This window comes from Alosa pseudoharengus, unplaced genomic scaffold, assembly GCF_046254945.1.
Source record: "Alosa pseudoharengus isolate Yale_2024_CS ecotype anadromous, Long Island Sound unplaced genomic scaffold, YU_APseudo_1.1 YU_APseudo_1.1_scf_1, whole genome shotgun sequence".
NCBI classification, from domain to species: domain Eukaryota; kingdom Metazoa; phylum Chordata; class Actinopteri; order Clupeiformes; family Clupeidae; genus Alosa; species Alosa pseudoharengus.
In genome coordinates, this window is record NW_027468564.1 from 25,612,802 (window position 1) to 25,684,890 (window position 72,089).

Genomic DNA, 72,089 nt, shown 5'->3' on the forward strand with positions numbered 1-72,089 from the left:
TTATCCAGTACTCCATATTTTTAGTGATGATAAACTTGTGTAAACTAACTGCTACTCATACCATGGCTTCATTTTTACGGGGAACATGTGTTATGATTGAAAATGTATCAGAATGTAGTGGATGGGAATGCCATGTAATGACCTGTAGGTGGCACTGCAATCTTATGGCAGTATTGTAGTACACATACATGTATAGCATGTAGCAGAGTAGTAGAGTGTATATTCCGGGGCACAGTAATGTCACTACTCCGCTGTCCGAACATCATCTATTATGACAAGGATATCACAAAGTACATACCACAAAATGCATGCCTTACTTATATGCCCTTTAGAGTCTGAGATCAGTACCTGCGTAGTGAGTAAACATAAATATCCCATGCATTTATTTTTGTTTATTGTGGGTTCAACTAGTGAGAACTCCAGTTTCTACATGTCCTTCCGGTCTATCAAACCTGATTTAGGTTCTCTGCTCGTTCACTCTTTCTGACACTGACATCTTATAAACCAGTTGTCTGCAGAACCAAACCAGATGTAAAGACAGTCCAGGAGTGAGGAGGCTGCTACATCACTACAGGACTGTTTTAAGAGTACAGTATGGGAGGTATTTTTCGCAGGGAGGGCTGATTTGTAGATCATTGGAACTTCAGTTTTGACATGTACTACAGGTCTCTCAAACCTGAATTATGTTCTCTGCTTGCACTTTTTCTCTCTGTGACACAAGAGATTTATCTCATAAAGTTAAACTAGCAGTCTGGGTTTCTATGAGACTGTTAACTGAAAAATTGAGATCAGCTGTGCTTTAGTAATGAAACTTGATAAGAATTAAATGCTTTGTCTACAGATCCTTTCAGTCCAGTCTTAGTGTATGTGTAAATGTGTAATGAAAGTGTATTGGAATGTAACATCAAACTCGCAGTTGTCATCTTTAATATTTTTTTTTTCATGGTTGTTTTGATTGCATTAGAATCGTGGACGGAACCTTCAATATAAAACAGATATTTTAGATGATCAGTTTTACAATTTATTTGTTCAGCGTTTTTTCTCAGACAAGAGCAGTCAGTCTCATAAAAGAGAGAAAGACACACTGCAGGACATGACCACACAGGCCATATATTACTAAATTAAACTAAATGCTGAACTAGGTACAAAACGAACGGCTGTATTATAAAATATATACTACCAAATACTGGATCTAAAACAAAATACTATACAGTGCAGATAAAAAAAAAAACAATACATGCATAAAATATAACATTTTTGGATACAGGTGACACTTAAAGGAGAAATCTAGTGATCTCTGTTCTCGAGGTCACAGAGTAATGTCGGTATGAAAAATAAAACGAAAATTGGTGCTACCTAGCTTGAGTTGCTGCAGCCAACAGCTAGGTCAGCAAGGCAGCTACAGGGTGGGTGAGTGAATGTAAAGTAGATGAACCAGGGAGCCAGTGCAGACATGACCTCAAGAGTCCCATCTAAGATCTAAAACCAAGAACAAACTAAACAAATATTAAAAACACCTAATGAATACAACCTTTGAATTATTGTACTGTTATTTATGCACACACTTACATAACTATACAATAAGGAGTGTCAAAACACAACTCCTTCACATGATTATTCGGTCCATGTTTTAACCACAGTTTTTGTTGTAACAACATCCCCACTGGTAAAGGGTCCAAACATAAAAAAAGGTCTAAAAGGTCCAAAAACAGGGTAATCGTCCCATGATGGATTTTTTTTTTTATGATGTGATGTATTACCGTGCTACTACAGGCATCCGGATTTGGATGAACCCAACTAGTGGCTGTGGGCATCATGTGACCTGGCACAGGGACACGGAGGAATCGACGTGGACCCAGAACCCCGGGTAGAGGGGTTCGGTGAACGTGGAGTAGAAGGTGTGAATGTGGACGAGCCTTCCGGACGAGACGCTAAAGAAGGACAGGGTGCCGGCGGGCCAGTCCAGATACACTCCCACTCTCTTGGAATGGGTGGGGTTGGAGGAGGAGGAGGAGGAGGAGGACGCCAGTGGGGGGGGTATGATCGTTTTGTTCTTGTTATGCCTCACGAAGTACCGCCCACCTTCACACCACAGGCCGCACGACTTGTCGTCCAGTCCAATCTTGCAGTCGGCGCCCCACATCTTCCTGCGGATGCTCCGGTAGGCCACGCCGATGACGGCCTCGCCGCCACTCCACTCGGCCTCCCAGTAGTGGCGTCCAGTCAGGCCCTCGGTGCACAGCACCTGGGGGCAGTGGTCAAACCGCTCCGGGTGGTCAAGGTACGGCTGCTCCTCGTCCACATGTGTCAGCGTCCGGTTCCCGTCGCTGAGCTGGACCTCGGGGTGGGCCGTGTTGACGTCCAGTGTGAGCTCCCAGGCATCTGCAGAAATGTCAGATTATATATATTACACTTACTGTGGCACACCTGGCTACAGCGCCCGCACCACTTCCAGGTCCAAGTGGCCACGGGGTCCCAGGTTGGAGTCCAACCCGGGTCATTTCCCAATCCCTTCCGATCTCTCTCTCCCACACGCTTGCTGTCAGTCTCTTTCATCACAATAAAGGCAAACAAGCTCCAACAATATAATTTAAAAAACTAATAACAACAACAATATACTATCACAAACAATATACTTAAAAAACTACACTTTATGTGTGTGTGTACCCCAGACAAGCCCCAACAATATACAGTGTTTCCCACAGAATTCGATTCTATTTGTGGCGGTAGCTGACTTGGACAACGGGGGGGGGGGGGCATCGTCTTGGTAGTGTATAGGTCTAATTGAGTGCCTGTCACTTTAAGACGTTCGTGAGGGAACCCTTGCAAATTGCAATTGTAACACAGTTTAAAGGCTGCTGATGTGTGGATGCAATTCATAACGTTTTCTACATAGTTAAAATAAATGTTCGTACTTCTCCTTGGGACAAGCACTTTTGAATTTTGGAAAACACTTTTCCATTTACATCGGGATTTTGCAAACATTCAGTGTCAGAGTCAATAAAATGAGCCCTTCAACGAAATTGACAAGCAGCTGTAAGTAGGCGAAGCATGCTAAATTCGACATCCAAACAGTATTCTAATGTTAGCTTTGAGATACTGCTTGATTGCATAACTTAACTTAGTTTAGTCTCTTCAATGTAGCCTACTATGTTGTGATAAGATCTTAGCAGAGTTAACTTCAATGCAGCAGTTTTGAACAAATTTTCGCAGCATGGTCACGATGCTAAGCGGATTTAATAGCAATTTAGCCAGACGTCTTCTATGCAATGCATGTTTCATGCTTCTATGTGGCAACAACAATCCTTCAACAATCGTGAATATTTTGTTAAATGCACATGCAGAGGAGGGGCAGCGGGCTACCAGAGAGAGTGGGGCGGGGCAAGGAAAGGCTGCGTGCATAAAAAGCGCAGCTCAATTAGCCTAGAAATCTAGACGCACCCTAGCGGCGGCAAATTAATTTGCTCAGCCTGTACGTCTAGTACCAAACCATAGGGATTTCTATTGGCTGACACCGTGGACGTCATCCAATCACAGTTCTCTATTTTGTTAGAGAGTCTTAAGGCGGGCTTAACAGGATAACGACAGTCAACAACAAGGAAGGTGGCTATGGCGAACGAAGAGTGGTTGTTTGAATCGGCGTTGGCGTCAACTTTGGAGGAGTTGGATTTGTTTTTTTTCTTTGAAATTTGAGCAACACAATGCACTTAAGTCATTGCTTTCGAAGAAGGATGTATTTGCCGTTTTGCCGACCGGATACGGAAATGGTCGTAGCGCTGGCTTATTGCATGCCTAGGCAGTTTGAAAGACAATTCTCTGCCCGCCCCTTGGATTAAGCGAGGTGAATGGTTCGATTCCAGACTATACATTTCAATGATATAGGATGGCCCGCCAGGCTACAGCTCAATGGCAATGCAAGGATTTGATCTTATATTTAATTTAAATTAAATTAAACATAGAATATGTATGTGTGGCGGCCGATTTTTATTTTGTGGCGCCCCGCCACAGATTAGTCAATGTATGGGAAACACTGATATACTTTATGTGTGTGTGTATCCCAAACAAGCCCCAACAATATACTTAAAAAACTACACTTTATGTGTGTGTGTGTCCCAAACAAGCCCCAACAATATACTTAAAAAACTACACTTTATGTGTGTGTGTGTGTGTATCCCAAACAAGCCCCAACAATATACTTAAAAAAATACACTTTATATGTGTGTGTGTATCCCAGACATCTGCACATATTCTAAATAATAACAATAATGGCACGTTTTCATAACAACCATAAACATAAACAATCTGGACGTGCATCTGTGGATCCAACACACACACACAAACCCCCAAAATAACTGCTATGACTTATCTGATGATACATCAACACAATCCAGAACACAGGAAGGATTTCAGCAAATACATAGAAAACAAAATCCAGAGGTTTCATAATTACATTTCTGTAGACCTGGCTTCAGCCAGCAACCGTCATTATGATCCACACTGTAAGGAAAGGAAACACAGATGCAAACATACATTGATACACATACATACAAACATACAAATAATATACATGTATTGCGTAGTTGACAATTATTTACAAGATATCAAAACCTTTACTGAATAGGATTGATTTAGTAACAATCATCACCGTCAATCATAAATAATCCCTGTGTTTTTGATCTGCAATATCTAACATTTTCCTGAAATTAAAATGAGCTGTGTTGGCAACCCTCTCTTTGTATTTCCAAAGCATTTCCTATTACCCTTAGGCATAGACGGATTAATGCATCTAGGCAAAGTGGGCACTTAGCACTCCAGGGGGTCCTGAAAGACTTTTTGCAAGCAATGCGCTCACATCAAGTACACTATTCATAACAATCATAGGGTGTGTGATGATCTATCTACTTCAACAACTCATGAACATGAAATCTACTTGTGTCTAAACTTTTGAGCGGGATAGACACTACTGCAAATTATATTTTGAGTGTAGCGCAGTAAGCACATGCATAATTTAAAATGGATTTACGCATAGAGCAAGCACATTATTGTTTGTTGTAAGTGCCTGGTATAGCTTACAATCAATGTGTGTTGATATGTGACACATTTTGTCCAAAGTTAAAGCTAAAAGTGAAGAAATATAGACATACTAACCCCAAAGCACAACCAGTAGGCAACAGCAGCTTTGAGAAACAATTTACTATACTACTAGTATTAATACTAGTACTAAACTAGTACTAAGTAAATACTAACTTAGTCAATTTCTGTCAATTAAACCTCGCTATACTCTCTTATCAGTGCAGATTTGTTTATTCCTCATTCATTGTGATGTCCAAGTCCCATGTTAGTGTTTGTTTCACACATGCACATGGTTTGGATGAGTCAGATGACAGGCAGCTATCCTAAAACTTATTTTCAAAATTGTGTGGAAATAGTCCAATTATCTGCCAGTACCCCAGAATTTAATAGAATCTAAACAGAATAGCCTACAATTTCATACCAAATTTCAGCTTGTAGGCTAGTTGATCAATGATTAGCCTTTCGTCTATTTCTCACAGGTTTCACAATTTTTGAAAATGGTAATGCATGAGTAAACAAATAACACCAAACCATATATGCCACCTGTTAGACTGCGAGTATGTGTTCGCATGTTGTGCCTAGGGCCCGTGGTCACGATAATCCGTCCATGCTCTTAGCACTATTGCACTGTAGTTTAAACGTCATTCCTCATTTGTAAATCACTTTGTATAAAACATCAACTCTAAATGAATACAAGTACATTTCTGGTCATACATACACAAACAACACTAAAACTCACTTCAGTTTTTCTAGGTGGCACTCTTTGTCCTTCAGGCATCCAGTGTCTCCTGGGTAATTGTAGCTCAGGTCCAGTTCTCTGAGGCGGGAAGGACATTGTCTGAGAGCTGAGGACAGGAAGCCACAACCCTTCTCTGTGACAAGACAACCAGAGAGCCTATTCGTGAGAAAGAGGGAGAGAGAGAGAGAGAGAGAGAGAAGAGAGAGATTTGATTAAAAAAACTTCACAACAGGTAACACACTGACTTAGGATACCAGTACAACAAATAAAATACCCTACTAACAAACAAAAAAAGAACAATATAAATTGTCCCACAAATGCGACTTCCATTCAACCAGTTCAGTCATTTACACAACTACAGTGGTGAGAATAAGTTTACAAACCCATGCTAAAGTTGACTAAAAATAGGGGAAAGAAATCATCTTTTGGAAATTGATCTTAATGCCTTAATTAAAAAAAAAATCCTACCTTTAAGGACACCAATTTTCTTTGTGAATAAATATTGGTAATGTATCGTAAATAAATGCATGCTCTTCCTTAAAATACAGGAGGCATATGTGTACACACCCCTATGCTAAATTCCCATTGAGGCAGGCAGATATTTATTTTAAGTCAGTTATTCCATGGATCCAGGACACTTGGCCTTTGGAATTAAAATAGGCCCACATCATCACATATCCTTCACCATACCTAGATTGGCATGGTCATATAGGTTTAGTCAGATTTTTTTTTCTTTCTTTTTCGCATGTCCAAATTTCCGTCAAGGATTCCCGGGACACTGAAAGACCGAGGTACACGAAACTTGGTGGGCATGTAACCCCACAGGGATAGCATGGAACCATCGTTTTGATCTGTAGCCCCCCCCCGCTGTACCGGACCCCCCGAAAGGAGGGTAGGGCAGACACAGTTTTCTGTGAATATCTTGAGAACCGTAGGGCCTAGGATGACCAATTTTTTCCGTACGTTTGCCTCCAGGGGTGATGTTAACCCATTCCATGTGCACACATGTGCATAAACAGATACACACGCACACACATACATTCACAGTAATCATACGTATGACACATACTCACACAGTAGACATATGTACGCATGCATGCACATGCACAAACACACATACGCAGGCAAACACACAAGCACGCACACACACACACCCACACACATAAACATAAACGTGTACACGCACACATGCACACAATTCAAGAATTTCTCAGAATTATGAACAGGCAAGATGGAGGTGGGGTTGTATAAAATGAATTTTACATGTGAAATCTATGAACTAATCATGTTTTGGTACTTGTTGTCTAGCAGATACCAGTGAGAATTGAGTGTGGATAATGCAATTTAGTGAGACAGTTAGAATCATATAGGCCTTTCAGCGCGATTTATTTTTGTGGAAAAAATGTGCTGGACTGGGCGGCGGTCATATTTTGTACCGCTCTGCATTACATCTAGTTTCAGTTAGCTAGTTTGATTTGCATTGAGAGATGATCTTATGGAAAGTACCCCATGCCAATCTCTAGGTATGGTGAAGACAACCACAGAGTCTATGGGAGAGAAAGAGAGAGAGAGAGAGAGAGAGAGAGAGAGAGAGAGAGAGAGAGAGAGAGAGAGAGAGAGAGAAAGAAAGAGATAGAGAGAGATGGGCTGAAGAAACCTCTCACTGAGACAAGACAACCAAAGAGCATAAGAGAAAGAGGTTATGTTATGATTATATGTCCGAACTCGTCAGGCATATAAACACAAACGGTATACTCCTCTGAAGTGTGTGAAGTACTTACTTCAGCATTTCCAGTTTGCAGTTCAGGTCACCCAGTGCACCACACAACCCCTCAACTCCCGAGTCACCCAGGTCGTTATTTGACAGGTCCAGCTCCAAAATGGTGGAATGTGCCGATCGCAGAGCTGAAGCCAGCTTCACACAAGAGCCTCCTGTGAGGTTGCACTGTGCAAGTCTGCCATGAACACAAGCAGATGTAAATAATCCATAGGAATAAAATAAATATGACTAGTTTACTGTATTCTCAAGTGAAATGTGTTAAAGAATCTTAACCACAAAGCAACACAGTAAAAAGGGTGCCATTTTTAAAGGACAATTCCGGCGCAAAATGAACCTAGGGGTTAATAACACATGTGTACCGAGTTTGACCGTTCGCTGGGATTTGTTTTCATGCTAGTCGAATGTGACCAGTCTTATTGCAAACCGCTAATTAGCGTTTAACGCTAGCCTTCGGGGCAGACGTACAATAAAAAGTAATCGCTATTTCTATACCACTAACAAGGCTCAAAATAGCACCACACTTACACAGTAGCATAATGAGGGTCTCTACAGGTAAACCGAAGCATTGAGAACTTTGTAAGTGTACAGGCAGTTTATTAAAAAGAAACACATTACCGTTCACGACCGGGGACATGTTACAACAAACATGTTACATCAACAATTTCCAGCAGAAAAAACAAAGTTCTCTGGGGCGAGGCCCATTCCTATACAGGTTCAATTACATTGTTTCCAGGCAAAACCATTTCTTTTTCCAACCATTTCCATTTCCAGCACTATTCTCTATGCACTATTCTTATAGTCCAGTATTAAATTAGTATATGTACCATTATTGATCCTGAGGGATATTCTTTCTCTGTGATTTAGCAATACAAACCTGGAGCAGTTGGGGGTTAGGTGCTAAATATTACTGTGCTTTAATTAAAGTACTTTATGATATACTGTATCAAGATTTCATATTGTGCGTATAAGTGTTAAAAGTAAATATTTGAGCAAGACACTTGACCCCAAATTGATCTAAGGAGACTGGCTTTGCAATCACCAAAATATCTGACTAATGCTACCCATACATCAGAAGACTTTGATGGGATTTGGGAAAGATTGGAGTCTTTCAACTAATGCCTCCCAGTCAAGCTTTACTCAAAAGACTATAATCTTTCAAGAATCTTTCACAAATCAAGTCAAAGTCTTCTGGTATAACAATGGCCTTAGTTGCATTGGATAACATACATGAATGAATGAATGACTTCATTAGGGATGTAACAATACACTCAACTCCTGCTTCAGTGTGATTCACAATTTTAAATTCATAATATGATTTTCTAAAGATTCTTTTAATAGAATAAGTTGGAGACAAATTAAAACTCAAAATATTTCTTCATATACTGAAAGGAACACAATGCCTGTTACCTCCCTAATGTTCATGCATTGTAGATATACATTTCTGGACTCCAGGATGAGAACAGTCAGTGATATCAGTGTACACATCGTACCTCAATGTCTTGAGTTTGCAATCCTGGTGGCACAATGCAGAGTACAACTCGGCTACACCTGAATCGGTCAGGTCGTTGTTGGTCAGGTCCAGCTCTCTCAGGTGTGACTCGGCGAGCTGAAGGGCTGATGCTAGAGACCTGCAAGTACTTCCTGTTAGATCACAGCTCGCCATCCTGCACGGAGAGGGAACAGAGACAGTGTTTCCCACAGTATGGACCCTTTCAACAATAAAAACAAAAACAATGCTTGAACGTTCTATTTGGGCCCCAATCTACTTCCTCTGCATTAAGATAACTTATTATACGGCTCTTCACAATGCTAGTAGAACGCTCCATTGACTTGAATGGGATTTCCCAAAGTTCTAGCGGTAAGATATATCATGTAATTACCGCTGCAAACATATAATTACCGCTGTCAATGGCAACGGGTTTTGTGCTTCTGATACGTCTTTCATATCACTACGCAAGGACTGGAACTTCATTCAAACGTGAAAGCAGACGGTTGATCAGCTGTGTTCTAAAGAATGTTTGATTCAAGTTTAGCAGCGTGTGTTGTTGCAAACTATTTGTTTCTCAGCAAATGCCACAATGAACGGTAACAAATAGGCTAGGTTATGTAGGCTAAAGTGATATCGTGGGGAGTTTATTATTTCGTTTTGGCAAGTAGCCGTATAATAAGCGGGATAATGTATAGAACGCCGGTCATTACTGTGAAAATAAGTCCCTTCAGGGCGGAACAAGACCCCTCCGCTGCGCGTCGGGGTCCGGTTCGCCCTGTCGGGAATTATTTTCCCAGTAAAGACCGGCGTTCTATACATTATCCCTTACATATGGAATGTTAAAACGGAAGTCTTGTGGGGCCAACTATGATGCTGATAATGGAACTCTCTTGAAAGGATCCATAGGATTCCATTTGTGGTGGTTGATTTGCAGAATTAACTTGAATACAACAGTTTTTAACAAATTAGCACAGCGTGGTTATGATGCTAACCAGATCTAAGCACAATTTAGTACAACCTGGAAAATCATTGTGTGGTGGTCAGTGTTGATATTGTGGTGGGCCGCCACAAACAAGTCAATTTATGGGCAACACTGAGAGAATAGCATAGAGTTGGTGAGGAGCATTGGTCTAAAACATACCTGGGCAATATACGGCCAGCATACTACTTTCAGTCAGCCCGCAACATGGTGGAAAACAAAAATGCTGCACTGTTCATAAACTACTGCTATTAACTTTAACTTTAACTTTATTAACAAAGGATGCCATCTATAACTGAAATCATTGGTGAGGCGCTTTTGGTCTAAAACCTAGCGGGGCAAGCTGCCTATCCCCTACCCATCTACCTACAAAGCCTAATTTTAGCAACCTTAAAATAATGGCACGGTGGGCACTGGTATAACCTAGTTACATGGTGTGTTTGGGCAAACACTTAGCAATGTAACATTGTAAAAGCCTACTTTTCCAAGGGGTTGTTGGCTCCCATCCTCAGTATTATTACTCAAGGGGCATGACTGAAGTATTTGCTACAAATGAGTCGTCTAGAATATGATCCATACCATTACTGGAATTTCATGTCATTTATATATTGATTCACCTCCATCTGTTTGTACAGTGTTCTGAAAAGTGTGAGACTAGTGGGATTGCATTTTCCAACATGTCCAACATCCAGCTGCCATATTGTGGTGTCATTGGTTTCCGATGATTTTATACACACAATAACAATATAACATTCATAAAATCATTCATTCAATAACAGGTAAATTAGTTCTATTTGTGTCTATATAACAAAACAAAAAAACTTATCTCGGCAGTTTCTAACTAAGCGCTGTCAAGGGATTGAACCCACCACCCTTCGAAACACAAGTTCAAATCCCATTGAATATTATCTCATCACCTAAATGGGTGCAACAAGAGTTTCCATTGCAAAAATGGTTTAGATTGAAATAAACATGTGTGCTTATACTAACCTCAAAGTGTGCAGTCTGCTGTTTCGGTCAGTCAACCCCTCCAGTAACACGCTCACCCCAGAGTCTCCCACCGCGTTGTAACTCAGATCGACCTCCATCAGCTGAGAGCCCTCTAACTTCAAAGCAGATGATATAGTTTCACATGAGTCTTTGGTAAGACCACAGTGGACAAGCCTACAAAAAAGAACAAAGAAAATGTACAATGTGTTAACACTCCCATTGGCTTCAATGCTCTTGTAGCTTTAGCAATGGCTTCAGTCCTGTTTGATATAAAATAATGGCTAACTGACAAGGGTATGGGTGAAGTATTGCATCTAAAGTTTACATAGTCAAATATTCATATTTCCTTTCAATCAGTCTTTCTGTGGGAGCATTATCAAATGTTTTTGGTCAGGAACATTACCATCATACAATTGTAATGTTGTGTTATACCAATATCTCAGTCATTATCTTTCTGCAACTCCTGACAGCGATGACCAGTCTCATGTTTTTGGTCAGGAACATTACCATCATACAATTGTAATGTGTTATACCAATATCTCAGTCATTATCTTACATACCGAGCCTTTCTGCAACTCCTGACAGCGATGACCAGTCTCATGCGTCCCTTATCTGTCGTATTGTACTTTGTCAAGTCAAACATCTCCTGGGTATCCTCTGACACCAGACGTATGTAGGCCAGGGTGGAGCAAATGGCAGGCGAGAGCAGTTCCCCTGACTCCACATACCGTTGCACCTCCTCGTGAAGAGAGCGGTCCTTCAGTTCCAGCAGACAGAGGAGAAGGTTCATGCATCTCTCTGTGGACTGGTTGTGCCTGTTGATGGTATTTTTGATGTACTGGACGGTCCTCTTGATGCTCCCTGAGTTTTCTTGAGTGTGCACGAGCAGTCCTTTAAGAAGCTTCTGGTTGGATTCCAGAGATAGGCCAAGAAGGAATCGGAGGAAAAGGTCCAGATGTCCATTCTGGCTCTGAAGGGACTTCCTGACTGCGCTCTCCAGCAGGTCGTGCTGCAGCTGCTGTCCTTCCATGGCAAAGGACTTCAGCACCTCCAGGTTGCCAGTGGAGAACGAGTAAAACACAAACAGAGCTGCAAGAAACTCCTGGATGCTCAAGTGTACAAAGCTGAACACTTTCTTCTGGAGGATCACAGTTTCTGAGACAAACACTTCTGTGCACATACCCGATTTCTCCAGGTCTTGGGTATCGATTCTGCAATCTTTCAAGTTCTCCTCGGAAAACAGTGCATTATCCTTTTCCAGCTCTCGGTATGCCAACTCTGCCAATTTTAAGATTACATCTTTGTTGGAATTCAGGACCTGTCTTACATCTTTGTCATCAGAATCCTCATTCTTCTGCTCCGTCCTTGTGAGCTGAATCAGAAGAAAGTGAGCGAAAAGTTCAGTAAGTGTTTGGGGAATCGCTTGCTTGCCCTTGGTCCCCGTTCTTAAGATCACAGTTGCTAATATCCAGCAGAATACGGGTATGGAAGACATGATGTAGAGGCTCCTGGAAGCCTTAATCTGTTTCATGAGCCTGTCGGCTTCCGGTCCATCTTTGATTTTGTTCCTGAAGTACTGCTCCTTCTGTTCATCATTAAAGCCCTGGATCTCCGTCCATCGGTCGATATACTCAGGAGGAATCTGGTGGGCAGCAGCTGGACGGGACGTGATCCATATGGAGGCGGAGGGCAGTAGATTCTCCTTCAGGAGGTTGACTATCAGCATGCCCACCGATGATGTGTCTGTAATGCTTGACAAAGACCCCTTCCCTTTGAAATTTAAACAAAATTTACTCTCATCCAGACCATCAAAGATTAATATTATCTTGGCTTTGTCGAACAACTCCACATTGGGGATATTCCGTAGCTCAGGGTGAAACTCGCAGAGCAGACCATGCAGACTGTACTGGTCATCGATGAACAAATTCAGCTCACGGAAAGGAAGCATTAAGATGAAATCCACATCTCGATTGGCTCTTCTTTCTCTCCAGTCCAGAATGAACTTCTGCACTGTTACACTCTTGCCAATGCCAGCAATCCCTTTGGTCATGACAGTTCTAATGTGTTCTCCAGGTTCAGCAGAGAGTTTGAAAATATCATTGTAGTTGATGGCAGCTTGTGCAAATCTTTCCCTTTGAAACTGTACTTCCATCTGTCGCAACTCATGTTGAGTTTTCACCTCATCACTCACTCCATCTGTGATACAGAGTTCCGTGTAGACCTCACAGAGTTTTTCTTTTCTCCGCACTTCAGTACCTTCAAACAGGTACTCTGTACTCTTAAGTCTCCTCTTGGTTCGTTCACTGATGCTCTTAACAATGGCATCACCTATGTAAAAGGGAACAAAAAAAAACTCAACTACAGGATAAATAAGTCCATTATTAAAGGAACACATCATGTGAATGAGCAAAAGCATTTTGCCTCCATTGTCTTAGGCGGGGATCACATTAGCCAGCGGCAGGTTTCCTATTGTTCTTTATGGTTCGGCAGCGGAATGGTGGCAACGCTAGCGGAACACTGGCAACTCTAGCAGAATGGTGGTAACGCTAGCGTAACAGTAGCGTTTGACAAGCTGAGCGTTGAACTTTGTTCAACTTTCAAAATGCAACGCGAGCGTATTCAATTGTCAGTTTAGGCAAATCGTTTGTGTTACCATAGGAACGAGATACAACTTATTATAGTCTGAGCGTTGCGTTATGCTTCCCGCTGCCACTGGCCAACGTGATACCTGGCAGCAACCCCGCTAGCTTAGCTTAGAATAGAGAATGGAATCTCTCGTCGCCAGATAGAATGTCTTGAGTAAAAGTGAGCCAAAAAATCCCTAATTAATTCTTATGGTCTGCATATTCACAATTAGTACAAATGGCAATGTAGATTAAGACGAGACGATTTCCTAGGCAGGTATTGACTTGGGACTATATTTTGGGGCGAAGCACTGCTACTTGGGCACAGAGATTGCTTGTGATGTGGCGAGGTAGAAAAGGTACTCATGTGTTGTGTAATATCTTTCACAAAATTCACTGGAGCTATAGGCCAACTGGTCTAACTCACTTCTAGTGAATTGTGCTAAGTTAAGCTAACTCCGAGTGATTTTCTAGCTATTTAGCCAGAGTTCATCCGTTTGTTTTATTTTCTAAGAAACAATTTAATATCTTAAAGGTTGTATAGGGCGATAGTGGGGATACGTCACTTCTGTTGATGTTTAAACAAAACAGAGAGCTAGCTCGCTACTCCCTCCCCCTCCCTCCCATGCAATTAAAACTCTCCTAAACGTGCATCTCGTCGGTTATTGGTTGAAACACTTTATTTTGCTTTTGAGGGGTTGCCAACCCTTGTTGGTAGCAATTGTTTTTGTGTACAGATCTCGGAGCCTAGGCTGCATACAGAGACACGGTTTTTTGACAGCCTGCTTATGGGGCAGGCAGCTAGCGGATCGCTACGAAAGATTAGATGAATGTGATCATTTATGTCTGGGCCTTTTTTGGCCCTTAAATTCGTGATACTACCTTTAATGAGTGAGAGACAACCTACTGAACAGAACTAGCGACTGGAGTCTACCTGTTATAATAGAGAGTATTCAACAAACATGAATTAGTGACTACAGTCTATTTTTTACTCTGAGTAAAGTCTCATTTCAACCACTGGTTGGACCAAGTTGTTATTGTTGCCGTTTTTGGAGCATGGGCTGTCAGAGACCGCATTTGTTTACAGTGTATTCGGTGGTGAGGTGATGTTTGCTGTATGCGACACAAAATGTTTAGCTTAGATTGCAGAGATTGTCTGTGCTGTAGTGAGTGAGAAAAGTACAGATGTGTTGCATGATATCTCTGCGCCCAAGTAGCAGTGCTTCTTGGGCGCAGAGATATCGCCTGTGCTTCGCCCCAATATAGTCCCAAGTCAATACCTGCCTAGGAGATCACCTCGTCTTAATCTGAATTACCATTTGTACTCGTTGTGAAGATGGAGGACACTTTTATTTAAAACATACAACCTGGCTACAAAGGATTCCATTCACTATGCTAAGCTAACATAGCGGGGGTGCTACTGCACTACGACAATGCATGCACGGAGACAAAAATGTTTTTGCTCACTTATCTAACTCTAAGGGAGATGAAGAATACCCAATTTTATAAAACGGTGGTGTGTTCCTTTAAAACAATTATACAGTACTTCCTTGAAGAAACATGTGTCTGTCAAGACATGCATTCCTTTAGGGACACTGAACATTCTCTAACCATCACTATTTTTATTGGTGCGGTTTTCAGCCCAAAATATCCCTTCTAATCTTTCTGTGGAGAGCACTGCTCTATGCTGTATTATACTAATGTATGGTGTGGGATGAGGCTAGCACTGCACCTGAGGCTACTCTACTATGATAAATGCACTTGAATCGAACAAATATGTTTGTATACGGAACCTGTCTTTGCATCACATGAGACGGAAGAACACACATCCTCTTTCTGTGCAGAAGTTGCTCCAGCAGATCCTTTGAATACAAAAGAGACACAAAGATGATTCTCCACTGCTGAATAATAATTGTTTGTTTTTGTTTTTTCAAATATATACCATGTCAACTGTGTACATCAGTTTGTAATACAAACATCTTGTGAAATACTAAGTAAAACATCATTATATTACAGGGTGCGATTTGTGTAAAAAACAGAGGGGGGGGGGTGATTTTGAATAAGTTTTGGAACCCCCCCCCCCCCCCACCCCCCCAAAAAAAAAAAAAATGAACGAACGATTCATAGTGTAGTAATGTCATGGCTAATAATACCCTATATTATTTTTGCCACCTTTGTAACATTTTAGTTTTAGTTTACCGTGGTGTATGACTTTAAACAGCGAGTGTGCTTGGTATGATGATCAGCTCCTCTAATGCAGGGTAGGACTACGTTTTGACAAGCATACAAATTCACCTTGTTCTTGCCCCATCTGAATAGCCTGGCGAGCCAGACCCACATTATAATGTAGGGTCTGGGCACTCACCGTTCGCAGTGCTCAGTCCGAGGGTCGGGATAATCAGTTGTCTTTCAAATTCCCTCTGCACGCAATAGGACTTAATAGGATATTTGTTTTCAAGTAGCAGGGAATTCAAGCCAAACCGTTGCAACTCTGCCATCAATCATTATGTTAAGCCCAACAAACGACTCTATACACGATTTCAATGCCAGATTTAGTTTCGATTTCTAGAGCTCACAAGTCAACGGAGAGTTGCTAGACTAGCCCTGGCAGCAAATGTCATTTGCTGCCGCTAGGGGCGCGTCTAGATTTCTAGGCTACCATCTGAAATGACTTCTCTACTTTTGCTGCCTCCATCCTTTCTGTATTTGTTGTGTAAAAAAACGTTGTATATGATGGCACTGAAGTCTTAAGTTAGTGAATTGTCTAACAGTGTTAGTTGGTAACCAAATAGCCTACACATTGCGCTACACGCTGCGTAGGCTACGTGCATTCTCTCTCCTGCTGATTTGCGTTCAGTAGTTAAGTGCGTAATATTGCAAAAGTTGAAAAAATAAATGTGTTTATTGTAGCCTACAGAAAATAAATAGCCTATCATGCTGTCAGTTAATTGGCTACAGTGCAGTGAAGAGTTTGGAGAGTAAAGTTATAGGGCAACTTGAAGTCTTATGAAAATAATTTACGAACCAGAACATAAAGACCATGAAGCTTCTATTTCTTGCAGCTGTTAAAACACCCGCTAGATAGTTTAAATACCCACCAACATTCGTTTTTGCAGTACAGATTATTTCTAAAAGTTATTTGTCTACTACTGGCTGATTTATCAAACGAGTGCTTTCTCGTTCGTCCTCCGCAAACTACAGGTGTTTCGGTAGAGAGACATTGAATAAGCGATGACAAGCAATTTCTGTAACACTTTTTGTGACATTCAGCAAATATCTCCTCATTTAATGTAGGTTCCTTCGGACAATAGGCCTACGTTCTACTTTACGTGCAGTTGTCCTCCATCTCAGTTGCATCAGTTTTCTAATTTTGAAGGTTCTAAAACATTATTATGCTTCACTGAATCCTTCTCTTTTTCTTTCATTTGTCCAGCTAACTTTTCCATTGAACCTAGCCATTTATGATGGATTACACACTCGACATTCTGAAATGTCCTGCACGATCAAGGCCAAATTAAGTTATCACGCAGCCACTGTGTCACCAGCATCAGTGCTGACGGTGACGGTGCGTTTCTGATGGCAGATTATTATGTAGGCTAGCCTACTAGACTGTTCTCACGTTGCAGCGCTTTACTTATATAAAGTGGCATTAATCAATATGAGGGGCAGAGGGGGATAAATGTTGTCCCCCCCGACGATAAAAATAATTTAGCAGAGGTAGGGATAGGAAAACCAGAGGTGAGGAAATCCTCACCATCCCCCCCTACAAATCGCACCCTGATTATATTTAATAATTACTTAATACATCCATATAGAAAAGGATGAGGGGCAGACAAGTCAAAGTAATCATTACAAACAAATACCCTTAACACTCCGGAAATCTAAACCATGAAGTGTGCAAGTCTGGCATTGCACATGTCATACATTATGCATAGCATCATTTTATACCTGAAAAAACCTGAATGGATACTGGACCATGGATGATATTGCCGGCAAGATTTGGGGACACAACAACTCCTCCAGTTTCAGCCGTAATGGAGGACGAGACAGAAGCTGGCTGGACTGGGTTGGAGGAAGCAGTGGAGAAGAATTGTCCAGGTATTCAAAAAGCAAAAAGAGAAAATTCAGTTATTTCCACACAGTCTGTGTGCACTTAGCATACAGCACTAATTATCACTGCAGTGCATTAGCTTTCACTAGCCAACATGTCTACAAGAAACAGCACTGGAAGTGAAAATGCAGAAAACATATTGAAAATACCACCCAGCAGAAGTCATATCCGAGCAACTTCACAGATATAGCATGCAAAACCTGCTGGTGGTCATAATAACATGGAATATTATCATACATTTTCACTCAGTGAATATTGAAATGTTGATAAGTGGTAATTTGCATTAAATTGAATTCTCACCAGACTTTTTGAAAGTATCAGCAGCTGACTCCCTATTGACAAATGACATTATGTAGCCATTAGTACACTTAACTGGACATTCAACATATTGTACATTATGTAGCCATTAGTACACTTAACTGGACATGAAACATATTGTACATTATGTAGCCATTAGTACACTTAACTGGACATGAAACATATTGTACATTATGTAGCCATTAGTACACTTAACTGGACAAGAAACATATTGTACATTATGTAGCCATTAGTACACTTAACTGGACACGAAACATATTGTACATTTTGTCCTATGTATGTTGCCGTTTGATGCATTGTAGCCTTGGGCTAATTTATATGCAGGCCCAAGGCAGAGCAAAGTTTAACATCTATTAGACCTCAGGCAACAATATACGCATCATGTATCGTTCATCACTGTAAAAGGTGTAGGTGTTGGGCATAACTGACCCTATTGTTGGTGAGGGACTGCGTTTCCTCTTCACCTGGTTTGAACACTCCTCCAACTTCTCAGTCTCAGCCATTACTTAACTTACATCTGAGGTAGCTAAAAAAAAATAGTTACAGTGAACTAAGCTGTTGTTGTGGGTTTGAGTGAGATGTGCAAGGTGTTATGGGTAATGTAGTCCATGATGTGGCAAGGCCCCTGTGACAACAAATGCTAGAGAGATCTGTGCATTGGCATCGATGCCGAGGTTGTTAAATCTTCTCAACAGGTTTCAGTGTATTTCTCATTAGTAACAAACATGTCTCTCATGACTTCTTACAATACACTGTTAGACATTTCAGTGCCTTTTTTTACAGTAACTAACTGGCAACCAGTAAGTTACTGCAATTCAGATTTACAGTACTGTACTGGACAATATTACTATAATAATACTATTAAGCAATATAGCACGAGTGAGAGTGGGGTTGGTCATGGATATTCCCACGGGTGTTGTTCGGCCGTAGCCACGAGGCCGGAGGCCGAGTGGCGCAGGCAACAACAGCCGTGGGAATATCCATGACCAATCCCACGATCACGAGTGCTATATTGCTTTTATACAACAATTCTACCACAAACTAAATAATCTGAAAACACCCCATTATTGTTTAAATTTTTTAATTTCGACATCGTTCTTACGCATCAAAACATAGTTCCCTTAGACAGCATCTTGGTTGCTAGGTAACCAACATTACAGATCCCTTGTTACGGGTCTTTTGTGGTTTAAATGTCTTCTTGAAAGAAATGTTGAAAGTCGGGCTGAAATCACATTCATAACTTGATATTATTGCTGCTATATTGCTGCATGCATGTTACAAGGACATTGGGCCATGTCATGTAAGGGACATGGTACTGCAAAAAAACGTAAACATAGTCTACATTGCAGAACCACTCAACTTTATTAATTTATGGTGAATAAATGTTACACTACTGTGCACAGCCTGACGTGACGATGCTAGCACGTTAGCAGCGGTTAGCTAATTATGCTAACGTTAGTTATCTACAAGTCTCCTCCAAGTGACAATCATATTATACACAATGCTGGCAATGCTGAGAGCATCCTCGTTTATCTTACTTACATTGAGTTGACTGTGTGGCTTAATCCACAGATGTGGTGAAGCACTGTTTCGTTATGGTTTGCTAAGGGACTGTACGATATTTAGCGGGGGGGAGGGCCGGTCGCCAGACGATCGGGTTAAAAATGTTCTGCCTGGCCCTCCCCCCTGGTCAAATTTTTTTTCTCCAGGGGCCTCCCCCCTACGTGAATCAAATAAAACTGGCTGAAAAAATGACGTTTACAATTACAAGGTTAAAACGGCCAGCAAATGTCATAACGTCCCCTTAGAACTATAAGGTTCTATCTGACATTTTTGTCAAAATTGAGTTATTTACATATTCTTATTCTGTGACACCTTAAGAAGATGAGGTGAAGTGTTTCTTGTAGTTGTATGCATTTTTTGGACATTATATCTGAAGAGGTTTGTTCCACTTAGCAGTATAACTCTATGGAATTCTAAGACTTTGAAGCTCAATATCTCAGAACTACTCAGAACGCAGATAGAACCCTGTAATTCTAAGGGGACGATAAGCACACACACACACGGGGCTACAAACCAGTGTTGCGCGGGTTTGGTCACAAGCGGCCCGCGGTCGCCCGATATTTTAATCAACCCGACCGCAACTCGGACCGCGAATATTAATTAGGACAAAATTATACCTGACCCGCGATCCGACCAGCTTATTTACAAAATGTGTGCTTTTGGGTATAGCCTGCATGCAGTAGTCCATTTCTGTAAAACAAACTAATTTATACCGAGCTGAAGTTAGTTTGATATTTGATATTCGGATATTCGACAGATATTAAAAAAAAAAAATTATGCGGCCGGTTTCACCCCGTGTTTGCATTTGTTTCATATATGGGACTCATCAGACACACCTCTTCTGCATTGGTTTGGAGTCCCTAGGTCACATGGCTTGGAAGGTATTGAAAAAAAGGAGTCTGTTTCTTATATGAAATAATGTATTTTATTAAAAAAATTCATATAAAATATAGCATGCATACAGTGGCTATAAAAAGAGGTGTGTCTGATGAGTCCCATATAGGATAACTATTCTGCATTGGTTTGGAGTCACTAGGTCACATGACTTGGGAGGTATTGAAAAAAGAGGACCATTCATATAGGAAATAATGTATTTTTTTTACAAAATATTCATATAAAATACAGTGTGCATACAGTGACCATAAAAAGAGGTGTGCCCGATGAGTCCCATATAGGATAACTATTCTGCATTGGTTTGGAGTCACTAGGTTGCATGGCTTGGGAGGTATTGAAAAAAAGGAGACTGTTTCTTATGGTTAATAATGTATTATCTTTAAAATATTCATATAAAATACAGTGTGCATACAGTGACCATAAAAAGAGGTGTGCCCGATGAGTCCCATATAGGATAACTATTCTGCATTGGTTTGGAGTCACTAGGTCACATGACTTGGGAGGTATTAAAAAAAGAGGACCATTCATATAGGAAATAATGTATTTTTTTTACAAAATATTAATATAAAATACAGTGTGCATACAGTGACCATAAAAAGAGGTGTGCCCGATGAGTCCCATATAGGATAACTATTCTGCATTGGTTTGGAGTCACTAGGTCACATGACTTGGGAGGTATTGAAAAAAGAGGACCATTCATATAGGAAATAATGTATTTTTTTACAAAATATTAATGTAAAATACAGTGTGCATACAGTGACCATAAAAAGAGGTGTGCCCGATGAGTCCCATATAGGATAACTATTCTGCATTGGTTTAGAGTCACTAGGTCGCATGGCTTGTACTTTTTAGACGGTCCCTAAGGTCGGCTGGGAGCAAGTAGACAGGTCATCTGTTTGTACATTGTCTGCAAACACGGGGTGAAACCGGCCGCATACATTTGTTTTTGAAAATCTGTCGAATATCCGAATATCAAATATCAAACTAACTTCACCTCGGTCTAATTTATTTGCGAAACTTTATGCAGTAGAACTACACGCAGGCATGCAGGACATAGCCTAATGTTTGCGCAGGAGAGAGAATGAGAATAAGAGCGCAAGCACGCACGCAACCACCAAGGATTAGAACACTAGGATAAGATTTGGCCATGGACATACTTCTTTCGAAAATAGAAATGGGGAGGCAAGGTAGCCTAGGCAAGAGAGATACATTGCTGGTCAAAACGTTAGCGTAAGAACTGGTTTAAAATGCTGAATGAAGCACAAAGCTTTACTAAAGCACATCCACTGTTTAAAGTCACAAACACAACGAACTAAGGTAACTTTTATGCATGCGCGAACCTATACCTACCGGTAGATATGGCTGTGTAGTCTGTGCCATAAGATTTATTCCTGCAGGCTGCCCGTTTCGGCTGTCATACTTTTAAATGGCTTCGCAAGAAGTAGCCTAGGCCTACATAGACCATAACTTGTACTACTGTCATCTTCTTTAAGAACTTTTCCCAATATTTCCCATAGCCTATATCGCTTTTCCTGAAGGGGTGTCTTTATTATTTTAACTCGCGTCTTCAGCTTCTTTACTGTTGACTTACTGTATTGATGCTTTACTGTATTGATGCTAGCCTTCTCGTGATTTTCTAAGTAGGCCTATTTGCAGAAAATATATATTTAATTCATTTTAACTGACCCGCCCGCAAATGACCCGAATATCATTAAAATATTTGGTTTATGACCCATAACCGCGGGTGACCTGCAAGCTTACGAGGGGAGTTGTGGGAGATTCAGGTAGGGTTGCGACTTTTTGGACTCCCCCACTCTGTCAAAGAGACGTGAATCATGTTTTGGCCTACAAACCTTTTAAAATATCGAAAACGGATCATTGATCAGGGGAAAAAAATATCATGGATCAGGAAAAAATAATTTTCCTCGGCCCTCCCCCCAGGCCAAAATATTTCTCCTGGGCCTTCCCCTAAGGCTTAAAAAATTATCTTAGGCCCTTCCCCCCCCTGACGACCGGCCCTCCCCCCCCGGCAAATATCGTACAGTCCCTAAGGAGTAACCCATTGCTTGAAATAGTGGAGAGCTGGGATGAGAACATTGTGTCAAATCTTCGCATTGTATCGCGGAGTGATTTATTATTAGCTGTGCAAAGTCTGAGTTGAAATGTCCAGGGATATTCCAACTCATGGAACGTCTCTCGGCCAATCAGAAACAAATAAATAGTTCCATACAACCCAATTGTTGTATAATTAATAATAATAGCCTAATTAGTATTGTGTATAATTATAATATTGTATTTTATTGTGAATGTATTATATAGAAGTAGCCTACTAACTTACTACAATTAAAAAAAATCTGGTGACTTACCACACTTATGACGCAAAATCCCCATACTTGCAGAAACTTACTGAAACTAGATGTACCGCATAGCGGTACAAAATATGACCGCCGCTCAGTCCTGCACATCCATTCCGCGAAAATAAATCATATTAATGAATTTGTCTCCATCTTCTACTCCATCCCCCACTCTTGAAACTTTTGTGTATGCTTGTTTGGAATGTGTGTTTGCACACATTCCGCACACAAAGTAGCCTACTGGCGCTGCAAAGGTGAATAGATTTGTTTCTGGGCCAAAAAATCTGTAGCATTGTTATAAAACCTTTAAAATCTCTAAACAATCACAAGTAGGGCAGTTCATCACAGTCCATCCATTGCAACTGGACTGATGAAAGGTACACCTAGGCTACATTGTATTTAGGAAAAGCAGAAGGTAGCAGCATAATGTATTTGTTTATTTATTATTAAACAAAACAATCCCTGTCAGTTCCATGCAGTTTTCAACAGCTATCAAGAAGAGAGGTCATGTCATGGATTATTGTGAATGTTTCTTCTTCTACATACTGTATGCATAAGTTTAGTCATCTAGTTCAAATGATATTCAGCTTTATTGTCAATGCACAAATTAAATACCAGTAGTCTAAAACAAAATGCCGTTTTACCCAGTGGTGCAAATAACTGACATGTCCAAAAGGGCCTTCATGAAATGCGTTGCGAGACTGTTCATACACATTTTAACGGGCAAAGTTGAAGAGCTACTGTCCGTTATTGTTTGTGCAAATAATATGCTGATTCATGTTCCCTTGCATTTTGCAACTATGAGGTCCATGGTTAAGCTCAATCTTTTGACGCAATCTTTTGATTTTCACCCAGCCTAGTCCATGGTAGGCGCCCGATAGAAATATTGTTTAATTTTGCGATTGAGATATCCACGCACTGGCGCCCCCCCTGCGACGTGTTCGTCCCCCGGTTTTAGAGCTATTCTAAATGCAAAAATGCATAGAGGGAGTTATGACAAAACCCTGACTGTTAACAAACTATAAGCTATATAAGGTAGGCCCTATGCTAGACCTATTACACAACACAAATTGTCACTAGGCTATGCTGGCGACCCAAATAAAATCTCCTTTGGAACCAATGGCAAGTATCAAGCTGCCACCTCTTGGCGAAAAGTTCATAGTTTTGCATATCAGTAGTAATACATTTCACATAGCTGTGTGAATCACGGAAAGGGCGAATGAAGTGGACACTTCTAAATGGAACCCAACCCACTGTACAGTAGCTCAAGGTCTGTGGCTAAAGCAGCCATAATGAAAGCGTTATCATTGTTTTTTGGATACTTGGACACACGCGTTTTTTAATCGCATAGACTACAACTACCAAGCTGGAATCAAAGCACATCGACTCCCCTCTCACACCCTAAACACGCACTTCGAACAAACAAAAAGCGCCTCAGTCTCACGGAATAGCAATAGGCAAAACTGTATCTGACCGGTGTAACGTTGGTACTAAATCATCCATCGCAAAGAATGATTTTTGTAGCACGTGCTAGGGCTGCACGATATATCTAAAATCTATCGTTATCGCGATATCAACGCTTGCGATGGACATACCGCAAAGATTACTTAATTTTCGATAAATTTCGATACATTTTCTGTGCCGTGCGCATTCCATACAGTCTATGGTGTATTCACATTCTGAATGTCAACATATTTTACCAAACCGATGCTGTCATGCTGCCCAAGAAGCCCGTCCCCTACCAGTTTAGGTGTGTGGTGTTTTAGGTGTTGAAGCGGGAGCTAAGTCGTGATGGCTGAAGATAGTGAGTCGAGCGAGGTAGGTTACACTTTCGTGAAGAGGAATTAGTGACTAAAAGGAAAGCGTCTGTTATATGGAAATATTTTGGTTTTATGAAGGATGCCGTGTTACAAACACAGCGCAAATGCGTCCTTCTCCACCGCGTTAAAATAAACAATTTATTTCGTTATTGTTATATCAGAAGATATCTGTCTTTCACTGTCTGTAAGGCTTGTATTTCATGATTTGCATTTAGCAAAAGCCCCAGACAGCAGCACAGAGGTAATCAGGATTCGTTATTTGTAAAAGTTGTTTAACCTACTTCTTATCCTGGACTGTGCGATTGAAGCCCAATTACTTTCACTTTCCGCTGCCCTCGTAGTCGGCATGCCGGTAGCCTAATAAAGTGGGATGCACAGCGTATGAGGTTACAGACTGAGATGACTACCGCGATATAGCTTAAGTAGCTTCTTTGCTAGGCCCATCGAAGGCTGGCAATGTGGAATATTCTGCTGGTTGGTGCACAAGTGTTCAGATTAGCTGTCCATCCGTCTTTTATGAGGATTAGGAGCAGATCTTCCACACAACTTCGATAGCCTAGTCAGTAGGTCTCTTAGCTGTCCACTTTCATCAGGCCATATATAGCCTAGGCTACATGATATTTTATATTGTTTATGTAGAAAATGATACATTTATTTCTGTAATTATACATTTACCCCCCCCCCCCCCAACCCTACAGTGTATGCTTGCAGCAAGCAGAATGAAAAAAAAAACATTAAATATACTGCTCAAAAAAATTAAGGGAACACTTCAATCATACACTGGATCAGTACTCTGACACTGTTTGGTTCTGAGCACAAGTAAAACTTTTGAGGCGAGTGTTTTATTTTGCAAGAACTGTCAGACATTCTGTGAATGTAGTTTGAGAATGGAGAAAAGGGTGGAAGGTTTCAAAAAATGTGTGGAAAAACTTTTTTGAGCAGTATATTTAAATATCGCAAATTATATCGTTATCGCAGTACTCAATAATGTTATCGCATATCGCATGTTTTCCTAATATCGTGCAGCCCTAGCACGTGCAACAAATATGTGTAGGTACAGCCCTGCCCTGAATACATCTCAACGTGCGCTCTAAAACATCTGGTTTAAATGGAGATGTAGATCATCACGGGTGCGTTAATAAATCTACATTGCGGCGAGTTGACACAAATTATTCACTTTGACGAATTTATGTAGTTTCAGTTACTTTACTTTGAGCCATGCTCTTCCTTACTTGAATCACCTTTGAAAATAGAGGATTGAAGTAGCCTATATGGGTGTTTGGGAATGAACGTTGACTCGGATGCTTTTTGAGACCTTGAGCAGAAATGTCCCAGCCCGGTGTTTAAGATGCATCATAGACAGGTTATCTTTCAGGTAGCCTATATATTTTCCATTAAAAAACCATCACGTATAGCGAACGTTTTGTGGCTAACTCACTTAGCTCCTGTTAGTAGCCTAGGTTATAGCCTAGGTTATGGTCATAAGCAAATGACAGTCGAAAGATACAATTAGTGCTGTTATCGATTTGCTTGGTAGCCTATAAACGCATTTATGGTTTTCTACAAATACATCAATAATCAAATTGGCCTCCATCACTCAACCATGCTAACGGTAACATTATTTTACCTAGGCTACGTTCTGCTATTGATAGGATTAATGTTGCCTACCTGCAGTAAAAAACAAGCATGTCTGATAAACATTCTCAGATTTATTTCGGCTTCAAGAGGAAATGGGAATTACATGTCATGCAGAAATCATCCTACCCTTAGACGTTCTCTGCTGTAAACTACTGTAGCCTACAGTCTTGTCCTTGTAGGAAGCGTAGTGTCTTTCCAACCCACTTATAGATTAACTTCCAACAAAATTACGTCTCACTGCAACGATGCGCCATCTAGTGGACAAACGACTACTTATCGCCAATACTGGAAATGCAGCCATGATGATGATGATGAATATTTATTATTTTGGCTTTCTTTTAATCCTACTGAATTTGTAATTAAGTATCGGCCGTTCTAATACCGATAGTATGTGGGTGCCTGTGTGTGTGTGCATGTATATATGTGTGCACCGCCATCTACAGGCCAATGAGTGTACAGTCACTAAATGTACACATAACCTAATTTTTTTAGGACCCCCCCATGGATGAAATTCTATGAAACTTGGCATACCCCCAGAGAATGCCAGGTCAATCATACACATACAATTTGGTGCAGTTCTGAACATCTTAACTGAAGATAGGGGCGATTAAAGCAGAATAATATTGCATTTTCATTTTTTACCGGGGGGGTGCAAATCACAAATGAGTGATTATGGGCCAGGTTGATGTGGGCCCTTGAGACCAACATACCATAAAAGATTCTTCATCCTCAGTGCCACGGTTCAGGTAGTTATTTAGGAAAAACTGTTTTTTTTGCGGTTCGGGGGGCCCAGCGCGGGGAGGGAGTGGCCCCCGGGGACGAAACGAAATTTTTCCGTAAAAGTCTAGTGGGGCTACATACCCACCAAATTTCATGTGCCCCGGTGGTTTGGTGTCCCGGGTATCGTTGACCAAAAATACAGGAAGTAGATGACGGGGAAAAAAAAAAAAAAAAAAAAAAAAACTTTGACAATCCCTATATGACCGCTTCGCTAGCTTCGCTAGCGGCGGTCATAATAATAATTTAAAGTATTTTACTGTGTGATATAAAGTACAGTAATGAAATGTCTAACAGTGTACCGTATGCCCTTGGAACATCTGGCAACCAATCAGTCACAAAGTATTGGTGTGATGAATTCACCGAATAGCCCACTTATTCATATTCAGAATATTTCCACAGATTCCAAAGATATCTTAATAACAGACCTACATGTAGGCCGACAGACATGAACCATAAGGAATCAACTGCCATTCCATCACGCAGGAAGCCATGCAAAAGCGAACTCCTTAAATTGGTAAATGTTCATTTTAGATAAAAAAAACAACAACAAAAATTTGCATCAGGGTCATTCCGTGTGAAATCATCACACTTTTGGGCCGCATCACCACGGATTTGAACGAAACTTGATGAAAGCTGATTCGGACATATATGAAACTGAAATTGCATTTGTTTTGGATCTATATTTTAGGGAGATTTGGCCTAATTGAATAAATTAGGGGGGGGGGGGGCTATGACTTTGACTTACAGTTTTTTCTGAATGCTTAACTGTGATTCTTATAGCACAATTTCTAAAACTATTAATACTTATAGCAAAACCACTCGCAAAACTAAAAGCACAAACACTGCTTTGCACTCAGTTTGCAATTTTGTAACACACTCTTTGCACAACTGTAGGTACAATCCACTGCACAGCACTCTTTTTTGCGGAACTGTAAACACAACTCTCTGCTTTACACTCAATTTCCAACAATGATCAACACACTCCTAGCAAATCTATACACATGTATGGCTATTATTTACACTATTTTGCCAACTCTCTGGCACACTTTCTCATGTGAAAACTGTTTTAGATATGGGTAACTAGTGCAGAGTACAAACTAGAGAGAATGTGAAGGCGAAGGTGAGAGCATGGCTAAGATATGCTAACCATAGTAGTAGTTTAGTGTAGTGGCTAAGAGATGCTAACCATAGTAGTAGTTTAATGTAGTGGCTAAGAGATGCTAACCATAGTAGTAGTTTATTGTAGTGGCTAAGAGATGCTAACCATAGTAGTAGTTTAGTGTAGTGGCTAAGAGATGCTAACCATAGTAGTAGTTTAGTGTAGTGGCTAAGAGATGCTAACCATAGTAGTAGTTTAATGTAGTGGCTAAGAGATGCTAACCATAGTAGTAGTTTAATGTAGTCGAAGTTATAAAAGCCCTAGGCCTACTTCTACAGTCCTAATCCTAAACTGTTATCTATTTGATAGACCGTTGTTGTCTTTGAACATTTGTGGATAACTTAAATGTATTTGGCAAGAGACAATGGGAAGAGAAAGAACAACTCAACTAAGCTGATATATAATGTACTCAACATTTTGTTACATAATACAAGAAGCAAAAATACCCTTATAAACATGTTTTTTGTGTCATCAGTGATGTAGGGCTAGCCTACTGCAAAATCTCTCATGCCTTGGCCACTGCACTCAGCAATTACGCAACTGATGTTGATTGATGATGACCAGTGTTGGGCAAGTTACTTCAAAAGCGTAATGCATTATTTATTACTTGTTACTGTCATCTCAAAGTAATTTGTTACATTACAATATTACTGTCTTTGAATTGTAAGGCATTACACTACGTTTACATTACTTTCACAGGAAATATGGATTTGGTGTTCTCAATAGATCTTCATGTGTTCAATGCAGCTCATTACATGGCAGGAGGTGATGTGGTATGGCAAAATGACTGAGCTAGGCTTAAGGCTAACAAAAGAACAATATAATGGTTGCAGTTATGGCTCATGGGACAATGTAGGCCCCAAAGGCCAAAGGTCACTCACAACTTAATATAGTAAAATATAGCCATAGTGAAATTGTATGTTGACTTTAAATGGTTCTCATCATTGCTGGTTGCCTTTCCTTCCACTTACAGTGGTGTAGACTTAATGCAAATAGTTTGAGAATAATGGCTATGATCTTTGTCTGTAAAAGCAACATTTTAGTTATTCTCACTGCTTGAAATGAGAAGTATAGCCTAACCATGTTAGATCTGTTGCATCAATGGCAGAGATAACTCAAATTCCCTTTCTACAGTCATCTAAACAAGGCAATCAAATTCCAGGACCAGCATAGATGACCTTTTTTAATTCTTAGATAATCTTCTCTGGTGCCAATTGAGCATTTCTCAATTTTGGATTAAAAAGTAACTTCAGTTACTGAGAATTGTACCGAGTAAAATATTACTGAAATTGTATTGGTAATGCCTTACATTACTGCATTACAGCAAAAAGCAATGCATTACTGTAATTACATTACTTTTTTAATGCATTACTCAGTGTATGTCAGTCATTGCCATGGACATAGATAGACAGAAACCCCAGAGTGTGGTAGGCCTATGCAGTGAATTCCTGTCATAAGCATGAAACCATCAAAACTAATATGCACACTGAAACCAGACAAACCTATCGAGTAGCCTACTTTGAAAGGTGACAACAGAAGTTGCTTTTTTACAGCATTTAACATTTTCACAACTTTCACAACATTGGAGTAGCCTATTAGAGCCACACTCTTTAATAATACAATAAATGAATAAACCGCTAATTAAGTTTACTTTTGACCATCGCATTTATCGCCTGATAACTCCGTGATAAAAGGACGTAACAGGAACGAATTTGGCTGAGCAACGGAGGTTAAAACTGGAATGTTTCATTCGTCCTCCTTTTCGATCGTCCCGTTTGTACCCTACTTTTGTGCGGTCGTTCTCTCTCCAAACGTTATTCTCAAAATGTTGAGTTTAATGTCGACACGTCATGTGTGACCCTAATACTCCGTCGTCGTACACGGACTAACTGGCTGAACAATGATTTCCTCCAACACATACAGTATCCATACGGGACTTCACGTCACATCCATCGGGAAGAAACAACTATGCTATTGATTAATATAACGATATGTTTTGACAGTAAGGCTATTTAATTTCCTTGTTCTGCTAAGATAAGTTTCCTTAGGTTTTATTATGGACATATAACTTGCCTTGCGCGGTAAACATGGGTCCTTCAGTTTTGTGTCACTGTGTAGGCAGGCTATTCTCTAGAGTTTGTTCTTTCCAGAGTCGTCGTTTTGAGAAATGTTTTTCAAGATCCCCTGCGGTTCTGCTACAGAAGAACATCCCTATTTAGGCAGTGCGTGCTGGTGATATGAAACTTCCATCAGTATCTGCCTGCGCCATCTGTGCCCAGCAAAACTACAAGACACGCCCTTCTTCTTCTTCTTCTATTAGGTTTTACGGCAGCTGGCATCCACAATGTTGCATTGCTGCCTCCTGCTGGACTAACGCTCTACAAAATTAAATTCTCCCATACAGCCCAGTATCAGATAAAAACTTAAAGATGTGGCGCTTTCCCTTTACACTTGTGCCCACATCAAGCACACTTTTTAGTGACACTTCCTTCAGCCCACACCGCTTTAGGCACCTGAACAAATCTTGCCTATGTGATTCATACTTCCTGCAAAATAGCAATACGTGTTCAACAGTCTCCCTCTGCTGGCAAGAACACAGTCCGTCCTGATGCTTTCCTAAAATACACAGTGTGCTATTCAGACATGTATGGCCTATTCTCAGTCTTGTAATGATAACATCCTCCTTACGCTTACCACTAGTGCAGGCCGTAACTGAGTCAGAAACACTACTAATAATGGAAAAGAGATGTCTGCCCTTTGTGTCTTGATCCCAAAGCTGTTGCCATTTAATAAGAGAATTCTGCCACACAATACTCTTTCCTTCAGACTTAGACAGTGTCAGAAGAACATCTATGGCTTCTTTTCGAGTCGCCTCCTTGGCCAACGCATCCACCTTCTCATTCCATCTGATTCCCACATGTGCAGGTACCCATAAAAATGACACCTTCACTCCCTTTTTGCCTACATTATTGAGTACCAATAGTATCTCATAAACAATATCCTGCCTCCCCTTTGACATTCCCTTTCCAAGGCTTTTGACTGCAGACACAGAGTCACTGCATATTAACACCTTCCTATCTCGTAGTTGATCCGCCCACTGCACAGCCATCAAGATGGCATACAACTCAACTGTGAACACATGTAACGAATCAGACGTTCTTTTTGAGCCATGAACCTTCATTTTTCGGAACAAAAAAGGCTGCTCCAGTAACCCCTGACTCCTGATCCTTCGACCCATCAGTGAATATTAAAACACAGTCAAGGTATCTTTCTTCTATATGACTGTGAAAACTATACACTAACTCCACTTCAGGATCATTTTCCTTAATTTCAAGTCAGGTCAATTTCTGGAACATGTAGCTGCCCCACAGGAATCACAGGCCATATTACTGTTGAGCAAAAGGAACAATGTAGAACATTAATTTCTCGCGCCACAGATTCTCCAGTCCACCCAAAACTCGGCAAATCTGCCACCACACTCTCCCAGCTTGGCTCAATAACAGTTCTCACAGGATGATCGGGTCGCTGACCCATCAGATTCACCCAATAGTTGGCCTGCAACTGTCTTCTCCTCACCCCCAGAGGAATTTCCCCAGTGATCACTTGCAAGGCACACACAGGAGAGGACCGCACAGCTCCAGTACATATTCTCAATGCAGTAGCCTGAACTACATCCAGCTTGGCCAGCACAGATGCTGCCGCAGAGGCATACACCAAACATCCATAGTCGATCCTCGTCCTGATCAAGTATATATATATCAATTTCAAAGAGGCCCACTTTTTCCCAACAAGACACCTCATTAAATTCAGAACAGTTTTACACTTGTCTACTACCCTGGAGATATGAATTCTCCGCGTAAGTCTAGTGTCAAAAAACACACCCAGGAATTTAAAACAAGGCACCCTCTCCACAGGACAGTTGTACAGTTGCAGTTTCAGACTATCGCATACTTTCTTCCTCGTAAAAAACATTGCCTTCGTCTTCTCCACTGAAAATCTAAAGCCCCACTTCCTACCCCAGTCCTCCACAGTTGTTAGAGCTTCCTGAACTCTCTTCAAAGTGTGTTTCACATTTCTCCCTCTTTTCCACAAAATACCACCATCAGCAAAGAGGGACCGTCCAATATCGGGCTGTATTTCAGAAAAAATATCATTAATCATTATATTGAATAGGAGGGGACTGACCACACTCCCCTGCGGAGTTCCATTTTCAACTAAGCAACGCCTTGATATATCCTTCCCTATCTTAACCTGGATGCTGCGATTATTTAAAAAATCCATTACCCAGTTGAAAAGGTTCCCCCCAATACCTAGCATATGCAACTTGATCAAGAGGCCCCCCACCCAGAGCATATCGTACGCTTTTTCAACGTCCAAAAATACAGCCACAACAATTTCTTTATGTATTTGAGCTTTTCTAATTTCATTCTCGAGACACAAAACAGAGTCGATTGTATTCCGACCCTTTCTGAACCCACTCTGATATCTAGACAACAACCCCTTTTCTTCAACAAAGTACATTAATCTTTCATTGACCAGTCTTTCCATCAGCTTACCTAACTGTGAGGTTAACGCTATCGGTCGGTAGTTTACAGGGTTAGAAGGATCTTTGCCAGGTTTTCTAATAGGTACAATGACCGCCTCTTTCCATCCTGGAGGAATGCATCCCTCCTCCCACACCCTATTATATAAATTCAAGATTGCCATCAATCCCTCATCGCTCAAATGTGATAACATTTTATAACACATTTCATCCTGTCCAGGGGCTGAATTCCTGCACCTCTCCAATGCATTCTTAAGTTCCAACAACGTAAAGGGAACATTATATTTGTCCTGCAATTTCTCCTTCTTCTGAATAACCTCACCAAAAAGTGCCATTGTCTCCTGTCTACCTCTTCTTTTCTGATCTGAGAGATTATCAGAGCTATGGACCTTGCTCAAAGTCCTCACCATCATTTCTACCTTCTCAGCATCAGATACAGCCAGCAGGTCACCATCTGAAAGAATTGGATAGTCCCACCCCCTCCTATTACCCTCCATTTTCTTAATCATACCCCACACCTCAATAATATCCACACTATTACCTATTGTACTGCAGTAATCCCTCCAGTAAGACCTCTTACTTCGCCTGATGACCCTCCTAGCTACAGCCTGTGCCTGCTTATATTCAATCAGACGTTGAAAGTTATGTGTCTCAGCTGTCTAAAAGCCCTTTTCCTGGCTCCCACAGCATTCTCACATTCCTTATTCCACCAAGGAACTGCATTTCTAGCCATCTTCCCTGAACTTTTTGGGATTGACTCCATGGCAGCCATATAAATCCTCCTGCACACCTCACCCTCATGCCCCTCCACATTATCCGTGCTTGTAACAGACCTAAGAAACAGGTCACTTAAGTCCCTAAATCTTTCCCAATCTGCCTTTTTTAAACCCACCTCCCAGCCCTCCCACCTGGCCTAAAGCTGACATCAATATCCAAAGTACATACAACCGGATAATGATCACTCCCAATACTGTCTCCATGAACTTCCCATTCACACCTTGACGCTAACCCACTAGAGAGAGTGAGATCCAGCACTGATCTACCATGCCCGCCGAGCTGTTGCTGACCTGCGAGCTGCCTTGCCAACTGCAAACTAACGTTAACGGTGAAGAGCTGCATTCTCACGGAGCAACAAAGTCGCTGTTAAGTCCACCGAATTGCGGATCTACACGATCGCTCAGTACTTTGGTCTGTGCTTCCATCATCTCCAGACTGCAGTCTAGCAGGCCTAGCTTCTAACGTTAACGTTATCTCCAGACTGCCAGTGAATTCACAGGGTTGGTCAGTTGCTAAAGAACTTTGTTGGCATTGCATCGGTTGTAAAGACACAGCCCTGTGCGCAGTTTTCACGGATCATCATTGCCCTTGGACATTTTCAGCTGGTTTGGAAATCTGTCCGCAGACAATTACCATCTGAAGCGAATAAATATTTGAAAGACAAGCATTGGAGCTATGCCAAAGATGTGCAGACAGGGGATGAGGGTCTTGAGCGGGTGTGCAATATCCAACGCACAAACTTAATGACCGATAGAGTGCATAGACCAGGGCTCTTCAATTGGCGGCCCGCGAGGTCATTTGTACTGGCCCCTTTAAAAAAAAAAATCTGTAGCAAGCGCATGATAGCTGGGAAGGAATATGTGAAAAATCATAAAGATTGGGCACATCTGTTCTGGATAAGTTTTTGATTTTTGGCAGGGTGTTAGGTATAGGCCTTAGGTTTTCAAAAATCCATGGATACAAGTTGGGGTGGCCCCCCTAGTGGCAGTTATCCATAAAATCCAAAATGGCCCCCACCAAAAAGAAAAAAGGTTATATCTCAGCTTCCTTTAGTCTTAAATTGTTGTATAATGTATTTTCTCTACTTTGTTTGATACAAGGAATCCAATTTTGATATATTCTTCTTATTTTAAGTCCATTTCCATGTTAAATCTAGTATCATAGTCATATTTAGCTCATAAACTGTCAATATCTCTGAAAAAGTCACATTGAAATATTACTCAGGTCCCTAGACCCATATTTTACCTCCAAGGTATGCTTTTTCTTTGTTGATTGGACAGGTCACTATCACTATAGTGTCAAAAATCACATGTTGTGACCAAAAGGACTGTCACATGGGTTCTGTGACGAAATGACGACTCAGCCAAGATTTGCAACTCCGGTGCTAGGAAGGTGTTTTATTTACAGTCCAAGGTTCTCAAAAGTGAGCAAGTGACCAAAAATAAAAGAAACAAAAATAAAGTTGAAATTTCCAAAATATTGTAGGCCTATGAACTAAGGAAAGAAAACAAAATGTATCTAAAGTAGAAAAGAAAAACTTGCCAGTCTGAAGAGCAAAACTGCACAGCCCAGCACCACTAACCAGACTGCCATGAAAATGGACAGACAGCTACCTCTTTCTGAGGTCTTAAATACCACAAGCCCCTCCCCCACAATTAACCCCAAACAGCTGTACACATACAAAACCCCATTAATCTCCCATTTACAAAACAAGGGCAAGATTTCAAAATAGCCAAAAGATTACAGATTTTACCTACAATACATCCATTCACATTACAAAACCCTGATTTCTTCACAACTCTTAATTTACACTTAATTAACAACAATTGAATGAAATCACGGATCATAACGAGGCTGGCACTACAAAGCCAGCTGGCTTCCACAGCTCGGGTCCTTTGGTCACCCGGAAGTGCTGCAGTAGAGAGAGGACAAACAAACAAACAAGCGTGGCTCCCACTCACCACGCTCAGATAAGTTATTGAAGACAATATTGAAACCTGTATGATTATTTAACTATGAGGTACTTTTATAAAAAAAAAACTGCTACTACAAACAACTTGTGTGTGCACCCACAAAGTTAGCTTGGCTGGTAATTAGCAGTAGCTCAACATGCATGGTGTATAATGGTGGAGTCAGGTGTTTGTGTGTGGTGTGGTGCATTGGTGCCTGGTACTGAAAGAGCTCTGTGTGACAAGGACCATTGTTGAGGCCTTAAATAAACACACATTCAGAACTATGCCACAGGGAAAAGTTACAGTACATTAGGCTTTTCATCATGTTAAGGATCAATATTACATTTTAGTCAAATAACACAAAATAAAAATCATACTTAAACCACTTTCTAATGAGGAGACACAGTACTCAAAAAATCCTCAATAGAAATGCATGAGCTTAGTTTGTAACGGCAATATGGCAGTTGTCTAATCGCAAATCCCACCCCTTCCGCGGCAAAATGTTGACATGTGAATCCATTGAGCCAATCATGTGCTGTGTTGTGAATACATTGAGCCAATAATGTAGTGTGTTGTGAAGACATCGTGCCAATCATGTGTTGTGATCTCACCGCTGGAGCAAGATTGGTGTCGTGAAGCCCTGCGCACGCGCATTTCTTCCAAAATGGATGCCTGATGAGTGCCCAAAAAGCGTTGCAATATGGCCACCGAGTGGAGGGACTTGCCTAAAAGGACTTTGCTTAAATATCATGTATTTATTAAAAGATTTTTTGGTTTCACTCTTCATTATTATTAGTACAGCCTCCCTCACACTTGCACAATGTGGTACAGCAAAGTCCAGCTCGGTGGCACTTACAGGTGCACTCCAATGCTGGTAAGACGCTCCAGAAGCAGCTGATGGGATATGGTGTCAAAAGCTGCACTCAGGTCAAGGAGGATTAGGATGGAAATGAGTCCAGCATACATACAGGCAACCACACAGCCACAGTTGAGGAGGAGTGAGCATCACTTGCTGGCATCTTCCAGATCTGTCCAATATGGCACCCAGACTTTGGTTTTGTCATTCCATTCCCAACCCCACTCACTGGGGTCTGGAATCTCTGGAGTTTTGGAGAGGGACTGCTTCCAGACAAAAGCTGCAGTGTGCAGGGCACGCTTTCCACGCTGGAATAAGGCATATGGGTCGGGGGGATTGAATCCAGGGATTTGAGGCCATGAGTGAAAAGAAGCTTCCGGGTTTCATTGACTGACTCGACACCGCAGTTTTTACTATACATGAGTACAGTCCAGCATTTGAGAACTTGCATGTGCACTGATTCCAGTGTAAGGCTGGTTGGGTCTTGGTGATCAGAATGAGGGTGCCGGTGACTTCTGGTTAAGCTGCCCACGCAATCCATGCAGGTTTTTTGCCAATTCCATACATTGCTGATACAACGTCACATCATGTGAACGCGTGGAAGAGGGGCAGTGCTTGGCATTTTTGAGGTCCCAGCATTTCTGAGATGTGGTGGATTGGAATATCTTTATATGCCTTCCCTGATCCAAATCCAATCCACAGCTCTGAGAGGCCTAACTCCTGGAACAGATTGATGGCCAGCACAGCCACATCACTATCTACTGCCGGTAAGCCTTGGTGTGAGAAATGCACTAACTGTTGTGCAAATGTTAAAGGAACCATATGTAAGATTGTGGCCAAAACTGGTACTGCAATCACTTTCAAATTACTGTAGAGCGGTGTATCCCTTCCCCCTCCCCCCTGACTCGAGGTTGCCAACCCAGATGCCGAAACACTACTGACTTTGTGATTAGTAGATAGGTGGAGGGTGGCGCATCAGGCCAAAACACAACATGACATGACAAAACACAACATCAACATCAGTTGAGGGCTGCAACTTCACTTTTTAAATGACAATATCCTGGCCGGACTACTGTTGTCAGTGATATAAGTATTTGAAATGAACATGACTTCTTAATGTCTAGTGAAATATAAGGGCCATTTTATGATTAATTGAAATACATTTCTTACATACGGTTCCTTTAATAAGAAATGCACCAAAGCAACTGAGAAAAATTGTAAAACCGTGGTTAAAACCTTAACTTCACACACTGATGAGTCTGCTCTAGAAATTTGGATCAGAAGAAGGCCTCACGGCCGAAAAGTTTTCCAATAGAACATACAGTTGGAACCAGAGTGTGCGACACCTTTTTACTAATTTGGGTTTATCTCAGGTCAGTACCTCGTTAATACACTTTTACAGTGTATAATACATTATTTTGTGTCTTAGTGTGTCTTGCTCCCACATACCACACCAGAGCTGTGGTTAAATAGTATAGAAATCATGTTCACAAGAACTTTGTTCATTAGCAGACTTTGCTCTTTTCCCACCAATTCAAACTAAATTGCTTTGCTCTCTGACAGCCATTAGCCTATAAGGAAAAGTCTCTTTCAATCATGTTTTAAATGTTCTAAAACAGTGTCTAATGATCTCTTTTTTCAGACATCTCACATGGGATATACTGCATCTGCAGCTCTGCTCTGCGTCACAGCCTCTGATTACATGCTTTATGTCACTGTGACCTTAGAGGACCCTCACATACAGATGCACAAAGTATAACTTTTGGCCTTAAGGGGGTACTGTGGCGCAACTGGTTACACTTACTCGTACCACAAACAGGCCCAAGTGCCTACGGGTTCAAGTCTGACCCAGGGGTAATTTCCATATCCCATCTCTCCCGCTCACTTCCTGTCAGTCTTGTCACTGTCCTATACATTGAAGGCAAAAAAGCTCCCTACAAAAGGCCCTTAAGTGCTGTCATAAAAGCTTATGTGGCACATCCACTGAGCAGGTCTCAGTGATGTCGGACATGTATATCCAAGGTCTCAGTGATGTCGGACATGTAAATCCAAGGATTTTGGATTTGTTGAAAACATTGACGCTAACCATATCCTTCAGCTCGGGATGGAAGTAAAGAATGAGACTGTGTAAGCTGAATTGTTTGTCTTTAAGCAAATTCAGATCGCAAAAAGGAAATTGGAATATGAATTCTATGCCCTGATTGGCTATTCCTTCCACTCAGTCCAGAATGAACTTGTGCTCCATGACGGTTTTACCAATGCCAGCAATACCCTTGGTTATGACTGTTCTGATTGTTTCGGTTGGGTCTCCTGATTCAGTTGAAGGTTTGAAAATGTCATTGCATTCAATGGCAGTGTGTGTAGATCTTTCTCTCCGGGACTGTATTTCCCATTTGCCGAACATCATAGTGAGTCTTGACCTCTTGCCTCAATACATCAGTGATATGGAGTCTCTGTGTACTGTAGATCTCTCTTAGGGTGTTTTGGCCTTCTTCAGTGGACTCATACAGGTATGCAACCCTCTGTTTTAATGATCCCTTGTTATTTGCGCCAAACACTTTTGTCATGCTTTTGTCTATGCAAAGAAACGAAAAGTGTTGGTGGTTATAATGCACTATGCAATGTGATCTGAGACTTTTGTCCAGTAGTGATATGATCTACTTTTGCTTTAAAAGATAACAAGTCATATCAACAGCTCATAATGCAATATAAAAACTGCTATAGAATCCCATAATAATCACATTATAATGAATGAACATGTAAATAAAGGCAAGGTCTTCAACAAACGTGTCACCAAATAATTTGTATGGTATTTTTTTATCGTTAAGTTTACATATAGTACAACAGATTCATTTTGTAATAATTTGTAATAGCTATTTATTTGTAGACAATGTCCTTTTTGTCACTTTTGAGTAATAGTGTGTAAATAACACATCTCACCAGCCTTGCTGCTTGGATCATCACCTGAACATTTACTGAAAAAGATGCAAACATTTGTGAGTATTAAGTCATATTGCAACATAATATATAACATATGGTGATGAATGTAACCTCTGTTCTCTAAGGGAGAACACAAGGCGTTAACCAATGGGACGTCGTCTTTAGGTGACATCACTGATCTGAGTCAATCTCCAGCAATTTTTCTGCGATCCTGTGCCTAAAGCCAATTTCACATTAGCACATTCGAAGCCCGTAGATACAGCAGCGAAACGACTGGAAGTCATTTATGTGTTATCCCCCCCCACCCCCCAAATACTGGTGCCAAAGTCTTTATGTCCTTGAAATGGGGATTTGCAAGTAATCAGAAATCATGATTCATATGGATTCATAATCAGTATATCCTGTTATGTTCTTCCACATATGATATTGTTTTTATTCCATTCTGTTCCTGTACTGTCCCTGGATATACAGTTGTGCTCATAAGTTTACATACCCTTACCATACACATGCTAAAGTTGACTAAAAATAGGATTAAAAAATCATTGAAATTTGAAAATTGATCTTAATGCCTTAATTTAAAAAATGAGGAAAAATCCAACTTCGACACCAATTTTCTTGTGAATGAATAGGCTAATGTGTCGTTAATAAATTAATGTTTTTCCTTAAAATACAGGTGCTCATACATACCCCTATGTTAAATTCCCATAGAGGCAGATTTTCATTTTTAAAGGCCAGGCATTGCTTGGATCCAGGATACTATGCATCCTGGTAAAGTTCCCTTGGCCTTTGGAATTAAAATAGCCCCACATCATCGTATACCCTTCACCATACTTAGAGATTGGCATGGGGTACTTTCCATAAGTTCATCTCCCAATGCAAATCAACCAAGCTAATAGGCTAACTGAAATAAAACCATGCCAATCTCTAGGTATAGTGAGGGTATGCGATGATGTAGGGCTATTTTTAGTTAGAGCAGCTGGTGGATCTTTATGTGAAGTCTTGCTCATCTCTGGTATCAAAATAATCTAAAAATCCTTTGGCTGAACCTGGCTTGACTGAAGATTTTTTACAGTGTACCGAGCGGTGAAGTTATGTAAACTAAAGTCATCAAGTTATATCAACTGAAGTCATCAAGTTATATCAACTGAAGTCATCAAGTTATATCAAGTGCTGAAGTTTAATCAACTAAAGCTATCAAGTTATACAAACTAAAGTTGAGCTGAGTCAAATAGCAAGATATTTATTTCAGTTAACTCCTTTGTCTTGACAAAAAAAAAATGATGGGGCTGCCATCAACTCCTGTGGCATATGAAATATAGCAGAAGAATGCATTACAAGAACAGCTAGAAATACACTGGGTGCCTGCACAGTTCTATGTCAACTGTGCAGGTGCTTTTCAACTCCCCTTTTCTGGCATACCTTGATGTTAGAGAGTGACTGTTTTTTTTGCCATCCTCAAGTCTTCCTCTCCTGGATTTTAGTGGTCTAGAAATCCTCTGATGTTGATTCTGTATGTTATGTTGAAAAATACACATGGACAAAGTAAAAGTGAATTGTTATGTTGTGTGTGTGTGTGTCAGATGCAGCAAAAGCAAGGGCAGACTGGCAATCTGTACATTCAGGAAAAGTCCAAAACGGACGTCCATCCGACGGCTGCCTGGCTCAGTGCCTCATCAGCCAAGCAGGGCTACTGTCTAGCTCTCCAGATGAGTATGCATCACTCAGGCTTTTAATCAAAGCTATTAGTATGTCTACTCTCAGTTGTCATTGTCATCCAAAAAAGTAAACTTTTGCGCCATCACGTTTTCAATAGCTGAGTTTCCACCCAGAAAATGCGCAAATCCAAAATGTGAAAAGAACAAGTAGGCCTGGCGACCCCTAAGGGTGGCGCGTTTTGTGCAGTTTGATGACAGAATTATTTTTAGAGAAGGTTCGAGGTGACAACATCAGTGCAAGTCTTCTCTAAGCAATAACAAAATGCAAGCATTTATAATGAAGAATTGGCACACATTGCTGCCAAGTTTAACTTTCGCTTTCAATATTTTTCCTCCCCTTACATTCTCTCCCCCTTAGTGTAACTACCCAGATAGCAAAATCAGATTGGCAGATAGCGGACTGCTGGTGGTATGCCACCGGTGGTGTGCCACTTGTGGTCCACCGTTGGACCACTATCTCTTTAAATTGAACTTTAATGAATATTAAGGTCCATCCTGCCCCACTGTTTTGTGCCACCTGTAGCCTACACCTGCAATCCTATCCTTCTATCCTGTCTACTTCACCTATAGTCGTTCTTTAAAAAACAGGACCCTGGTTGAACAGGACCCTGATGCATATTCAACAACAAATAATAGCTTTTTATGAAATACATGAACAGATCATGAATTTAAGCAATTGTAAGTCACGGTAAATGTCATATTACCTGCTTTGTGACCTCCCTTCATTCAATGCTGCTCACTTGAGAGATGGTGTGCCTCACTTTTCTGTGTCGAAATCAGGTTTTGCACCACTCCCAAGGTCACAAGTGAGAGGACAGATGTCACTTCTTGAACATGGGTAGTTTTTTTTTTAAAAGAAAAAAAAATGTTGCATGAAAAGCAGTTAGTCTAAATTAGTGTGATGTTGACACCACAATCATGAGTCATATGTTTCTCTGTGTGTCTCATAGCGACAGGCAATAGTTGTGTGCACAGCATGATTGGAGGTAAGTTTTAAGGGGAGTCTGGCAACCACAAACTAAGATTTTAGATTCTTACAGTATACATGCCAAAGAAACAAGCAAAGAATGCATATAACATTTTGAATCTTGAGTTGAGCCTATAGGCAGGAGGATAAAAGTGATTTATGTGAACAAACAGCATAATTTAACATGCATAACGTGTTTCAAATGTGTGTGAGAGCGTGCCTCCTGCTTCCGTTAAGAAATCGAAAGCCACAGACGTTTCCTGTTGATTACACTGGGCAACTCAAGTCATTCAGGTCACACAAAGGTCACTTGAAAGTCATCTGTGTTTTTTATGAATAGTTTTTTTTTTTTTTTTTTTTGTATAAGTATAGCCACCTGGGGGGTAATCCAGAAAATTGTTTTTCAACACTGCGATGAGAAAAAACACTGTACTTTCCATTCCAGAAAGAAAACTAACTGAAACTTTGGTCCAGTTACCAGCAGGGACGGACTGGCCATCTGGCATTGTATAGACCCTTTCAACAATAAAAACAAAAACAATGCTTGAACATTCTATTTGGTTCCCAATCTACTTCCTCTGCATTAAGATAACATATGGAATGTTAAAAAGGAAGTCTTGTGGGGCCAACTATGATGCTGATAATGGAACTCTCTTGAAAGGGTCTATAAGTAAGGGATGATGTATAGAACGCCGGTCATTGTCGGGAGATAGGTCCCGACAGGGCGAACCGGTCTTGTTCCGCCCTGAAGGGACCTATCTCCCGACAATGACCGGCGTTCTATACATTATCCCGCTTATTACACGGCTACTTACCAAAACGACACAATAAACTCCCCACGATATGACTCTTTAGCCTACATAGCCTAGGCTATAGCCTATTTGTTACCGTTTCATCATGGCTTTTGCTGAGAAACAAATAGTTCGCAACAACACACGCTGAACTTGAATTAAACATTCTTTAGAACACAGCTGATCAACCGTCTGCTTTCACTTTTGAATGAAGTTCCAATCCTTGCGTAGTGATATGAAAGAATTGACTTTGAAGCACAAAGCCCATTTTCCTTGATAGCGGTCTGTTATACTTAGCAATGGTCTGTTATTCAGAATTAGCAGACCGCCGAACGTTGGGAAGGCCCATTCAAGTGAATGGAGCATTCTGCAGCACTATGAAGAGCCGTGTAATAAGCTTAAAAAATATACAATATTGCAACTAGGCTAGCCTATGTCAGCAACATGTTGATATATTTATATGTATATCATTTTAGCGGTAGGCTTAAATGCAAGTAGGCTACGACCCTGAATATTTGAAGTAATATTGAAGTAATATTTGAAGATATGGATTCACTTAAATTGATACAAAATTGGACAGAAACCTTAGTGTGTGATGATCACTGAATTGCTGGCATATGAGAGGAAATACCACATGGAAACAAAGCACCCCTGTCAAAGACAAACCTGTTGAGCACTTTGAAAGGTGACATCAGGAGTCGAAGACTTCACAAATGTAATGCCAAACATCAGCATGTTCCAAACATACAGGCACTTTGCATGTATCTGTTGGCATAATCGCAACAAAATAAATATAAATAAAAAAAAATATATGTATATATTTATATATAGGTCACGACTAAATGAACATGGGAAATTGTAGGTCCCAAAGCAAGACGAGTAAAGAACCACTGATCTAATGTACTGTATCTGTGCACTGCATAGTTGTAGACTAAGAACTACACTGTAGTCTTTAGGTGTGAGATTCACAAGCCTCACACCTAACTGCTCTTGGAGATGGAGAGGTCTCTTCTCTTCTCTTGATTCCTGCAGCTGTTTTAGATACAATAGTGTGTGTGGAGGTCTCGCTGACCTCCCTCCCTCCTTCTCTTTACTCTTGTCTTTCCTTTGGCTCTCTTTGACTGGCTAGGCTCTGTCCGGCTTGTTTACTTCTTCTGGAGGAGACCTTGCTTCCACTGGCCTCCCTCTCTCTCCCTCCCTCCCTCTCTCTCTTTCTCTCTCTCTATCTCATTTATATGAGGTCTGTTTCTTTATGTTTCATGAATTGTTTTATCTGGTGTATTTGACAGACTAACCTGTTAACTTGTTATGTTTGCCTACTTCGTTCTTTTGTTACTTTGTTACAGTTTACTTACCTATCTGAGTTTTTACTTTACATTCAATATGGTATGATATTGAAATTTATATTGATCACATCTACCTTTATGGTTCACTGGTAATAAATTGTTAATTCACCCACCAATTACATATCTCTCTTCTCGTATGCCATGCCAATACTCAGCTTTAGTTGATAAACGACTTGGTAATTATTCGAGGTTGAGTTCTTAATTTTATAGTCAGATTCATTGTGGTGGCATGTCCCTCACTGACTCCCAGGACCCTGTGGTGAGAGGCGCCTCTCCTACCCTTGTATCAGGGAAGAAGTGGACCCCAGCCAGCTGCGAGTTCGCCTACATCATAGAACTGACAGTTCCCTGGGAGGACGCCATCAAAGAAGCGTATATGAGCGTAATAATCTGCGCTACTCCAATTTAGCAGCTGAGGCAGAGGACAGAGGCTAGAAGATAAGGGTGCGTTCGGTGGAGGTGGGGTGTAGGGGCTTTGTAGCCAGCACAACAGCGAAGCTCCTTAAGGAGGTTGGAGTCAGGGGACAGGCTCACAGACAAGCCATCAAAGAAATGGCCAACAGCGCTGAGAGGACAAGCCATTGGCTGTGGCTGAAGAGGAGCGACACCAAGCTTCTAAGGCGAACAGCTAACCGCGGGAGCCAGGGTAGGAATTTCACGGCGGCCACGACGGCCATGGCCCATTGCATTGGCCATGATGCCCCTTTGAAAATCAGAGGTTTACAGGCCACTGTGGCCTTGGTGCCCCCTTCTTTCAATATTCTGGTTTGCGTCCGACTAATAACGATTTTTATTTAGCCTATGGCCTGACAAAATAATCTAAACATTCACAGCTGAAGAAAGTGACAGCGCATGGCAAGAAAGAAAGTGCATCCAAATTCACCCATTCTTCTCATTTGAACTACGCGCGAATGAGCCTACTCATCACACAGACATCACAAGTAGCCTATCACATCACATGAAAGAGCTTTTTCTCAGCTTTTAAATTATGTCAGCCGTTAATTGCTGTGGGGAACGATTCGCGAGAAAATTACACTTAAGTGAATAATATAATTAAATTTAATCATAATTCTACTGAAGGTTCTGTGCCCATCTCCCTACCCATTCATCTCGGTGGAATACTTCACCAACCTTTCATTCAACACATAACAAACCATATATCAGAATAAACAGCTGACCTTACCAAAGAGAAAGGTGTAAAGCAGTCCCCTGTACAGTTAGTTCCAGAGTATTCCAGTTCTGGATTTGCAGCAAATTTCGACATGCATGGATGTCTCCAAATTTGGGCTTTAAGTTTTACAATGTGTTATTTGTAAATTATTCTACATGATTTCATAATGGGCCAAATACAAATATTGCCTAGATATCGGTAAATCAGAGGACTGCTGACTAAGAGTTTGTGAAAGTGGCCTTAATGATCACAAAATGCTAAGCATGCATCTATGCTATTTGAGTTTCTTAAAGCTGAGCTGTGCTTAAATTGTTCAATACATGATTTCATAACAGGCCAAATATAAAATAAATGTTAAATATAGCCTAGATATCTGTAAATATTAGATGATCAGATGATTTACAGTCCTTTGTACTCATGTTTCATGTTTTTGTAATGTTTTGTAAGGTTGTGATGCAGGTCTACTGCTGTGAATAGGCTAAATACAACTTTGATCATTTTTATAGCCTGTATAGTTTTGGCCTTGGTGCCCTGACCTGTGGCCTTTGTGCCCCCCACCAAAATATGCCCAACTGAAGGCCAAGTGTGGTTGGCCTGCCTCAGCAGAGGGTGTATTGTGATAATTGGCCGAAAACAGTCCGTGATGCTGAGGCACACAACTGACTATGTGTCCCGCTGGTAAAGCCTTATAGCAGCCATCCTTCAAGAACCTCCAAAGTAGAAACAGTGCAAACGTTAGGGATTGTAACATCTAGTCCTTTCAATGAACCTGGTTTCTTGTAATATTACTGTACCATTGCTTCACCAGTCTGTCCTATTGTTCATACACGTGCAAACCTGTGAGCAGTCAACACAATTATCATCGTTGAGAGCACATTGTACCATCTCTCCTTACAGGTCACTTATAAAGAAGCAAAATACAAAGGACATACAATTCAAGGGCAGACTGGCCTTAAACAACTCCATTCAATATAACAAAAAATGCTAAACCCTATTATGTAGGTTAATACGTGCTATCGAAAGATCAATAGCAGACATCAATACAACATATTTCTCACTTAATGTATTGTAAAAGGAAGACATACACAATTAGACTCAATTCATGTTTATTTTTGGTTGTCAGCAACATGTATATAAAACCTGACATATTAAAAAGCCAGTGCACACTATTGTATCTAAATAATAAATTACTTTTACAAATACATCGTAAAAATAAAAGATAAACAATTCACACGATCCAAAAACAAGGAAGCAATGCGTGGCCTAGTCAGTCAGTCCATGCATAACACAAATGGGTGTTTACATTACAACAAAAGTTTTGCTACATTTTTGCCTGCATAGAGTTGACGCGAGTTTTACAGCTAGAGAGGTTTGCGGAACCTTTCTGTATCCATGGTAACACCAATCACATACCACACTGTGATCATATGACCTGTCTAAGGGAAATGTAAGAGTTGAAGTGAAGCCAGAACCCTGGGTATATGGGCTCGGAGAACCCAGGTCGAGGCGGATCCCCGACCCTGGAGTGGAACGTGTGCAGGTGGGCAAGTTGCCCTGATGATACGGCGTAGAAGGACAGGGCACCTGCCGGCCAGTCCAGGTACACTGCAATGCGCCTGCAGTCAGAGGTCGGGGCCGGCACTTCGGTCTTGTTCTTGTCGTATCTGACAGAGTATCGGCTGCCTTCGCACCAAAGGCCGTACGACTTGTCGTTCAGTCCAATCTTGCAGTCGGCACCGTGGGCCTTCCTGCGGATGCTCCGGTAGGCCACACCGATGACCACCTCGCTGCCGCTCCACTCGGCCTCCCAGTAGTGGCGTCCAGTCAGGCCCTCTGTGCACAGCACCTGGGGGCAGCAGTCGAACCTCTGGGGGCGGTCAGGGTAGTCCTGGTCCTCCTCCACCCTGGTCACCTTCCTGACCTCTGAGAGATCAAGCTCTGGGTGTGCAGTCTTTATGTCTAGCGTGAGCTCACAGGCATCTGAACAAGACAAGAAAAAATTGCACACAGTAAAATTTCACTGTGAGAGAGTGAGTGAGTGAGTGAGTGAGTGAGTGTGTGTGTGTGTGTGTGTGTGTGTGTGTGTGTGTGTGTGTGTGTGTGTGTGTGTGTGTGTGTGCGTGTGGATCTGAAAATTCTTCTTGTGTTAAGATCCAAATAAAAGCATTCAAATGTGTGAGGAATGGGGCACTTATACCCACATTCATTCATAGGGTGAGAAGCATGGCTATGGGAAACACTGCAATGAAAAGCCACACTGCTTGTGCATCTTTCAGAACCACAGTGGCGTGGAGCAAGAGTGGTTGAAGATAAGCAACCAAAATTCGCTATAAACTGTTTATAGTATACAGAACCTCAGAGGTGTCATTTTTTTTGTTTATATCCAGAAAACTTGTACACGTTTTACTAAATAGTGGGCTCATTTTACTTAATTGAGTGCACAATCTAATAAAATATGATTACAATTTATTACAATGAGCACACTATGTAGTAAAACAAGCACACAATATAGTAAATTGTGTGCACAATCTAGTAAAATGAGACCACAATTTAATAAAATGAACACACATTCTCTCGATATACAAACATATCTTGCAATGACACCTCCCGGGCTCCATATTAGTATGATATCAGACAATTATGTTTAAGTAAAGCAAACCGCAGTCTACTAACTTGTCGAGTTAGAATTGCCTCAAAAACATTTGTACATACTCAAAAAGATATGCACAAATATACTTGTATTTGTAAATACACTAAAACAAATATATAAATATACAAATGTGAAATAGAAATACATAAAATAATTTGTACAAATATTTGTAAATATATATTTGACATTCGTAAATAAATATGTTTGGCTTTGTGGGTGAGTGTGAAGATTCTGCATTTGTGGATATCACAAATATATTTACAAGTACAGTATATTTGTACAAATTACTTTATATATTTGTATTTCACATTTGTATATTTGTGTTTGTGTATTTACAAATACACATCTATTTCTGCATATCTATTTTGAGTATGTACAAATCCTTTTGAGGCAATTCTAATACTATCTAATGTATTTATAAGACCCAGCCATAATTTACCCTGGAAATCCAGAGTTCTCGCGAGAGCACAATTTGAATTGTGCCCGCAAGATACTCTGGCCACGAGCAATGATCCAAATTTCTTCTACCTCTCGAGCGAGAGGGACCAATCAAATCAAAGGGTTTGGGTGGAGTAGGCACTGAAATAAAACTAGAAGTTGTCAGCATACCAGTAGAGGGAAAAGTCTTGTCTACAAATTAATAATCTGTCCAAGTGGATGTAAATTAACAGTTAAGGGGCCCAAAAACGGAGTCCTGAGGAACACAAAAAAATAACGGAAGAAGGCAACGGACAAAAGTCAAGCCTACATACAATAGGATGCATATAAACACACTTACATTTCCGCAGACCTGGTTTCATCCAATATTCTGCATTATAATCTATGCTGCAGAGAAAAAGAGAGTTAACAGTAGGAAACAGTAGGTTGTTAATGAATTTGAATGTCCTCTTACCAAACGTGTGAACAAAAAAGCCAAATCATGTCTCACAGAGAAGCACACAACTGCTACTTACTTCAGTTGGCAGCCTTTCTCTTGAAGTTTGGAGCGCAGAGTTACTCCTGAGTCTCCTGTGTGGTTATACCTCAGGTCAAGCTCTTTCAGGGAGGAGGGCTTTGGTGTTAGAACCGACAGCAGAACCTCACAAGCCCTCTCTGACACCAGACAACCAGAGAGCCTATGACATGGATGAAGAGATGACAGAAAGACAAGAGTGAGAAAAGAGACATAGACAGAAGAGTAAAGACATCAGTAGGTTTACCTGTTCTGTGAACATTTAACTAAGTTTAGTGATACATACTTCAATATTTCCAGTTTGCAGTTCAGATGACCGAGTGCGGCAGAAAGCCCGTCCACTCCTGCCTCCCCCAGGTCGTTGTTGGTCAGGTCCAGGTGTGTCAGGTGTGAGATACCTGACTGCAGAGCTACAGCCAAAACTTTGCAGGACCTTCCAGTGAGGTTACATCCAGCAAGACTACAATGAGAGAGGAAACAGATTACTTTAAATAGATGTGATATGTTGATGTGATATCTTCATGTGACATCCTTAACATTTGCCCGGACACAACAATCAACAAAAGAAAATATCACCCTAGAGAGGAACAATTGTGGTATATTTCCATTTGTTGGAAATTAACAGGACTGTCTCACAGACTATACATTATGCCTCACATAATATAACATAATCACTTAACATATTGCCAACTTCAATTCTCTATCAACATTATTCTTGACACAGCTAAGGTCAATACATTATAATGTATAGTGGAATCAATTCACTAAAGATTTCAAATATTCATGAAAATTCTATATAAGCATTGTCAGTACGCACATCAGTGTGTGAAGTTTGCAGTTGGGGTGACTTAATGCAGAAGATAGTTGCTGTACTCCGCCATCTGATAAGTCGTTGTTGGTCAGGTCCAGCTCTCTCAGGTGGGACTCAGATGACTGGAGAACTGACACCAGAGTCTTACAGGAACCATCTGTCAGGTTGCAGCTGGCAAGCCTGTCAGAAAGGGAAAATGAGATTTTAAAATAATAGCTATATTTGATGTCTACATATGACCTGATCGAAAATGTGATTACCGGTAAACCAAATGAATGCACTATGTCTGTATACCACATGATTAACTAATTCTTTTCATTATGTTGGCAGCGCCCAGCATGGAATCTAAACAATATCCCATTAAGATACACCCTATCAATACACTTGTAGGAATTGCAGGTGATAATACTTTGTAGTACACATTCATGTCGTTAACACTTGATATTATACACCAACCTCAGTGTCTCCAGGTTGCAGTTGGCATGGCTCAATCCCTGGGACAACACCTGAACACCAGCATCTAGTAAGTCATTGCAACTCAAGTCCAGCTCCTTCAGTGGTGAGTTCTCAGACTGGATAGCAGAGGTTATGATTTCACAGGACTCTTTGGTGAGACCACAGCTGACTAGTCTGTAAAGTCATGTTTCAGCAATGAAACATAAATCAGACAGTTATGTAACATAATGTTTTGGCTACCTCTAACTCATTGTATTTCATAATATTGATAATTGAAATGCTATATGATGCAATCAAAATATCACTGTCCCTTACCGACCCTTTTTGCAGCTCCTGACAGCAATCACCAGCCTAACTCGCCCCTTGTCGGTTGTGTTGTACTTTGTCAGATCAAACTCCTCCTGCGTTTTTTCTGAAACCAACATCATGTACGCCAGCATTGAACACACAGCTGGAGAGAGCAGTTCCCCTGACTTCACATATTCTTCAACCTCTTCGTGGAGGGAATGGTCCTTCAGTTCCAGCAGGCAGAGCAGGAGGTTCATGCATCTCTGTGGACTTGTTGTGCTTGTTGATGGTGTCTTTGATGCACTGGACTGTCCTCTTGATGCTGTCTGAGGTTTCCTGTGTGTGTGTGTCAGTAGTTCTTTAAAGAGCTTCTGGTTGGACTCCAGAGAAAAGCCTAGAAGGAATCGGAGGAAAAGGTCCAAGTGTCCATTCTGGCTCTGCATGGACTTCCTGACTGCGCTCTCCAGCAGGTCATGCAGCTGCTGTCCTTTCATGGCAAAGGACTTCAGCACCCCCAGATTTTGCAGTGGAGAATGAATAAAATACATACAAAGCTGCCAGAAACTCCTGGATGCTGAGGTGCACAAAGCAGAACACCTTCTTCTTGAGGATCACAGTTTCAGAGACAAACACTTCTGTGCACATCCCTGATTTCTCTAGGTCTTCATGGATATCAAGTTTGCACTGTTTCAAGTCTTCCTCACAAAAGACTACATTATCCTTTTCCAACTCACTATATGCCAACTCTGCCAGTTTTAAGATCACATCTTTGTTAGACTTCAGGACATGCCTTAGATCTTTGTCTTCACAATTTTCATTTTTCTTCTCCTTCCTTGTAAGTTGAATAACAATGAAGTGAGCAAAAAGTTCAGTCAGTGTTTTTGGAATTTCTTGATTATCCTTGGCCCCCCTTCTCAAGAGCACAGTGGCTAATATCCAGCAGAATACAGGTATGCGGCACATGATGTAGAGGCACCTGGAATCCTTCATTTGTTTCATGACTCTGTCGGCTATTGGTCGATCTTTTATTTTGTTCCTGAAGTACTGCTCCTTCTGTTCATCATTAAAGCCCTGGATCTCCGTCCATCGGTCGATATACTGAGGAGGAATCTGGTGGGCAGCAGCTGGACGGGACGTGATCCATATGGAGGCGGAGGGCAGTAGATTCTCCTTCAGGAGGTTGACTATCAGCATATCTACAGATGCCGTCTCTGTGATTTGTGAAATAAATGGACCCTTCTCGTTGAACTTCAGCCGAAATTTACTCTCATCCAGACCATCAAAGATAAATATTATGTTGGCTTTGTCAAACAACTCCGCTTTGGTGATGTCTTGCAGTTCAGGGTGAAATTTGCAGAGAAGTCCATGCAGACTGTACTGGTCATCGATGAACAAATTCATTTGACGGAAAGGAAGAATGAAGATAAAATCAACATCTTGATTGGCATTTCCTTCTTTCCAGTCCAAAATGAATTTCTGTACTGTCATGCTCTTACCAATTCCAGCAATCCCTTTGGTCATGACGGTTCTGATTGATCTGATTGATTCTCCTGGTTCAGTGGAAGGTTTGAAAATGTCATTGCACTCGATGGCAGCTTGTGTAGATGGTAAGCTTTGTGACTGAACATCCATTTGTCGCAACTCATGTTGGGTTTTGACCTCTACATCAGTGATGTAGAGTTCTGTGTAGACATCACAGAAGTTTTTTTTTCTGTCATCAGTACCTTCAATCAGGCATTCAGTACTCTTTAATCTTCTCTTTGTTCGTTCACTAATCTTCTTAATGATGGTGTCATCTATGTAAAAGGAAAGGAAACACTTATCAAGTAGCTGTGCATCCTTTCTAGTCTCCAATGCCCTCTTGGTCATTACTCTCAGGTCCTGATTGGAAGCAGAGGGTATTGGAACAGGGTTTGTGTGCATTTATCTGTGACTGTTTATTTGTGCATAAATGTCGCTCACGTAATTTATTGAAGGTATTTAGCGGATTAGTTTCAGATTGCTCCTCAGAGGGTCCCTATGAGATAAGATCAGGGTCTGGATGCAGGATTTGTTTCAATTTATAACTAATTACCATCTGTAGGGGGTCTGTGTTTGCTGATTAACTGTGCTTGCTATTTTGTAAGATACACACAAAAACATTTTAGTGAATTGGAAATGCTGGTTAGTTGAAATACTGCTTTCTGACCTAATCTTGTTTGAAACACACAAACGCAAACATTTTATTGATGAATAGGTATGTAATGTGAAACCATTGTATTGACTGGCTTTCTGACGTGATCCTGGCATGTCAGATAAAAAAACAAACAAAACTTTACCTGTATTAACACATTTACTATACGACATGATCACCATGTAAAGATATTTCGAGCTTGTTATTAACCCTAACATGTAACTATGTAGTACATTCACTGCATATTAAGGTTGATCTCATACCTAAACTGAGGTTAATGGTTTCTGGCTTTTTGAAAGTGTAGCTAGTGGGGAAAGGGGTAATGACAACGCTGCCGGACTGTGTTGGTCTGGACGATGAGATTGAGGTTGATTCATCTGAGAGTGAACGGACTGAAGAAGTAAGGGTATAGAATATAGAGATGAAAATGAGTTTAGACAAAATCAGTAGAATTGATTAGCAAGTGTATGAAGTCAATGCATTTCATAATGTATTGTATTAACACAGTACTGTACACAGTATAGCTACAAACACAACCTCATAAGACATAACAAATTAGCCTAATAAATGTAAATGAAAACATAAAGCAAAATGTTTCAGTGATGCAATGCTTTATACATTTATTTTAAGAATAATGATTATTTCTAAAATTCTATATTGTATTATTGAATAATGAGTTGAAGGAGTTAACATGTTTCTACTAAACAAACAAACAAAATAAACACACATATAAGCCAAGCAAGAAACCCACACCATACCCAGTTTTTCTGATGGTTCAGCAACAGGCTCTCTGGTGAAAAATTAATTTAGATATTCAATTACCATTAGCGATATTGAGGATACAGTTACATTAGCAACACTGACCATAAAGTTAGCACTGCTAACTTGGCAGCAATTTGAATTAATTAATGTATTTGATATGTGACATCAAGAGTGTGTCTGTCTGGAAGACTATCAAGGTCTAATAAATGATGAATGGTGAGTCAAAAAACAGCATTGTGGGAGTGTGTGTTTATCTGAGTTTGCCTGCCATGTTATGTGTCCCACTACATTAGTGTGTTAAAAGAACACGCCACCCAAAGTCAGTAGTAATATATGTTCTTACCTTAACTTTCACGAGTTGAGTCATACCTCTCCCGTGTCGGTATGTGCACTCAAACGCTCTGGTGCGCGGCTGGACTGAGCATGTTGCTATGCTAGCGGGCTTTGACGGTAACTAAGCATAGAAGTAATCAAAAACATCCACGTTTTCCCGACTTAAATAAAGTTGCGCGAGTAGTTGATAGAAATGCTACGGCCACGCAACATGAAACGTGGCGATTTTCCAAGCGAATAAACCGGAGAACTACAATGTGTGGCGCAATAGCACTTGGGAGTACTTCGACCTAGCGTAGTAGTATTGTTAACACCTAATTGTAGATCCTATCCACCACAGAGTTTAGAATCATGCTGGATCGACCCTCAGCCTCTCCCTCCCCTCTGAGCGAGAGAGAGGCACACACACTAGAGATGCGCTGATGGGCTATTATTTCAACCATAACTGCATAGCAAAACTTATCATCCATCAGCCATCCATCAGCACCAAAGTTTTTTGACCAATTTTCAAAACTGCACCCGCCCACCATCCGCTGGTTGTTTTAATGTAGGCTATAGGCTATGGGTGATGCAGCGCTGCTGACGTGAGGCTAGAAAGCCCTTGCCTGTCCTAGAAAGACTGATCTAATGCAGCAAATATATTAAAAGGCTAAAGTCGTACATTGGCTATGTTGTAGTCTATCCCCAGAATATCAGCAGCAAACTCAGTCTCTGTCTCGCAAAACAGTCTCCAAATAAAACGCACATCGGCCTGTTGCCTATTCTGCCAGCTTGTGACAATATCTCGTCCAAAATGCTTGATTGCATTGCATTCTCCACATTTTTAGCTAAATTCTCATGTATCACATCAGCATTTTTGTTCAGTGAATCTTTTGTAAACGTGCAACTGTATTTAAGTCGGGAAAACGTGGATGTTTTTGATTACTTCTACGCTTAGTTACCGTCAAAGCCCGCTAGCATAGCAACATGCTAACACAGTCCAGCCGCGCACCAGAGCGTTTGAGTGCACGTACCGACACGGGAGAGGTATGACTCAACTCGTGAAAGTTAAGGTAAGAACATATATTACTACTGACATTGGGTGGCGTGTGCCTTTAAGATGTGGTTGTAATGTAATGTCAGTACAATGAATTGTAATGTCTTTTGTTCATCCGATCAGGGGTGCGTTTCTATAAAAGTTAGCAACGATGTTGCTAAACCACCATGGTATGACGCAACTTGCGCTCAAACAAAGAACGTTGTAACACCTGTTTCTAGAAAGCATCATACCTGTGTCTCAATTCGCTACTTCCTGTGTTCGAATACTGTAGTTCCAATAACGTAGCAAAGATCTTACAATGTAGCACTCTAGAATCTTTGTTGCAGTGAATACATATCATTAGTAGAAACGGTGGCAACATACCTATCTCCTAGAAATTGTTTGCCACAGCCTATGTCTATGTCAACAATTTTCTTTTAAGCAAAAGTCATTACATGCTGGCATTGTCATTGTCATCTGCAAAAACGTAAAAGTGTCAAAAAACCTAGCCGAATTTCAAGTTATCGCTGAAGTGTGTTGTCTGTCTGGTGGCTCAACAGTTCCATGGGGGGACTTTGTGCATGCAACCAGATTTCATATCCTTCCTCTCCTTATCACTTCTGAGTAAAACACGAGACACAACGATAGGTTTTGCCCCAAAATATGTATGGATATAGCTACTCTACATTGAGAGACGATTAGGAACATAAGATCAGTTTATGCGCAATAATTGTTATTGCACATAGTCAGAAGCAAGAGTGCAATCACACCTAAAGATGAAATCAAACCTAATAACGAATCACTAATCACACGTCTTAATAATGAGTCACTTGCTTTAGCCACGGTACCTTTGATCAGTGTGCTAACTTTAAGAGTCTGTAAATACCATAACACTAGCCTATCAAAACACAAGCCAACACTTGAATTACCATAAGTAGCAAGAATGAGCCCAGCAGGGGAGTCAGTGTTGTAATGAATTAAGCCATCAGCATAGCCCAATCATTGAGTGATGAGAAAAACAACCACTTTATGATTTTTGGTCTTGTCCTATCCTTTGACACTGACCACATCACCAACTGGAACTACCAAGGAACAGCACAAGTATGACTTCTCAGAGGCAGTAGTTCCAACCACCAAACTTTCCGCCTTTATTTACTATGGAGGGTTTAACTACCCTTTAAACTCCAAATCCATAAACCACGGTCCTAACTACAAATATTGCAACAGAAGTTAGCCAACTACGCTTTCTAGAAACGCACCCCTGTGTGATTTGAAAAGACCCTGGTGAAATATTCCATCTGAACCTGTGTTGTGTGCCTTGAGTGAATTAATAAACTGGACTGAATGAAACTGTATGCAATCTCTGTTGCCTTGACCATGTTGCTATGCCTCCCACTGCCTTCTCCTCTTGCATACCCTGTTGTTAGAGAGTGCCTCCGCTTCATTGGTGGATTCCTGCTGCTGTCTTGTGTCTCCTCTATTTCTTTATCCAGCTTGACTGCGAGGTTATATAGCCTCATTTCCCTCAGGATCCACAGTGTAACCTCCAGAGCTTTATTGTCACCATAGAACCTGATCAACTTGTCAGCAATACCTTCAACACCTAGATTCTCCAAACATCCAGCTGGAATAGGATCACATCCTTCCAGATTCTTTTGTTTCAGGTAGAGTGTGAACTTCTTCAGTTCCTTTGACTGTAATTCTTCAAGGGTGTTGAAGAGAAGAGTCAGAGTACAAGGCATGCTGGTCTCCTAGGAATGTTATGAGGCAAATTGAGCAATGACATTACATTTACATTGTGATTAGTCATTTAGATGACACTTTTATCCAAATCAACATATAAAAAGGGAACAATCAAAATACAGAGCAACAATGACAGTGTTGATGCAGCAATAAGTAATACTCGCATAGAATCCAGTGAAAGTTCTAGAAGAGTGATAGTCAGTGCTTGAAGTAGAAAAAAGTGCCAGTATCCATCATTCACATGTATCAGACGGTGTATCGATATCAGTGAATGTATCAGCTGGTATCGAGACATCAAATAGTATATTATGTTATATTCTTTAATTTTACAGTGAATAAAATATATTGAGATATATCGGTGATAATCACAGTGGCCCTCATTTATGAAACAAACATATGACCTAAATATCTAAGACAGGAGTTCCCAAACTTTTCCACGACAAGGCCCCCCAAATACCACTAAGTTCTGTTCAAGGACCCCTTTGATATGTTATTAAACCCATCGACAATACTACGGCAAATGTAAAAATACACTAAGCTAATCCTAATAATTATGACCGCCGCGCAGCGATTTTTTTCTTTATTTTTTTTTTTCTTTTTCGCATGCCCAAATAACCGTCAATGAGTCCCGGGACACTGAAAGACCGGGGTACACAAAACTTGGTGGGCACGTAACCCCACATGGATAGCATGGAACCATCGTTTTTCGTTTTGATCTGTAGCCCCCCCGCTGGACTGGACCCCCCGAAAGGAGGGTAGGGCAGACACAGTTTTCTGTGAATGTCTCGAAAACCGTAAGGTTTAGGAGGACCTTTTTTTTTTTTGTATGTTGATCTCAAGGGGCCATGTCAACCCATTCCATAACCACTCATTTCATGTATAGCGCCACCTAGTTAAACACAAAAAAGTAAAAATGAGGTGTTGTAATTGAAGGTATCTGTGACCTAACATAGTCAAAACTGCACGAAATTGGAAGTGTATGATCATTATGACACCCTCTGTATGCACGCCAAATTTTGTGGAATTCCGTTCATGGGGGGCCACACAATAAATTAATTTATGTTACTATACACCAACTGGCCTGTAGGTGGCCGGAGACAGTTTTCTGTGAATATCTCGAGAACCGTAGGGCCTAGGAGGTCCACCTTTTTATGTATGTTGGTCTTAAGGGGGCATGTCAACCCATCCCATTACCACTTATTTCATGTATAGCGCCACCTAGTTAAAAATTAAAACGCAAAAAATTAGGTGTTTTCATCACAATATCTCTGGCTGACAAGGTCAAAACTGCACGAAATTAAAAGTGTAGAATCATTATGACACCCTCCGAATGCATGCCAAGTTTTGTGTACTTTCGTTCATGGGGGGCCTTACAATAAAATAATTTATGTGTACATTTAGTGACGTACACCAACAAGGATTCCCGGGACACTGAAAGACCGGGGTACACAAAACTTGGTGGGCATGTACCCCCACATGGATAGCATGGAACCGTCATTTTTCGTTTTGATCTGTAGTCCCCCCGCTGGACTGGACCCCCCGAAAGGAGGGTAGGCCAAACACAGTTCTCTGTGAATATCTTGAGAACTGTAGGGCCTAGGATGACCATTTTTTTCCGTATGTTTGCCTCCAGGGGTCATGTTAACCCATTTCATGTGCACACATGTGCACAAACAGATACACACACACACATACATTCACAGTAATCATACGTATGACACATACTCACACAGTAGACATATGTACGCTTGCATGCACAGGCACATACGCAGGGACACACACAAGCACACACACACACACACACACACACACACACACACCCACACACATAACATAAACATAACACAAACAATCAAGAATTTCTCAGAATTATGAACAGGCAAGATGGAGGTGGGGTTGTATAAAATTAATTTTACATGTGAAATCTATGAACTAATCATGTTTTGATACTTGTTGTCTAGCAGATACCAGTGAGAATTGAGTGTGGATAATGCAATTTAGTGAGACAGTTAGAATCATGTGTCATGGCCTTTCAGCGTGATTTCTTTTTGTGGAAAGAATGTGCTGGACTGGGCGGCGGTCATATTTTGTACCGCTCTGCGGTACATCTAGTTATTTTAGCCATAAGCACTTCGTGATGGAGCATACAGTGTGTAAAAATTGCATTTGGGGCTTTCTGCTATATGAGAGCTATCACTCTACTATTATTCCCAGTCATTATCATCATATATATTTTTCAGATATGCGACAAATTATTATAATGGCATTGTATATGAACCCTCATAGTAATAGGTATATTTTACAGTTTTCAAATGTATTTATTTGTTGCTTTTATGTTTCCTTACAACTTGCTGAGGCCCCCCTGGCACTCCCTCGCGGCCCCCCAGGGGGCCCCGCCCCCCACTTTGAAAACCACTGATCTAAGATATATAAAGAACAAAAATAAGCTAAAAGATAAAGATAAAATATAATATAAGATATTTAAAGAACAAAAATACATCATTCGCAGGCGTTCAGCCAAATTCCAACTGGATGGTAAGCCACTATAATGCAGTAGTGTATTGACCTTACTCGTAGGATAGGCACATAGATTGTGTTCTAGCATTGTGAAAACACCAAACAAACATGTTACAAAGTTACTTAAAACTTGTTACCAGTGATGCCAGTAACGCGTTACTTAGTAACGCGTTAGTCTATTTTTACCACTTTTTTCAGTAACGAGTAATCTAACGCGCTACTATTTACAAACCAGTAATCAGATTAAAGTTACTTATCTAAGTTACTGTGCGTTACTATTTTTGTCATTTTCCTTAAAAAGATATATTCTTTGCTTTCTTCTTGTCTTGGGGATTAATGTCATGTAGGATATGCTCACGTTTTCAGCATGAGGACAATTCACGTGCAGCGAACGTAAACAACAATGGAGGGAGAGAGAGAGAGATGCACATTTCATCAGTCATTACTTTGAGTTTGTGTCAGCTAAACATGACAACATTAAGGTACATTGTACATTCTGTGCTGGCGACAAAGTGCTGTCTAGCTAGACATCCCAAGTCTCCCGAAGTTTTCCTGACGCCCGCAAATTACATAAAATCTCCCGGAACCTAGAGCGAACAAGAGCACGCAAGCCAGACCGTGTGCATAGCTTAACGCGCACACAACGGAGAGGAAGAGAGAGAGGAATGGTGCGTTTGTGCCTGAAGCGCATCCAAGACAGAGAGCATCCTGGTCTGTTTTGCCAAATCAACCAATCCGTTTTCAGTGTAAGTGCTTATATCTCTTTTCTCCCAAACATAATTAATCAGTTCAGTCAGTGTATCTAGGAACAGAAGCGTCATGGCAGCGTCAGTGCCCCTCAAAAAGGAAGATTTAAGACCTATTTCACATCAGACTACACAAAAGTGTACCCAATTGTCTAAAAAGATTAAAACATAATGATAATCTTGCACACTGCACTGTTTGTAACAGCAACTTTAGCATTGCTCACGGCGGGTTAAATGATTGCAAAAGACTTGTTGAGGTGAGTTTAACAAGTGTAATTTCATTTGCATATTACTCAGGCCTATAGGCTACAAGATGGCTAGTTGCCAAGGCTACATGAAAAAAAAACAATTTCTATCAATAGGCCTTCCTTATTTGGTGCACTTAGACATTATTGAACAAACATCTGAATTTCAGTATCTAAGTAGGTTAGGTTGGGATGTCTGCTATACATTGCTGTTAAAATGCACTTCCAGTATAGTGAGTATTGGCAAAACCGGTTATCATTTTTATGTTGAGGCGTTGGGGGTGTTGTCGGCAGCTGCTGAAAGTAACTAATAAAGTAACTTGTAATCTAACTTAGTTACTTTTAAAATCAAGTAATCAGTAAAGTAACTAAGTTACTTTTTAAAGGAGTAATCAGTAATCAGTAATCAGATTACTTTTTCAAGGTAACTGTGGCAACACTGCTTGTTACACAATCATGTTTTTTAACTTGCAATTACAACAAATTATTTCAGTTAATGGAAAACTTCTCCATGTCAGTATAAAAAAATAATGTGGAAGTCAAGAAAAAAAGTTCCCGTTGGGCCAGAGGAGGCCAACCAGACTTTTATTGACTTCCACGACAGTCCCCGTGGAGGTCACTTTGGGACTCAGAAAAAAAAATATGCCATTTCAGCCAGGTTTTACTGGCCTGGAATGGGTGTTGACATCGACAGATGGGTAAGCTGTGAAATTATTTAATTTAAGCGTTTTCAGATAGGCTATTTGAACACTTTCTGGACTGCATTTCCCATGTCTGCCTTTCAAACATCAGGTTTCACAGTGTGCTAAGTGCCAATACACCAGGCTGTCGATTAAACAAGAGACCCAATACATCCCAATATGTGTAAGCATTTATTCAACAGAAAGATGATAATAATATATTTTTTATTATTTTTAAAGAATGACACCATTTATGTTGTAATTTCAAGGTGGACCATCCATTGGAGCTTATTGGGATGGATTTGGTAAGAAAGCTGTCTCCAACAAACAAGGGGAATGAGTACATGTGTGTCCTAGTGGATTATTACACCAAGTGGTCGGAGGCTTATGCTATTCCAAATAAAAGCGCTGAGGTTGTATGTCAGTGCATTAGAAACTTTTTTACCACTTTGGGGCACCACAACGGATACTGACAGACCAAGGGAGATAATTTGTGAATGATGTTAGTAGTTTTGCTTGTTGAATGTTGAACCACTCTTAATCAAAGTTCAGGAGTATATGTGGGATTCTGTGAAACAAATGTATGGCTTACTATTGTATTATTCTACAAATGTTTTCAAAACAGTTCCTCAATGTGGAGAGAAGTCTCTGTGCTCTGTATCATCCACAGACCAATGGTCTAGTGGAAGAATTATATGGAACAATTTAAAGGTGAAGCTACATTTACAAAATTAATAGGCTACATATTTGAAATATTTGTGTGCTTGAATGAATTACTGATGACAATTAATAATGGTATGTTGTGCCTCCAGAGCACTGTGTAAACTCGTTGAAGACAAGCCTCAAGAGTGGGATGAGTATCTGGTTGCAGTGATGTTTGGCTTGAGGACCAAGATACACCTCACCACTAGATTCAGTGCATTTTTTTAATGTTTGGTATGGAGGCACGCTACCCATGTGAATCAAGTGAGAATTATGAGGTATGCCATAATGTGTATTTGACAGAAAATTAAAATAAATGTAAGCATTAGAAATTTATCCTACATCTGTAAGATCTTTTTTTTTCTTTCAAAGGTTGACAGCTCAGTGGAGGACATCATGGCATGGCAGAGCAAACTGTGTCCAGCGCCATTGCTCTCAAAGAAAAGATGGACAGTATTGTCAAAGCCAATGTTAAAAAAAACAGGACAAGAGACACAAGGTCCAATCCATCTGTTCTGTTGGTGGGGAAAAAGGTCCTGAGGAAAAATATCAGGACCTTGGACCTTATACAATAACCAGCATTGTCAATAAAAGTGCAGACCTGGTTGATGAGGTGGGGAAAGTATTTCCAAAAATCAACACCGACCATCTAAAACCATTCATTGAACCACAACCTCACAGAATCCGTACTGAACCTACCGATGAACCACCAAAAGAAGAAAACACGTCTCAGCAGCTCAGACTCAGAGCAATCCCCTCCACACACCACAATCATTTCACCAGAAGATTCACAATCACCATCACCTCCAACAACTCCTCTTGACCTTTCAGCTGCACCACCACACCACTGTGATTCACGATTTGAGCTATAACTTAGCACATAACCTCCTCCTGACCAGTGGGGTATACTACGAATCTCGATTAGTGGGTTAGCGAGGTATGTTGCGCTCAAAGCTAGGGTATGGTGTGACACGAAAGTGGATCTGTTTTAGTGTCGCTATATCACCATGGTATCTTATGCTGTCAACCAAACCAGTGGGGTATACTACGAAGCATGTTAGACATATCTACGCTATGTAGACATATCGAGGCTTGACAAAGCCTTGACTCAGATCCACTTTCGTGTCACAGCATACCCTGGCTTTGAGCGCAACATACCTCGCTAACCCACTAATCGAGATTCGTAGTATTCCCCACTGTTTTAGTGTCGCTATATCACCATGGTATCTTATGCTGTCAACCAAACCTGGTCGGGAGGAGGTTATGGGCTAAGTTATAGCTCAAATTGTGTAATCTACCGCCCACTGACCAATCAATTGTCTTAAAAACGAAGTTCTCTCACGTGTAAGATTCTGTCATATATCTTACAGGTGGAGCTCCGCCTCTACTAACATTTCGGATTTCAAATGTGCTTTAATAGTGCTGTGCGTGCAAATATCCCACTATGGACATGTATACCATACAACAACTGATGACAATTGATTTATTTGATGTTATAGGTTAGACACAAAAAATTACCACAGTGTAGATTAAGCTATCGCTCATGAATGCGGAAGTAATTGTTTTTAAATAGAGGCGGTCTTGTGCGTCTCCACGTTTCACGATTGGCCAACGTCATCCCAACACTAAGAACGCGCACAGATCTGAGCTGAAAGCCTAGTTTGACAAATATATCACATAACTGCTATCTAGGGGTGGGCGATATGGACAAAAAATAATATCTCGATATTTTTTGTGATTTTGACGATAACGATAATTAGACGATATCCTTTAAAAAATAGTTTTTGTTAAAGTCTGAGTTACTTTACAGCTCATTATTTATGAATAGCATCATTACAATAATAACCAATAACCTAACCTGTGACTTTTTAGCCAAATTAACCAATGCATTTCCAATTCTGCCCCCATTGTGTGTGTGTGGCAGTGACATGGTCTAGCCAGCTACATTAGAGAAGATGAATAGGCCTAACAGTTTCCCAAGAGAAAGTCTGAAGCTGAAGTTCCTTTCAAACCTTTACATAGGATTCATTGTAAAACTAAGAGCAGACCAACAGAGTAGCCTACATCTCAGTTATTTCCTTCTATGTTTTGTTTTAGAGCAATCACGTAGGCTAGCATTCCAATTCACAGAATAGAAACTAATGCGTTAGCTTATGGCTAATGTATATGAGAAATCCCATAGAGATGCTAACGGTTAGCATAATCGGTAAACGTAGATATTTAGAGCGAACTTCAGTCCATTTACAAAAGAGTTACATGAGAATAGTTATTTGTTTACAACTGACTATTAAAATACTCAAAGGCTAATGTTTTCTCTCCATATAATACCATGTAGGAAAAAACGTGTCTCATCAATGCTATTTGAACAGAAGTAGCCGCATAAGTATGCTACTCTCGCTGCACAAAATAAACATTAGGCTGCGTGGGACAAGGTTGTGACCCAGTAGTGATCACGTGACACTTGCTCTGCTGCACTTCTCCCGCATAGCCTACCTCCTGGGAATGTTCAGTGCGTGATTTCGAGTGTTTTTCCCCCATAAGTAATTTAAATACTCGATAATGTAAATTTGCACATCGTTAAAACAACAATCACGATATTATCGCAGACGATATATATCGCCCACCCCTACTGCTATCGTAGTATCACTTAACGTATACCCCTGAGATAAGGCTTTGTCAAACCTCGATATGTCTACATAGCCTAGATATGTCTAACATGCTTCGTAGTATACCCCACTGATGTATGAAACTGTGCGTACGTAGCATTCCACGCAGCTTTTCTTTGTACATCCCAATTAACGTGAAATTAAGCGCACATGCACGAGCATTACACTCCACCCTCTCTCCTCCCTCAATCACACTGATTTTAATATGCTAACTAGAAGGACATTCGAGAGCACAGACCTCCGCGAAGACAAAATGGCCTATCCCGCAATATGAATAACAATGAAAACTCATCTGTGGATCCATTCATACTAAAACCTGTTGCAAAGTTTAATAGAAATGATCAAATGAATAAAAAAGTTTATTTCCAGCGAATGCAAGGTAGAAGTGCTTATCTGACGAAATGGCAAGAATCTTATGTTTTTATCATCTGTAATTAATAACAAAACAAAAACAGTAGTGGCAGAGCGTGGCAGTGGCTAGGCTGAGACCATGGCAGAATTATTGGTCAGTCTGCAAGTAGGTGACAGGGTTCACATAACTGGGTTTGAATGCATTTGGACAATGACAACATAACTGCATTTATTAAAACATCATTAAATCAATCATGTCCAAGTACCACGCATCGTGCACCAGAATGGAATAAACTCAGTTGATCCAGGCCACCTGGCACCCAGTGTGAATTTGCAGCTTGGACAATTCCGAGCGCAAAATGAACCTAGGGGTTAATAACACATTTGTACGAGTTCGACCGTTCGCTGGGATTTATTTTCATGCTAGTCGAATGTGACCAGTTTTATTGCAAACCGCTAATTAGTGTTTAACGCTAGCCTTCGGGGCACACGTACAGTAGAAAGAAATCGCTATTTCTATACCACTAACAAGGCTCAAAATAGCACCACACTTACACAGTAGCATAATGAGGGTCTCTACATGTAAACCGAAGCATTGAGAACTTTGTAAGTGTACAGGCAGTTTATTAAAAAGAAACACATTACTGTTCACGTCTGGTTCACATACAGGCAGGCGCCTTGGGAAAACGAAACTCTGGGATGTGAAGTGAATCTCGTGTGAAACGTTGTTGCTGAAAGAAAGGACTGTGCAAAAGAGAAGTACTGAACTCAACAGGAGACATAAGAGATGGCAGGAACGAATTTGAAGACATCGAGAATGAACCCTTATTGGACGTCAGAATATAGCCTACCAACGAAGAGCTGCGGAGCTCCGTGAAAGGGCTATGAGAGAGAGAGAGCTACCTGTAGTCAATGCTGCACACAGCCTCGCACTTCTAGAAACTGTAGGCTACCTGCAGACATTGTGAAGCTATAGCCACCGAAGAGGAGTGCCTGTGTTGCATGGAGTGGGAACTGTTGCGTCGCGACCCCCAAGAGACGCAGTGTTTTGTAGAGTCTGAAGATTTCCCCTCATTGATAAACAGGGCTGTAGTTGAAACTTTTTTCCATGTCCCGAGAAGAAATTGGAGGCGGCGATCCATACCAGAGAGACCAGATGGACATCCACTAAGTAAGTACACTATACAAGTTATGTTACATCGGAGCTATTATTTCTGATAGGCCTATATTGAGCAAATTACGTTTGATTTGATCGCCTGCCTGTCTGTATATGTTAACAACCAGACGTGAACGGTAATGTGTTTCTTTTGAACACATTATAAACTGCCTGTACACTTACAAAGTTCTCAATGCTTCGGTTTACATGTAGAGACCCTCATTATGCTACTGTGTAAGTGTGGTGCTATTTTGAGCCTTGTTAGTGGTATAGAAATAGCGATTTCTTTCTACTGTACGTGTGCCCCGAAGGCTAGCGTTAAACGCTAATTAGCGGTTTGCAATAAAACTGGTCACATTCGACTAGCATGAAAATAAATCCCAGCGAACGGTCGAACTCGTACAAATGTGTTATTAACCCCCAGGTTCATTTTGCGCCGGAATTGTCCTTTAAACCTAGGCTACATTTTATGGCAGACGAAATTAAGCCAAAGCAAATTAAAGGGACACCAGGCAACGTTTTCGTGTTAATTACTCATCTTCGTAAGTCGGTATATGGTTAAATGACTCATTACAGGGCGAATGAAGACTGTCTCGCCCGCCCCTACTGCCTGTAGGAAGAATATCCCGCTTGCAAGTTCAGTGTATCGTACCCGCCGACCGAAGCAAGATCAGTTTACATCCTGCATCCACAGCACAGAGGCAGGCTAACGAAACGCTAGAGATTGTTGCAAACGTGTGTATAATGGCAGAGCCAGCGAAGAAGCAGCGAAAACCCTTGACGGAAGATGCAAAGAAAACGAAAAGAGCTTCAGACCGAGCGAGGGGGCGTTTCGTAGAGAAAAAGCATCAGGCTTTCCTGGTGTCTCTTTAAAATATCTCTTCACTGTCTCTTTTGAATGGAAATGTAACCAAGTTGATGCATGGATATGAGAACATAATTAACTGAAACTTGAACTAGTTCTGATTGAAAATCACAATCTACACTACAAACTTGTTCGTATTATCCTGTGGGAACTAAGTTTGAGGAACTTGAAAAGTGTGAATTTCAGTGTTAACACATCAGATTGTATGTCATTACAGAAAACGTACATGTATGTGACACTGTATGTGTGTGTGTGTGTGTGTGTGTGTGTGTGTGTCTGTGTGTGCACTAGTTACAGCTACTGTACTGTAAAGCTACTGTATATGAAAAAGGTATGCCTACCTGCTATGTGATTCAGTCCTCAGCCTGAAGTCAATCTGTCTTTCTTTATACCTTCCTTCTTTTTGATGTTCTTCTATAGCCTCTCATACTTGTCTGTCTGATCCAAAATAGTGCAGGAAAAAGTAATTGCTTGCCAGAAGCAACACCCAATCTGATAAGAAAGCGGTTGTAGGGGGAGGGGTGTATACGTTCAAAATCTGTCTGTTTACATATTGTTCTTGTGTGTGTGTGTGTGTGCATATTTGCCTTTGCATATGTGTGTGTGTGTGTGTGTGTGTGTGTGTATATATGTCTATATACAGCTGTTGTCCTCTGTTTCTGTTCATTTATATTTATTTATTTATGAGATTTTCCTTTTTCTCAAAATAAATTTGCTTCCCTTCAAGGTTGGATTTTTCCTATAATTCAATAATCAAGACATACATCCCCAACCACCCACTACGGTCTTCTGATGAGCATCTGTTGTGCCGACCAGTCATAAACACTAGGTCTAATTCAAGACTCTTTTCCTCAGTGGTTCCATGTTGGTGGAATGAGTTGCCCAGTGGTCTCTGTTCCTGTGATAGTTTTGGGTCATTTAAGAGGGGTGTAAAGACATTCCTGTTCAACATGCACTTAGTTATTTAAGCGTTATGTGTTATGGTTTGTATAATATTGTTTTATTTCCATTAGGCTGTTGATTAATTTGACATTATTGTTTATTTTTGATATTTTCCTTAATGTAGTCTTACCATGTTATTGTTTTTATATTACTGATTGAATGGACATTATTGTTTATTATTGCTTTTTCCCCTCATTTTTATTGCTTATTTTATTGGGCTGTTAATTTAATTGACATTGTTGTTTATTGTTGCTATTCTCCTTGTTATAGTTTGACCAACATTCTAATCTGTTCCCTGTTAAATGTGAAATATTATATTGTTTTTGTATTTGTATATCGCTTTGGACAAAGTTGTCTGGCAAATCCCATAACCATAAAATAAACAGGATGATAAAAAAAAATCCACATGACTAAAATGAACAGTAAGTAGTTCCTGTCAATGCATAAGGAGGAAGAACTACTGGTGAATTGGACGATAAGTATGTGGATGTGTGATATTCTCTGCTTTGCCACACTGGAGCTCCTAATAGGTAATGTAGATTTAAATATCCTGGAATGCAGGGCAGTAGTACACACACACACACACACACACACACACACACACACCAAAAACAACAGTAACAATCCTGACAATGCATCCTTGAAGCAAAACATAGAGACAGCACATACACAGTCACTCCTCAGGCTCTTGGCGTAAAAGAGAGGTGACTTCACTGAAACCATGTGATGCTCCACAGGAAATCTGTCTGCTATCCACCTTTGCAGGGTAGACTTGTATCCCTATTGTTGGTACAGGTTAACAAAGCAAGTTATCAAAAGCTAAAAAATAAATTAATAGTAATAATAACGTAGAAAACATTTCTTCTACTAATGCACAGTGTAAAGGACGATGATTATGTCGGAAACCTCCTATTCTGAAGTGGATTGTGGAAATGTGTGGCCTGTGAGCCCTTTTTAGGGGTTAGGGTTTAATTGTGAAAAACTGAATTAATTATAGTGAAGGTATAATCTTACATTTTCCTGGTAATATTATGATGATGTCAGCATTACAATATTGCTACATGCCAAAAAAGCCTCTAGTGAAAAAGTGTGAGTGACCATCCAGCTCATAACGAAAAACCACAGAGAGGAAGCAGAACAGAGGGGTGGGACTGGTGAAATATGTGACATTGTGTCAGGGTTCGTTTGCTACACTGAGAAAGCCACAGTGATCTTGCATGATTCTGTTGGATAAATTGATTGTTGTGGCAAAATAATGTGATGGGACAGCCCGGACTTTTGCATGTTTTCAGTGCAAGTATATTACATTACATTTAGCAGACACTTTTTGTCCAAAGTGACTTACATACTGTATGTACAAGGGATTACATTTTTTTCCCCCAGAGCAATTTGGGGTTAAGTGCCTTGCTTAAGGGCACAACGGTGGAAGGCAGGAATCGACAGGAATCCTACAAAGGAAGTGTCCATATTTGGATTGCACAACATCATCCAGGAAAAACAATGCTTTCACCTGCCCTGTAAAATTTCCGTCACACAGGCCTACTGTATATTTGACAGCTAGCTTGCTCTCCGTCACACAGGCCTATATTTTTCAGCTAGCTTAGGGAAGGTGTGGCCACTGCAGCTGCTTCCTGTTGTCAGTTATTCAGTCTGTCTGTCTGTTTCCAGCCTCTCTTTGGTCGTTTAAATGTCACACTTCATTTGACAGGGTATGTTTTCTATACTGACAAAACCGCAATAGCTGCATGTTGTTTTCCTTTGCAGACTTTGTGTGTTTCACACATGAATCTCTCTATATTAAAAAAAAAATCTCTATATTTTTTTCTTTCTCACTTTTAAATGAATGCATTTTAGTCAACAATCTGATGTGTTGCCTTGTATGTTTATTTAAAAAAAAAAATAGCATTAAACTAGTGGTACAATATATCACTCATGAATGGAGGTGCAAAACGCACACCAGAAAAGGAGGTGCTGGCAACCAGTAAAACACTTGCAAAAGGAGAGAAGTGCCGCACACTCCCGAGTTACACATAATGTGACACATTAAAGACTTATATGTGTAACTCGGGAGTGTGCGGCACTTCTCTCCTTTTGCACAATATATCACTCAGTCACACAATCACACACTCACGCATTCTGTATTAAGTTCGCTAAATGAGACCGGTGAGTTACTGGCAAACAGCCTATAACAAAACCTGTCAACCACAGATGTCACGTGTCAACCACCTGACATCTGTCAGGCAGTGTTTGTCAAGACCTGTATGTTCCTCCATGTACTTTGAGGAGAATCAGCTATGTGCAAAAAGCAAAAGCCTATGTGACATTTGTCACACAGGGCTATATTTTGGGGCACCAGCGCATGGCGTACAGTTCATTTTTCAGTCGCGCGAAGTTGAATTCGGTATTTTGCACCTTTATTTTTTAAGCATTGAGCCCAAGGGTGTGGCAATTAACAACCTAGGGCGGGCCCTGGCACGTTGTCTAAAAATCGCTATCATACACCACCTAAACCTGGTCAGAAGTCAATGGCGAGTTGTTCATATGCTATTTTAAGAGCGCATGTCAACAGTCATATTGGCAGGTGCACGCACCATCCTTCTATCATTCATGAACGCACACCAGCGGACGTCCATGCAAAGCATTACAAATTGCACGATTACAATGGGAAACATAATTAGAATAAAGATATTACGAAATACTGTACATCTCATGATGAGTAGTTATTCACCATCATTTGCAAATTGGTAATGACGGTTAAAAGTGATTAGGGGAGAGGCGAGAGACACGTATGGAGCACAGCTGAAGACGCACTGTCACGAGATATAAGCAACTCCTCTGCAGGATAAATGTTGTTTTATTCAGTCATTTGAGCAACATTAGGGTAAGTGTTGCTTTTTCCAGCCTATGTTTTCGATGGTAACCCATTGTCAGTCAATAGTGAAAGTAACTGCATATAACTGTCTTGTCGTTGACTGACTCCTTGGTGAAGTTAGTTTCACTTTGCCAATGAGTTCAAATAATAGACGAGTGCAAATGCGTGAAGGCTATGCTAAGTTTTAGTAAAGCATGGTTTAAGAATGACTATTCCATACGGTCTCGCAAGCAGCCTCCTTCAAATGCGCCGTTGAATGCCAAAATACCGATGCATTTATTTGACATATCGCGCGTTGCGCCGTTAAAGGGAATGACAGATGTCATTCTCATTGGTTTAAAATGATGTTACGCCCCAAACACACCCATATGACTGATTAAAAGACCTAGGAACACCTTGTTACGCCATGCGCTCCACATTTGATAACGAAACCCCTCCCAATGTGAACTGGACATCCTACTAAATTTGAATAGACTTTTGACGAGTGACGATGCACTTTAGAATGTCATGATAGGGCCCACAGTCAGCCAGAACAGGGAGGAGAGGTGGTGGAGACCAGAATCACAGTGGTTTCCTCTGTAGAGGCCTGAGTTTGTTTCAGCCACTAGATGTTTTTTTGTGACTAAAACTATCTGAAGGATAAATAACCCCAGCAGTATTGTGACCAACTTTTATCTAAAGTAGAAATATCCCTAATAGTAAAACTGTAATTAAACAGTGTTTAAATAAGTATAAGTGACAATAATGTTTTAGTCCATGTGTTTGATACTTCCCACCCTTACTGTGATGACCGGGAACAATGGCCACCATATGAAATTATGAAAAAGATTGAAATGTCATTACTGTGTCATCAGGAACTCAATGAACAGATGATGTTTTTTCATCTACGAATCTCGATTAGTGGGTTGTCGAGGTATGTTGTGCTCAAAGCCAGGGTATGCTGTGACACGAAAGTGGATCTGTTTTAGTGTCGCTATATTACCATGGTATCTCATGCTTGCTCGCAACTAAACCTGGGGGATATTCCATCAACCTCGCTAATGAAGGCGGCGCTTAACAGAAATAGCCTGGCTTGAACTAGCGTAGACTTCCACTTGGGGCTGAAGCCGATCCATTAACTCAAGTTAGCGGCATCTTGGTCTTGTTTATTCAAGCGAGGTTAAAGTCAGCTTCATCTCTGCTCGTGCACGAGGTAGAACAGTAGACCAAAACAGTAGATTGACGAAAAGAGGATATGTCGTAAAATTAAGACAATACTAGACGATTTCTGTTCGATTTGGCAAGCGCCATCTACAGGATTTTCATTGAAAGTCATCAAATTTAACATTGAGATAAAAAATAGATTACCTACTGTAGAAATGGGAGAATAATGAAAGCATACATTTAAAACAACAATGTTAATGGTTTTGAAATCAATTGCGAGTTTGATTGGCTTCACTCTTGAACACACAGGTCTATACAGTCTATGCTTGAACAAAACGAGTGAATGAATAAATAGTATAAACTCAAAAACAACTTTGGCATATATTCAAAACTATCTATAGCCTACGTTCTTATATTACAAGAGTTCACTCCAAATTATTGTCTAGGTGTAGGTGGTCATAAAATAAATTAGTATCAACATAATAGCCTATTGTCTCCCATAAGTAGCCTATAAAAGTGTTTGAAATAAAATTACCTGAAATGGCTGCAATGGCTTTCAATTCAATTTATGCCTAGTATTTAATCTGTGTAGCACACAGTTGATTTGACATTCATGAACAATCGTCGACACATGAAGCAGTTTTAATTA

General features: G+C 40.6%; 2 protein-coding genes across 2 annotated transcripts; both read right to left on the reverse strand.

The window, feature by feature from the left end:
* Positions 1–1,008: 1,008 nt before the first annotated feature.
* On the reverse strand, positions 1,009–30,580 carry LOC143123989 (NACHT, LRR and PYD domains-containing protein 3-like). Its single transcript, XM_076285249.1, has 12 exons — positions 30,385–30,580; positions 18,533–18,629; positions 18,086–18,117; positions 17,623–17,736; positions 15,468–15,536; positions 11,611–13,378; positions 11,051–11,224; positions 9,083–9,256; positions 7,594–7,767; positions 5,813–5,968; positions 4,451–4,497; positions 1,009–2,382 (listed from the first exon to the last, which is right to left on the reverse strand). Exons 2-12 carry the CDS (start codon positions 18,604–18,606, stop codon positions 1,814–1,816), a joined length of 3,351 nt encoding a protein of 1,116 aa, XP_076141364.1. The 5' UTR covers positions 18,607–18,629; positions 30,385–30,580; the 3' UTR covers positions 1,009–1,813.
* A 15,878-nt stretch (positions 30,581–46,458) lies between these two features.
* LOC143117768 (NACHT, LRR and PYD domains-containing protein 3-like) lies at positions 46,459–56,554 on the reverse strand. The gene is made up of 10 exons (XM_076279291.1): positions 56,209–56,554; positions 52,963–53,091; positions 51,073–52,322; positions 50,554–51,029; positions 50,239–50,412; positions 49,789–49,962; positions 49,258–49,431; positions 48,973–49,134; positions 48,798–48,844; positions 46,459–47,349 (listed from the first exon to the last, which is right to left on the reverse strand). The coding sequence occupies exons 1-10, from the start codon at positions 56,552–56,554 to the stop codon at positions 46,793–46,795; spliced, it is 3,489 nt and encodes a 1,162-aa protein (XP_076135406.1). The 3' UTR covers positions 46,459–46,792.
* Between the last annotated feature and the right edge of the window lie 15,535 nt (positions 56,555–72,089).

What these genes read in the sequence shown, in the direction of transcription:
- LOC143123989 (XM_076285249.1), bottom strand. Translation starts at nt 18,606, where the DNA reads ATGGCTGAGACTGAGAAGTTGGAGGAGTGTTCAAACCAGGTGAAGAGG. An exon ending in ATCCATTCAGGTTTTTTCAG is followed by an intron (nt 15,537 to 17,622) that starts GTATAAAATGAT and finishes TTGTATTCAAAG; the next exon opens with GATCTGCTGGAGCAACTTCT. An exon ending in CTCATGTGATGCAAAGACAG is followed by an intron (nt 13,379 to 15,467) that starts GTTCCGTATACA and finishes CCTTTTACATAG; the next exon opens with GTGATGCCATTGTTAAGAGC.
- LOC143117768 (XM_076279291.1), bottom strand. Translation starts at nt 56,554, where the DNA reads ATGCCTTGTACTCTGACTCTTCTCTTCAACACCCTTGAAGAATTACAG. An exon ending in AGGAGCTGCAAAAAGGGTCG is followed by an intron (nt 50,413 to 50,553) that starts GTAAGGGACAGT and finishes ATGACTTTACAG; the next exon opens with ACTAGTCAGCTGTGGTCTCA. An exon ending in TGCAAACTTCACACACTGAT is followed by an intron (nt 49,432 to 49,788) that starts GTGCGTACTGAC and finishes CTCTCATTGTAG; the next exon opens with TCTTGCTGGATGTAACCTCA.